The sequence below is a fragment of the Ruditapes philippinarum genome, unplaced genomic scaffold (genome assembly GCF_026571515.1).
Source record: "Ruditapes philippinarum isolate M1 unplaced genomic scaffold, ASM2657151v2 ctg6458_1_1_1_1, whole genome shotgun sequence".
Lineage (NCBI taxonomy): Eukaryota > Metazoa > Mollusca > Bivalvia > Venerida > Veneridae > Ruditapes > Ruditapes philippinarum.
Window position 1 is genome coordinate 7,873 of NW_026853996.1, and position 61,001 is coordinate 68,873.

The 61,001-nt window shown below is 32.7% G+C and overlaps 4 protein-coding genes across 6 annotated transcripts in view; 2 read left to right on the forward strand and 2 right to left on the reverse strand.

The window, feature by feature from the left end:
- Positions 1 to 8,667, forward strand: part of LOC132738639 (E3 ubiquitin-protein ligase rnf213-alpha-like) — a 15,566-nt gene extending 6,899 nt beyond the window's left edge. For both annotated transcript variants that reach the window (XM_060726199.1, XM_060726200.1), the window contains exons 8-15: positions 729 to 815; positions 1,504 to 1,693; positions 2,811 to 3,039; positions 3,553 to 3,627; positions 3,823 to 4,014; positions 5,329 to 5,427; positions 5,722 to 5,921; positions 7,298 to 8,667. In XM_060726199.1, coding sequence (XP_060582182.1) covers positions 729 to 815; positions 1,504 to 1,693; positions 2,811 to 3,039; positions 3,553 to 3,627; positions 3,823 to 4,014; positions 5,329 to 5,427; positions 5,722 to 5,921; positions 7,298 to 7,469 — 1,244 coding nt within the window. In that variant the 3' untranslated portion in view covers positions 7,470 to 8,667. The remainder of the gene's footprint in view (positions 1 to 728; positions 816 to 1,503; positions 1,694 to 2,810; positions 3,040 to 3,552; positions 3,628 to 3,822; positions 4,015 to 5,328; positions 5,428 to 5,721; positions 5,922 to 7,297) is intronic.
- Positions 8,668 to 25,624: 16,957 nt separating this feature from the next.
- Positions 25,625 to 33,919, reverse strand: LOC132738640 (baculoviral IAP repeat-containing protein 2-like). 2 transcript variants are annotated; one of them, XM_060726201.1, is made up of 7 exons: positions 33,860 to 33,892; positions 30,932 to 31,046; positions 30,232 to 30,455; positions 28,759 to 28,946; positions 27,416 to 27,530; positions 26,550 to 26,669; positions 25,625 to 26,291 (listed from the first exon to the last, which is right to left on the reverse strand). In XM_060726201.1, the coding sequence occupies exons 3-7, from the start codon at positions 30,422 to 30,424 to the stop codon at positions 26,089 to 26,091; spliced, it is 819 nt and encodes a 272-aa protein (XP_060582184.1). In that variant the 5' UTR covers positions 30,425 to 30,455; positions 30,932 to 31,046; positions 33,860 to 33,892; the 3' UTR covers positions 25,625 to 26,088. The 2 variants fall into 2 exon arrangements, with proteins under 2 accessions (XP_060582184.1, XP_060582185.1); XM_060726202.1 differs by lacking the exon at positions 30,932 to 31,046 and having other exon boundaries at positions 33,860 to 33,919.
- A 2,056-nt stretch (positions 33,920 to 35,975) lies between these two features.
- Positions 35,976 to 44,222, forward strand: LOC132738641 (death-associated inhibitor of apoptosis 1-like). The gene is made up of 5 exons (XM_060726203.1): positions 35,976 to 36,295; positions 42,614 to 42,839; positions 43,091 to 43,266; positions 43,689 to 43,803; positions 44,147 to 44,222. The coding sequence occupies exons 2-5, from the start codon at positions 42,647 to 42,649 to the stop codon at positions 44,200 to 44,202; spliced, it is 540 nt and encodes a 179-aa protein (XP_060582186.1). The 5' UTR covers positions 35,976 to 36,295; positions 42,614 to 42,646; the 3' UTR covers positions 44,203 to 44,222.
- A 2,423-nt stretch (positions 44,223 to 46,645) lies between these two features.
- On the reverse strand, positions 46,646 to 53,627 carry LOC132738638 (death-associated inhibitor of apoptosis 1-like). Its single transcript, XM_060726198.1, has 5 exons — positions 53,054 to 53,627; positions 52,423 to 52,610; positions 51,631 to 51,751; positions 49,452 to 49,529; positions 46,646 to 48,020 (listed from the first exon to the last, which is right to left on the reverse strand). Exons 1-5 carry the CDS (start codon positions 53,253 to 53,255, stop codon positions 47,992 to 47,994), a joined length of 618 nt encoding a protein of 205 aa, XP_060582181.1. The 5' UTR covers positions 53,256 to 53,627; the 3' UTR covers positions 46,646 to 47,991.
- Positions 53,628 to 61,001: the final 7,374 nt, after the last annotated feature.

Consider the following 61,001-nt stretch of genomic DNA (forward strand, 5'->3'; position numbering starts at 1 on the left):
AGTTCCTTTGAAGCACAAAATTGCTTGAGTTTTTGTTTTAAGACTGATTTCAGACTTAGGAAACACAACCCAGGTAAGTCCAGGAAGGTGGAATTAGATAATAGTCAATTAAAACACATGTAGATATTGATTTAAAAGCTTAATTTTGTATTAAAGTATTCCTTACGATGCTTAATTTGAAACAAGGACTTGTTTTGCTGAAGAATTACCAATAATTCAGATGTTGAAATGTTTCTGCATCCAACAGCAAAAACACTAGTCAAACTGCATGCAAAATTGTAGACTGTCTCTTCACAGTACTGTTGGCAATTGCAATACAATGTCACAGCATCCAATTGGTTTATTAATTAAGGGCATAAAGGGCGTCCGTGGGCAAGTGGTAAAGGTCGTTGACTTCAAACCATTTGCCCCTCACCGCTGTGGGTTCAAATCGTGACAGGGACTTTGGATTCTTTCATGTGAGGAAGCTATCCAGCTAGCTTACGGAACGTCGGTGGTTCTACTCAGGTGCCCGTTTGTGCCTGAAATAATGCACAGAGGGGCACCTGAGGTCTTCCTCCACCAGTAAAGCTGGAACGTCTCCAGATGACCTATACTGTGTCGGTGTGACGTTAAACCCAAACAAAGAAACAAACAAATTAGGGGCATTAAGGCATGTAACAGGTACAGATTTTCCAGCAAGATTTGATAAAACATCAACAGTTAATGATATATATGATACATTACAGAGGAGATAGCAGGTGGTGAAACTTTGGATTTATTGCAAGATTTTGCTGATGCTTGGGACTTGGTTAGAGAATCATTGACTCTTTACTGTAAGTATACATATAAAATAAATATGTACTGAAGCTTGATATTAGCATACATGCATTATACATGAAAATATTGTGTGCATTTTTGTTGTCATGCCATCCAAAATTCTTAAAACTTTAAACTAATGCATTTTTTAAAAAAGATTTAGGCGGTGTTTTCTTTATTATGTTAGTTTCATAAACAATTGAGTTAGAAATGTTCATTAGTTGTTAGAATAATGTACTATACAAACATATCTTGTAAATTTTAATTCATGATTATAATGAGCATTGTTGTGTTTGTATGGCTTAATAGCACACATTGTACATAATTATGGACCTGGACTTTTATGAATTGAGTGCTTACATTATATAAATATCACATCCTAATAAGGGTGATACAACAAAATGTTCACCTGAACCTGAGCCCTGTGATTAGCCAAGGTTGACAAATTGTCAAAGGTGGACATTTTGTGTTGTCACATAGAGTGGAATGTGATATTTATATTATTATACTAAAACCCTCAAACCAGGCTGAAGAAGTGATGTTGTCATGTTGCATAACGGATTGTTACTCTATGACATCACAATAAGGCTATGCGGTAAATAAATATCGGGTGAGGTATAATAAAAATAAAACAATATATTATTGTAGCATGATGTTGTGATAACAAGAGAGTATAAATATAGCTAGATTATTGCATGTTTTCAGTGTGTCCAACAGAATTAGGTGGTATGATAATTTCCAAGGAATACTGTAGTAAACCAATCACAGACAATACACCAGTATCTATCCTATTGCCAACAATAAAAGAGGCAGGACTTTGTTCATATGTCCTGTTAGACTTTTTGATGAGAAAACAAAATGATTTCTTAGATAAATATCTCAAGGAAGCTCATAGGTAACTACTTTTACTCATTTCTGTTATTTTGATATTAATGCTGACTTAATGCTGACTTGAGAAATAGGAGATATCACATAAATAAGATGTGTTGATGAAGAGTATAGTATAGAACATGTTGATATATTCCTGTCTTGCCCCTATTAAGGCTTATGAACGTAATTGAGATATCTTTATACCATACGCAACATGATGCAAATAACTGTAACAATACATTAACAATACATTATTAGTGTGAAATACAGGAAAATATTAAATTAACACTGTATTGAAAGTATTTTCGTTCTGTTAGGTAGCCATCGGGCCAGCTTGTTGTATGGTTCATTTTGGGTTCTAGTTTACGTAAGGCTTATAAATGTAAAGTTAATATATTTATATCATACGCTACATGATGCAATAACTTTAGCAATTTACATAATGTGCAATAAAGGAAAAGGCTTATGACTTTTTCCATCTAATTTTGTGAAATGGACCAGCGCTGCTAGTTTGTCATGTTCATATTAAGGAGCCAGCAAAATATTTAAAACAAGATTAAAACCAGCATCATTCTTAAATTAACACTGTATCAAAAGTAGTTTCATACTGTTAGGTATCCAGCAAGTTGTAGTAGGATGGTGGTTCATTTTGTGTACAAAACAATGCACAAAGGAGCACCTGTAGTGTTTTTTCCAACAGTATAGCTGGAAAGGCACATTATAACTTTGGTTTATACAGAATTTATTTTAGTTTGATCGTGTAGGAAGCTATAAGCTTATAGACACACTTTCAAATCCGTTCCTGAGCAATAAGTGTAGAGTTTCTTGCTCAAGAAAACAACAACTTGCCCCTGACAGGGTTTGAACAAATGGGGTTAGCGATCATTAGATTACTAGTTTAATGCCTTAACCACTCTGCCATGCTGTCGTCTTGCTGCCACATTAAGACCTTGACAGTGTTGTTGTGACTTAAACTTAACCTGGAAAGAATTTAAATATTGATATGAAACCACAATTAATATTTTAAAAACTTATTTTTAATAAACATGAAACATTTTGAAAGGTGTTATTATATTGGTCTTAAATGTTGCTAGTGATACAGAATTAAGTAGTGTTTAGCAAACCTGAATATTTTTGTACAGGAAATCTGGCAGCATATCCAGTGTAAACCCCAAAGAGGTGACATCAGCACATCTAATCGGCTACGACCCCCAGCACGACATTTTACCTTTAGTGCTTGCTAACTGCCAGTATTCATTTGAGATGGGTAAAGGGACAAAGATAGAGTATGACTTTGCTGCCTTAGAGAGACAATTGATGGACAGATTCTTGTTTTCCAAGTCAAGAATTGAAGTTGGAAGAGTGTTGATGGTATGATATTTCTTAAAGCTCTTGTGTTTAGTTCTTGTTGTGATGAAAAAGAGATACAGGTACATGTATCTCAAGTGATGCTTGTCTTTATTGTAATGTTTTGTGAATTTATATCCTTTCATAGACATGATCAACACATACGGTAAGAAATGAAAACTATTGCCGGTTACAGGATTTTACAATTACAGACACATATTGGAGCAGTTTTAATAATTTTGATTATATTGACTTGGAATAAATATTAAGATTACAATAAATTACATTGACTTACCTTTCCAACATGTCTCACATGATTTTTTAAAATACTATATTCTAAATAGTGACTGGGAATTAGTAAGGTTTGTCTAACAAGGTAACAAGGAATATGTCACACCTTTGACTGTATGGTTTTAGGTTGTGCATTGATGGCAGTGGTTTATTTTTGTTACCACCTATACCCCCTTGTACCAGCTTAAGCAAAATTTGATAATCGTATTTGATAAATGGTTAAATACTTTTTAATTTATTAATTAGATTGACCAGATGGTGTACAGAACTGAGTTCACTGATGCTGAAGTCTTCAGAAAACTGTCTGAGAAAATACCTCAGGTAAAACATATTTTAACATAATTATTATCTTTCTGTAATTGCAATCAGTGTTACTACTGCAAAAATTAATCCTTTTCAACTGACTATTTTCAAGGAACATTCCGTTAAAGAAATTACTCTGTTATTACTTCTTAAGCATTTAAGTCAGCACTCCTATTATGTGAAAAAAGTTATATTATGTTGGGTTTCTTTCAGGAAAATTTTAGTGCAGCAGTTAAGACTCAGATATGTGCTGAGATAAAGACGCTACCAGATATTTGTACATCACTGGACAATCTAGACATTACAATAAGTTTTCTCAAGACTACAGGAGGTCAACCGGAGAAAACTTTACATGAATTCATGGGGAACACACTTCAAATGAAAACCACAATACATAGTCAAAAGGTGTTTGTACTTAAATTTTTCTATATGACCCAATATTATTTAAATTTGAATTTCAAAAATGTAAAATGTTTATATTCATGTGATTAAACAAAGCAAAAACTAATTAAAACTGTATGTACATAACATTTAACCAATGCACAATTATACAGTGTCTGAATTGTTGTCCATGTACTAACTAGTATTTTAATGTTGTGTTTTGCTCTGACTTTACATTTATGATTGTATTTGTGTTAGTTTAGTTTCTTTATCCTATTTCTAGCTCACCTGTCCAGCTTTTTTGATCGTTTTTCATCCGGCGTCCGGCCATCCGTCCGTCTGGCGTCTGTCCGTTCATAAACTTTAACTTTAAACGACATCTCATAAACCGCTTAGCTATTCATCCAAACTTCACAGGAATGTTCCTTTGGAAGTCAACTTGAAAATTGGGCAAAGAATTTAATGCCATGCAGAACTCTGTTTGCCGTGGCAACTAAAAGAAAAAACTTAAAAAATCTTTTAAAAAACTGAAAGCTTGAGCTAGAATATTTGACATGAACCATCATCTAGTCAGTGTCTACAAAGTTTGTTCAAATAAAATTGGCTCCACCTGAGGGGTCATTGATTTTCCTTATTTGTATAAAGTAAAAGTATTAAAAATCTTCTTTTATAACATGTGTATAAAAACCAAATAGCTAGAGCTTAGATATTAAACATGAAACATCTTCTAGTGGGTGTCTACCAAGTTTGTTAAAAAAAAAAAAAAGCCCAAAAATGGTCAAAATTGGCCCTGCCCCAGGGGGTCATTTTTTCCTTTTAGGAATATAGTAAAAACTTTAAGAATCTTCTTTTTAAAAAACCAAAGAGCTGGAGCTAAGATATTTAGCATGAAACATCTTCTAATGGGTGTCTACCAAGTTTGTTCAAATAAGGGCACTGGGGTTAAAATTGGCCCGGCCCTGGGATCATTGATTTTCCTTAATTTTTTGTATGGTAAAAACTTAAAAATTCTTCTTTTAAAAAACCCAAAGAGCTAGAGTTTAGATACTAAGCATATTATACTTTCTATTGATTGTCTAGCAAGTTTGTTCAAATAAAAGCTGATGGGCCAAAATTGGGGGGGGGGGGGTGTTATCTTTTTAAAAACCCCATCATGGCCCTCGTGTTTATTCATTATTGTATGTGGCCTTTCAATATATCATACATGAAAATATGCTTTTAAGGAAACAAGTTTACAAATATATCAGTTTTGGAAAATATTCAGAATTGACTAAGAATAAGAACCCACTGGTTTTTATAGTATGGTAGGCTAATAACATTATTACAAATTCATTGTAGGCCCAGCAGGCATGTGAGTTGAGACATGCACAGTCACTATGGTTACTGCTGTCACTACAGAAATCAAAGAAGATGATTGGGAATAATCAACACACAGAGGTAGGTTGACAAAGTATTTTCACTCTCTAAACTGCAGCTGTAATTATTTTATTTTGCATATATTTTAAGGTCACTTTGAGAGTTTCTGTACAGGTCTGACTAGACTAGACATACTGCAAAATTCTAAGATTGTGCAGTTTTAAATCATGGCAGTACATAACATGGGTTTAGGATTACCTTAAAAGTTTATAGTTTGATTAACTATATGTGTTTGTTTTGTGTCAGATCATAAGAAACTGTGTTTATTATATTATGGTAGATAATTGATAGGAACACAAATAATTTACATTTCAGTCAACATTTGAAAGTGTGTTAAAAGAGTTCCACGAGGAATTGCCAGATGAGATAATGACAGAATACAGGGATTATATGAAGAAATTGTCAATAGAAAAACTAAACCAGCTTGCAGAAATACTTCATGAGTATATTCTGTTAGTTGTTGCTGTCAGACAAAACCCGGAGGACGAGGATTTTATTGATACAACCAATCACAAGTAAACCTCTTTATGATTTGTTACTTGATTGGTCAACATAAACCTCAGCAGATTTAGTAGACTGTCTACACATCAGTAAAAGTTGAATGATTATATAGATCTGATAGATCTTTTCAATATCTTACTGGCTTATCACCATTTAAGTATGTTTTTCATGTCTTTTTTGACAGATAATAATTTTATGAGCTTTGGAAATATTATAATTTTATTAGTCCCCTACCGGTTTACCGGAGGGGACTTTAGGTTTACCCTCCGTCCGTCTGTCCGTCCGTCTGTCTGTCCGTCAGTCCGTCCGTCCACAAAACTGGATCCCGCGATAACTTGAAAAGTACTGAAAATATTTTTATGAAACTTGATATATGGATAGATGGCAGTATGGAGATTATGCACGTCTTTTTCTATTCTTCCTATGTTGAAAATTCTGGTTGCTATGGCAACAAATAGGCTGAAAATATGGCAAATTTTACACATAAACTGGATCCAGTGATAACGCAAAAAGTACTGGAACTATTTTTATGAACTTGAAATATGGGTAGATGGCAGTCTGGAGATTATGCACAACTTTTTCTTTTCTTCCTATGTTGAAAATTCTGGTTGCTATGGCAACAAATAGACTGAAAATATGGCAATTTTTACATATAAACTGGATCCAGTGTTAACGCAAAAAGTAATAGAAATATTTTTATGAAACTTGTAATATGTGTAGGTGGCAGTCTGGAGATTATACATGTCTTTTTCTTTTCTTCCTCTGTTGAAAATTCTGGTTGCTATGGCAACACATAGACTGAAAATATGGCAAATTTTACACATAAACTGAATCCAGTGATAACTCAAAAAGTACTGGAAATATTTTTATGAAACTTGACATATGGGTAGATGGCAGTCTTGAGAGTATGCATGTCTTATCTGTTCTTCCTATTTTGAAAAAAATATTGGTTGCCTTGGCAACAAATAGGCTTAAAACATGGCAAATATAACAATATTTGGAAACATGGCAAATATAACAATATTTGTGATTAGTCAAAAAGAGCTGAAAATTTTTATGAAATTGCATCTTTAATTCCAGAGTTCTCCTCTTTAATAACTTTTCTTTTTAAAATGTTATATTTTGGTAACAGGGATGTTTCAAATATTAACTTTAGAGTGTCCTTCAGTCCGTCTGTCTGTTCATAAAAACTTTTTCCTGTGATCACTTTTAAAGAACTTTTCCAACAAATTTACTTAAAATAGAAAAAAAATTAAACATTAGTGAATGGCCAATGGCCCTTCAGAATGCTGATGGGGTTCTAACCGGTAGGGGACTTATGGATTGCTTGCAATACTATGATAATTGCTTGTTATAATTATTATTTATTGTAAATGTTTATTTTATACAGACTTGGAGAATGGCTGTATGGATATGTAGACAGCATGGACAATCCTCTGTTAGATTTGGCAGTACTAGAAGACTTCCCAAAAGACATTCTATATAAGTACAGTGTTCATACATGGGTGTGTACATACGTTATGTTGAGAGAAAAACAGACTGGAAACTATAGAAGATATTGAGAGATATTCTCATTGTAAATGTGAGGACTGGCAAAAACATACAAGACCAAATGTTCAAAACTGTGATGGGTGTGTGAAATATTTTAAAAGAAAAGGGATGTTGGATAGTGATAATGTTAAAGCAGACAATCATAATACGTATGCTTGTATTCTTTGTTTTTGCGTGTTACACAAAAACATATGGCCTTATAATAGTTGTGATAAACTGTTCAGTGGAAGGAAGTATTTTCATTGTCAAATTATTACTAGACTTGAAAATTTTTATAAGTATAAAAATGTGAAGGTTGCGAGCATGAGAAACATGGAAACTGTGATGGTCATAAAAACAATGAAACACAAGTGATAATAATAAAATTGTGTGATATTTTTGTTGAATCGAGTTATAATTATATCATGTATTATTGTGTTGTTATTTTTGATTTGTTATTGATACTTGATACTACATTAAATAAATAATGTTTCTGTTTATTATATCAAACTGTTTTGGATTGGTGTTCATTTATGTTTAAGTTTAGTACAGAAAAAAATGTTAATTTTCTTTTATATGTTCTTGTGTATTACAAAAAGAAAGTGTTAATTGAAATATTGTTTTTGATTGGCACTTGATGAAAAATGGCATAATACATGCATGTGTTGTATTTTGTTTGGTATTGTCATATATGTAGAGATTAAATACGTTGGCCGTTTGTTTTAAAGTATCATGACATAATTTTAATGAAATCATTGGGGGAAAGGTGGTATGGGAACATGGTCATTTGTGAAATGTAATAAAATTTCTGTTCTGGAGTTTATTGAACATTATTTCTAAATTGTCTGCCAGCTACAGCACTTGCATAAGAATTAGTGAAATTGTTTTAGTTTGTCTTTTGGCTGGCGGATTCAATATTGCTCTTTTTCTCTAAGTAGATATTTTAATGGCATTCTATTTGTTTAAGAATATTTAATAGTATACCAATCTTGATTTTTGTACCAAGCATAAAATAATATTTATAGTCTTACAACTGTTAATAATGTGAAGAAAACTTTGTTACAACAGGAGTTTTGTATTTAGAACATTGTTTTAATGATAGCAATTTAGGACTGTTTAGGCATGTGTGTTATAATTGAATATAACTGATATAAAGATTCTATTTAACAGGTAAATTAATGCTTCAATAATGTTGATCTTCGTTTACAAATAAATAAGCTTACAAAAATTGGCGTGGTGTTTCTTTTCTTTTTGAGGTAATTAACAAGACGATAAAACAAATTTTTATTCATTGAAATTATATTATGTTTAGCAGTTTAAAGTTTTCCTATTTTGTGAGTTGGTTATCACAGAAGTGTGTTTGTATGGCCACTCCATATATCCTTGTTATTCTTTGGCAATATGGACGGGAGACATTTGAATATTCAATGACACTTTGTCAGTAATTATCGGATACCGAAGTAAATCTTACAGGTTATAAAGAATGGTATAAAGATTTACATGGTATGTGTATAATGAAACTTAACAATCACAACACTTGCCTACCTAGCCTCGGTGACAAGGAGTGAAAACTTTCAGCTTCATTTTGAAGGTATTGTAGGTTCGAAACCTAATGAAACATTATTTATTGGTCGTAAGCCGTCTAAAATCAGTTTGAATGTCAGCAAAAACATGGGAGAAATAAATATAAGAATAATTTTCAATGGTCATTTTAAAATTACAAATTGAAGTCTGGGAATCTCATTGGCCATTTTAAAATAAAAATGTAAAGGATATTTCAAAGATAAAATGCAAAGGATAGTAAGTAATTGAACTTTCTACTTCAATTGCTAAGGTATTTAAGTTCTGTTTAACCATACTTCCTCCCACAAAACATTTTACAATGCGTTTAGATCTCATTGCATTTTCTAGTGAACATTTTATTTTACATAAAAAACTTAGTTTATATTACACAAGAGTATACTGAGTAATAGCGAAACCGTAAATGGCGTTCACGATCAAGTCAGTTTACTTGTGATCAAACACACCAAAGAAGTCGAACTTATCAGGTACCTCAGTTTATGATGTTTTGATAAGTGTCCAATGCTTTATATGATCAGGGATAAATTGATAGAACGTTTATATCTTTTATATTTTTTCGCATATTTAAAATAATTGCCTACCGACTGCGTAGATGTCGGTGTTCGACATTAAATTACCTTAACAAATACGACAGGTTCATTTTGGAACATCCACATTTCAATGTAAAAAAACAAAACATTGTTTAATCTTACCATTATTTATTCTGTCAGTTGTAACTAGGACAAAAAGAGATTGTAACAAAAATATCTTTACATATGAAAGGTTACTTTCGATTTCAACCCCGTTTTTCAGTGTTTTTCAGTATTTCACTCTGTACGTAATTATTTTTTAAATCTAAAACGACTGTCAATAAGGAAGGTACAAGGCTTAGAGCTTTGATAATTTGTATAATTATTATATAATCTATAAATCCTCTACGGTCAAAGTTGTTGGTATCAAAATTGGCCCCCACCCTAGGGGTTAAAGGTCTTCCTTATATCCTTGTATGCATGTAGTAAAAACTTCATTGATGCCAGCACTATTAAGTGTTGAGAATTGAGTACCGCTCAAGCCGTGCTAGGGGGCGTGAGGGATGTTGCACTTATTCATTATCCCTCATTTACAGACTCAATGAAACCGAGTCTGCAATTTTCATGTAATTTTGTTGTGATTTATGCTTTTGAGGGATCACTTTGTTTCCAGATTTTTGTGATTTGGTCTTTCACCACCGTTTATCCACTTCATAACAATTTTGATGTTTTCTTCCATTAATGAGCATCATGTAAAGTGATATTAACAGATACGATTTTTTTCTAATGTAGATGAATCAGTTTGAAGTTGTGCCACGAAATGACTCTTTTTCCTGCACAAAGTGACTAGTAATTCCATACTGTTTACATGGTATTCTTGAATCTGCATCTGTGTTGGTATGTTACATGTATGCTCAATTTTCATATCGTAAGCTGATAGAATTTCAATCCATCTAGCGACTTGACCTTCGGGGCTTTTAAAGTTCCTGAGCCATTTCAAGGATCCACGATCTATTCTTTCCAGCCAAATAATTACTAAGGTGATTCACAAAATTTAAGCTTCTTTAATTCTTCACACATTATTTGTGTTCAGATATGGTCGTTGTGTGACTGGCATAGGCATTAAAATATTCCTTGCCATGAATATCTGTAGCCAAAATAGCATCTATAGATTCATGACATGCATCAAGAATAAACAGCTTTGAAAAATCAGAATGAGACAGTTCTGGAGACTGAACTAATTTTTGTTTCAATGTTTTAAATGCTTCTTAACAATACTGTGTCCATATAATTCCCTGTTTTTTCTGACTTAAACGGCGGGGCGGCTTTGCTATAGCAAAGGAATTATCAATTAACCTCCGAAAATAGCTACCAAGTCCTCAGAAAGATCGCACTTTCTTTGTACATTGTACTAGTAGATTACACTTAATTATACCGGTACGACCTAAGTCAGGATCATTTGCAGAAAATAAAGAAGAATATTTTATCAGAAGCTTCTTAACGTGTTTGCTTTGATTTTTATCTTAATCAACTGTAACTCGCTCATAAATGTCCGTCAAATGACGTGGAAGCTGTGTCCCATTCTGTCAACTGAGCTCATTGATCAATGCAATGTTTGTTCCTGGATACAGTACTTGAATTTAATCGGATATATTCATAAGTGTAACGGAAACTTTCCCATTTCTTTAAACTGCTCGTGCTATTATTCCATTATTGTTCAATAAGGGACATTTATTTGCTTTATCATATAAAACCTTTATCTGAAAAATCTTATATTTTGCATATGGCGACGTTCCAGCTTTACTGGTGGAGGAAGATCTCAGGTGCCCTTCTGTGCATTATTTCAGGCACGAACGGACACCAGATTAGAACCAGCGACGTTCCGTAAGCGAACTGGATAGCTTCCTCACATGAAAGAAGCCAAAGTCCCTGTCGGAACCACAGCAGTGAGGGGCAATTTGTTTGAAGTCAACGACCTTTACCACTCGGCTACGGACGCCCCGGGTGCTAATTTTATGGTCATGTTTCGTGATTGCATATAAGAGTAGTCAATACCTAGAATAATAGTTGTCACTATTGGAGAGACAACACCCAAGAAACTCTTTGGACCATCAATTTACTTTTCCTTTGATTTGTAATTGTTTGTCAGACTTGTTAACAATTTAAGCGGTAACGTAAACTCACATATCATGTCATAAATCTTTCAGATATTATCGTAAGAGTTGCACCAGTGACGATCAAATGAGACACATTTATATTATTAACAGTTGCATCTATAAATAAACCTGACCAATGCATCGTAGATAGTTGTGCAGACTGATGTGTCTCTTTGGCAGGTTTTACAGTTTGTGCATTATCTATTCCTAGTTGTTTAGGACATAATGTTTGTATATGTCCGACATCTCTACATCTAATACAAGTAACTGGGTGTCTATTTCTATTTTGTTACTGTAATGTGCAATGTTTATTTCGTATGGTGTTCTAAAACATTGGAAGATCGCTTATTTCTATCTTGTGATAAATTGAAAATTGTGAATTTTGAATCTGAATACTTTTAAAAATAGCTCTAAATTCTTGCATAGGATTAAATTTTGTAGGTCCAGCCAACTTAATTAGAAATCTCGTGTCAGAATATAAACTCTCTGTCTCCTATCTCTAAGTTGTACCCTATATATAATTGTGTTTGATTTCTTGGCAAAAAACGTTCTTTTAATCCTAAAATTAATTCACCATAACTTGGTGTTTTGTTACTTAAATTTCCAAATACACCCCGGGCCATCACCTCGAAGAAAAAATGATAGAGGTAACGTTCTTTCAGTTTATTTGTCCAATTTTTAATTTCTGCACATGCATTAAAATGTGCTTATAATTAATCTAAATGCATGACAAAGTTACAGTCCAGGCACGAATGTGTGTACCTATTAACTCTATTTGTGATTATGTGAAACTTCCAAATGTAAGTGGGAATTTGACCTGTTAGGTAGGGACGTAGTTCTTGGACGCGACATATCGTCCTGATGTGGTAGACATGTTTGCCAAGCTTTTTCAAAATCTCTTAAAGTTACAGTCCGGACACGAATGAAGTGAGGACGCACAGACTGACATAAAGACAGACGGACATTAAGACAGACAGACGGACGGTTCGATTTAAATATGCCTCTCTTCGGGGGCATAAAAAACATATCGAGTCTTGAACTTGAAATCGTATTCTCTAAGTCACGTCATTTACTTGACTTTGCTAGAGGGTTGTCTTTCCACAAGAATTATTTCTATGTCCGTAATTTTTCAGTCCCATATTCGGAGTCCGCGTACTCTTGCGATGTCCGTAATTATGTGTGCATTTTTCATTTGCTGTGAATCAATATGGTCTCGATTATTTGTGATTTTAGTTTTATGTCACCTGTCAGATTTTTATTTTGAGATTGGTAAAATTTTCTTTAAGTGTAGAAGTTGCAATGTTACGATTTTGTTATTCCCATTTTTTATTGATACAAGAAAAATATCATTTGTTACGCTTTGTATCAGCATATCATTAACTACTGAATTTGTCATATATAGTATAGGTTAAAGTTTATTAGTACGTATTTACAAAATTTAATTGGTCAGACGCGGCGTAGCCGCGCGACCAATTGCGTGCTAATAAATTTTAACGGGCTTAGTGTTTAATTATTAATAAACAGTTGACTCACTAGACTGATTAACAGTTTGTCGATTTAACGAAGTAAATGTGTTACGATTCATTTGAAATACTGCAATCCTATTGAACAAAAGATAATTTCAAACACTCTAAGGTCTTTGATTTAAATCTGGTGACTACTATTCAAGAAAGTAAGAATTTATATTTTTAGAATCTGGTATTTACTTAGTTTAATGAGTGATAGAAAGAGCATCGGCACACGAGGCTATCTGATTTATACTCGGGGGCTACCCCCGAGTATAAATCAGATTGCCGAGTGTTTTGATGTTCTTTCTCTCTTGTATTATAGTCAAACATAAAACACGTTACCTGTTGTCACAATATGAAACCTCAGAAAAAAGTAATCAATAACCGAACATCTGAATATAAAATTTATGCCGCATTGTCTTTCTCTGCCGTCACAATAAGTAAACCCCAGCAACAATGAGCCAATCAATGGGCAGGTAATTAATACTTGCACCTCAGTTAACGCACTGTGCATGTATATGTATACGATTTAGTTCTGACACATTTTCAACAGAAAGGTCCCCAAACTATGTTACAACTTAAAATTTAGTGTTTTCTTTATTTCTTATATTAAAGTCCAGAATACAGATAAAACGAAATGAGTCCACTCTCCAGCTCTACATTGATAAATTGATAAATAGCGTAAAAAAGGGAAACAACTTGCAAAGCCAGGTTGTTATAGCTTTGCAACTACATGTCGCCTCAGGGGTAGACCTCTCCTGCTACAGAATAAATTATACGTATTGCCATACGTATTGTCGGCATCTTTATTCAGAATTTCAGATGTGGCATTACTTTGTGATTTTATGCATTAGGTTCTATTTTTTCACAAAAAATGTAACTTATTATACAACGAGCACATACCAAGAAAAATTTATTAGTGCTTCGGATATTCACCGGTAATAGAGAACAATTTTCAAGGCTGATTTTGTACATTACCTGTAACTGTACACATAATTTGGCGGCGTCTTTGATGTGCAGCATTATCATTTAACTTGTCTTTTTCTCATTTTGTTGTATTCAAAGTCTTCATTGGTACAGTTATTTTTAGATATGATCATTCTTCATTCCAAATAAGGTTAGTTCATGCAGCTAAATGTCACGCGCCAGAAAATGTCCCGTTTAATCAGCTTTTCTAGGCATGCTTAAATGACGCGCAACGAGAGGTCGCGCAAACTATTTTTTAGCCCTTCAGCATCTCCAAATATCAGATTGTATTATTGAAATTCCTTACTGCTTTATCTATATAACTGCAAATTTGACCCTTTCCTTGTTTGTACGTGACTGCTGGGGAAAACCAATGTTTATAAGAACATAGAGGTTACTTTGTTCAAATGTTGAGCTATGTATTATGTATTTAGAAGACCGTAGGGAGTCTTATCAAACTCTTACCCCTATGTTTGTGTAAGAGTTTGTATTAAGACGACCGCAGGGAGTCTTATCGAACTCTTACCCATATAACTGCAAATCGGCTCTTACAACTCGATATCAGATAAAAATATAGAAAGTGTCACCTCTTTAATTAAGCATAACATTATTTTCCCCCAACAGTCACGTACAAACAAGGATGGTGTCCAATTACTTAATCTGGCATGTAAAACAATGAGTTTTCAACAATACCTAGGATTGCTAATGCAATTCATTCCTGTCATATGAAACAAAATAATGTTTTGCTTACTTTTTCTAGAAAATATAAACAGTCAGCAATTAATAATTGACATTTTTCTTAGAGTTAAAAGGATATCAAAAAGTTACTGTGTTCTCATTTGTCTCTGCGAGCTGAGCTCCACGTGCATTATCTATGTAATAAATTTGAATGTATCCTCACATTGCTACAGTGTTATCAGCCTTTTTAGAAACACCTGACCTGGCTAATTAAAATATGCCAATCACAATTTTCACTATCAGCACTGGTTTCTTCATGAAAAAGCGGCTATACTAATTACTGCCGAGTAAGAGCCGATTTGCAGTTATGTATGGGTAAGAGTTTGTATTAAGACGACCGTAGGGAGTCTTATCGAACTCTTACCCATATAACTGCAAATCGGCTCTTACAACTCGATATCAGATAAAAATATAGAAAGTGCCACCTCCTTAATTAAGCATAACATTGTTTTTCCCCAGCAGTCACGTACAAACAAGGATGGGGTCCAATTACTTAATCTGGCATGTAAAACAATGAGTTTTCAACAATACCTAGGATTATTAATGCAATTCATTCCTGTCATATGAAACAAGAGAATGTTTTGCTTACTTTTTCTAAAAAATATTAACAGTCAGCAATTAATAATTGACATTTTTCTTAGAGTTAAAAGGATATCAAAAAGTTACTGTGTACTCATTTGTCTCTGCGAGCTGAGCTCCACGTGCATTATCTATGTAATAAATTTGAATGTATCCTCACATTGCTACAGTGTTATCAGCCTTTTTAGAAACACCTGACCTAGCTAATTAAAATATGCCAATCACAATTTTCACTATCAGCACTGGTTTCTTCATGAAAAAGCGGCTACACAAATTACTGCCGAGTAAGAGCCGATTTGCAGTTATAAGATATATGTGAAATAATGAGGATTTTGCTCTTATACACGATAACACATAGAGATAATTCAAGTGTCTGTGATAAGATAAATCAAAACACTTTTGTCAGACTTTTTGCTTATGTTTTCGTGTTTATAAGTGCAATAAATAATGAATTTTGATAGCAAATATTTAATCTCTTTCACTTGAACAGTTAAAACAGGCTTTTTTTTTTAGATCTGACAGCATCGTTCCTTTTTATTATTGCTTTACTTAAGTAATTTTACATGTATAACTATCAACTTCTTCCTGTAATTTCATTAATCCAGGGATATAGATGATACATGTTAAGAGAAGCTGTATTTACACAGATATTCAACATCGCCAATTACGGGCATATGGCGTAGTCCTTAATTGCGCACGCACACTGGAAATTTAATGTTAAATACAGACAGATATTCCAGTTTGCATTCCTAATTATCAACAATTAGGAGAAAATAGAAATTCTAAAGTTTCCTTTTTTCATAGAAACAAGTATACAGGACGCCCATATCAAACATATTATATATAATAAGAAACTCCGGACTCTAGTAAATTTATAACATATAGATATGACATGAAAATATGTAAAAACGGTTAATGATAAAGATGAATCTGATTACAATAATAAAACTTTTTTTAAATATCACAAAAATCAAACATTTAAGTGACATTGACTTTATTGAAATAGAACATAGTTTTATATCTTCATCTTTATCTATACCAAAATACTAAATTCATCTAAATTCTTGCTAAAATCTTTAAGCAGACAATAACAATATATTAAAAATTTGATATTTTGACATGAAAATATGTAAAAACGGTTAATGATAAAGATGAATCTGATTACAATAATAAAACTTTTTTTAAATATCACAAAAATCAAACATTTAAGTGACATTGACTTTATTGAAATAGAACATAGTTTTATATCTTCATCTTTATCTATACCAAAATACTAAATTCATCTAAATTCTTGCTAAAATCTTTAAGCAGACAATAACAATATATTAAAAATTTGATATTTTGACATGAAAATATGTAAAAACGGTTAATGATAAAGATGAATCTGATTACAATAATAAAACTTTTTTTAAATATCACAAAAATCAAACATTTAAGTGACATTGACTTTATTGAAATAGAACATAGTTTTATATCTTCATCTTTATCTATACCAAAATACTAAATTCATCTAAATTCTTGCTAAAATCTTTAAGCAGACAATAACAATATATTAAAAATTTGATATTTAGTACGATTTATTGATATTACACCATTATATTCAACACATCAATTCAATAAATCAAACTTGACGTTAAAATTGAATTATCTCTCGAAATTTGATTAATAAGCTTTCTAAATAAATATATTCTCTAACGCTATTTCTTAACCACTAGCACAAGATCATCCTATTGGCATAGGAGAAAAGGGACTAATGAATAAGATATAAAATAAACCAACCTCGCGTGCTATTCCGTATATGTTCATGCGCAAAGTGCGACATTACACAAACTTTGGTTTCCCTGTTGTTTTTTTTTAAATAGAAACAAATCACCAACTTTAAAGGAAATAACCTTTCAATTCACATTACATTGTATTTTTTTGTGGGAAACCAAATTACTCGTTCCCATATCAAGAGCAGGTAATATCTTAGTCATTGTTCACAATCTGATACAAATGACTAAATAATCCACTGCGGAAGACTGCCAAAATTTAGTATTCAAAACCCATAATGATACATCCATGTTGTTTAATATTACCACTGCTGTCAATAAAATGAATTGAGCCCGCTTTCAATTAGCAAAATATTGTTTATATTTTAAAGGAATACAAAATGTGAGCGAGCCATGCCAGCCTGCACATCCGTGCAGTGTATGATGGCTAAGACCAGGTTTTTTGTCAAATACATCAGAGAGTGGCTTTTAATCTTTTTACTACAGTCTCAAACCCGAACTCTTGTCTTATATATTAAATTATTATGATAAATAGACCTAATATATATATAATGATTAGAAGATAATGCGCAAGAGTGTATTATATACATAAGTTCAACTTATTGTACTACGCGATGAGATATTGTTGGCAATTTCTCTGTCCAACCTTAGTTGTCATCCAATGACAACGCTAATAATAATGAGGCCAAATAAAGCTAGCTTCTATGTATATGTTAGTATTCATCAGTAGCTGTTCTTCAGAAATTAGAAACATTCTCATGTCGATATTGCTCCCGTCAAAGTTTTTAATTTCTGTAAAACAGCACGGATGAACACTAACATTAACACAGAAGCTAGCTTTGGTACGTCAATTTGTTTTGACTACAATAAAAAGTGCATGTGGCCAATGATTTCGGTTTATGAGTCAGTCTGCTATTACCTATTACATTATTTTGGGATCCTAGTAAAAAAGTTAAAAAAACAAGACAGTTCATCGACACTAACAGTGATTCATTATATCTACATGGAAAACCATATTTCTGTTTGGTACTGTCTGAAAATAATCGGAGAATACTATTTTTTCTTCAATACGTAATTTATGGTTTTTGTTCTGTTTATTAATAATTGTTATAATTGTTAATATATGACAAATTACTAATTAGCTTATAAAAATGCTCATTTCATCACTCAACATATCGTTTAACTATTATACATGTATTGACTTATATATACTTATGTATTAATAACCTCTGATCCCCTTTCAAAATTCCATTTTATTTAGTTCCGCCCATTGTTTTCTCGTTTAGCGCACACGCAAATTTTACTTGGGGACCATATGCCGCTTGGAATGGCACTTACGTGTCACATTGAAGGTTTCATGAAAACCGCCATATGAACACATCTGCGGATGTTTCAAAATTCAAATTGTACCAGTTGATGTTAAATTTTGAATTCTGCTTAAGCCGGTGCTAGGGGGCATGGACGGTAGTTTGCACTTGACAGTACCATCCATGAACAGGCTTAAACAAACCGAGTCTGCAACATTTCCAATTTTGCCGTGTTGTGCTTTCTTTAGGGATTCTTATTTTCTCTTTTTTTGACTATATGATAGTTTATGAAATCTTTTAAAGTATATTCACTGAATAAAATACACTCATAAAACATAAATATTACTGAGTATACATTTAAAAAAAACCTAATAAAAACGACAATAAAAAAGAAGAAAAAAAAAGAACAAATCTTATCTAATTTCAGTCTGAGCGCGACACAATGATAACATATATGTGCACTTTCAATTGTAACATCTCGTTTTAAAGTTTAATATATTTTCGCATTTTGCAATATGTCTTTTTTACAGATGGCAGTATCGGTGTTTGGACACCCCACCCCATTGAGTTGAAATACGCGATCTGATTGGATGAGCCAAAATGGACGTCCAATCAGATTGCATATATCACACAGGTATCAGAATCCAAAATGGCAGCGACAAATAATTTTTAAAATACCGTGAAACAGAAAAAAATCGATAGAATATTGATATTCGTTAGAGATGAATTAAGTAAGCTGTGGAATTCTAGTTCTTTTTATTGATGTTATTGAATGATGCAGCGAAATCCCGCCGCAATGCGCCTAAGTCGCCGAAGCGACGATTTCCCGTGTTCCTCATTGTTTGGCAAATTAACATATAGCAGGCTTTTCACCTTTCTATAACTACAATTTTGATAGTGGATTTTTTACGTATGGGTAAGAGTTTGTATTAAGACGACCGTAGGGAGTCTTAAGGCCTCAACAGACGGTAGGATTTAGTTGTACAGCACTAATTAAAGATAAGATGTACAATTTTCAAAGCTATACAACACTTGCATTCAGACGGTAATTCTATACTGTAAGAATCATCTGAGGTTTCCCCTAAAAAGGATCCCTTTACATTGATCCTTTACATACTTTACTCACTAAATACTGTTTTCGCCATGATTAATGATTGAAACACCTCCATTAAAAAAAATATATATATATATATATATTTTAATGTGAAGCCTGGCCGAGACTCAAACCTGGGACCCTCGGAATAATGTACTACTAATCTACTGACTAAGCTATCTGGCCGCCTAAAAACTACCTCCCATCCCTTAATTAGAGAACAATTCAATACCGTGACATAATCATTTTCGGAATAATTTGGGATTCGAACATAACACAACTTTGGGTCTCCTGAAGAGTTTTTCAACATCATTTTTACCCCATCTTACTACTATGTTTACCTTTTAGCCCTTATTGTTCTGGAATTTCATTCATTATACTCATTATCAGGAGATAATTTGGTTATCTGTTACTTGTCGTTGTGGGAGGTCTGAAAAAATCTGTACGACAAGATTTTCAAAATAGAACATGTCCTATCCCTTACATCTAGACATAAGGTTTCCGAAATCAAGAAATAGTAGCCTTCACACATTAAGATTTGTCTGTACATCTTAGTTTTAATTGGTGTTGTACTTCAAAATCCTACCGTCTGTTGAGGCCTTTATCGAACTCTTACCCATATAACTGCAAATCGGCTCTTACAACTCGATATCAGATAAAAATATAGAAAGTGTCACCTCTTTAATTAAGCATAACATTATTTTTCCCCAGCAGTCACGTACAAACAAGGATGGGGTCCAACTACTTAATCTGGCATGTAAAACAATGAGTTTTCAACAATACCTAGATTGTTAATGCAATTCATTCCTGTCATATGAAACAAAATAATGTGTTGCTTACCTTTTCTAAAAAATATAAACAGTCAGCAATTAATAATTGACATTTTTCTTAGAGTTAAAAGGATATCAAAAAGTTACTGTGTACTCATTTGTCTCTGCGAGCTGAGCTCCACGTGCATTATCTATGTAATAAATTTGAATGTATCCTCACATTGCTACAGTGTTATCAGTCTTTTTAGAAACATCTGACCTAGCTAATTAAAATATGCCAATCACAATTTTCACTATCAGCACTGGTTTCTTCATGAAAAAAAGCGGCTACACTAATTACTGCCGAGTAAGAGCCGATTTGCAGTTATATAATTTTATCGGTGGTTTTGTATTTGGTACCTTATAGTAAGCCGTAGAGTGTTGAATTATTTTCTCCAGGGTTGTAGTAGGGGTCCAGGGGAAGATAGGGGTGGAGTGTCCAAACACTGATACTGCCACCTGTGATCTTTTTCAGTATAGTAAGTTTATAACAATTAACAAAAGAATATGTCACTGAAACAACGAAGTTCTTTGAAATAATCAGACAATGTTCAGTACGAACAAATATTATTCATTTATTCATGCGAAATGTTTTTTTTGTATTGGTCGGATTTAAAAAATCACAATACATTTGTTAATATAGTTAAACAATAGATCTTTAGCATGTAACATGACAGGCGTTAAACTGGAATAACAGACAAACAGTTTTGATCAGTTCAAGTATCATGAAATAAAATACAACCGAAAAGGATATTTATATATAAAGTGTACTCAGATAACACCACTCACCCACATAAAATTCTTTTCGTTATGATCAATAAAGGAAAACCACGATGTATTGCAATTTTGAAGGAAACCTCGAATGATTTTCCGATTCGAAACTTATGATTATTATCACCATAATCTAATTATAGGTAATGATTGGGAATCCATTACCGGTTTATTTTTTATTAATCACTGTGTTTTGCTGCGAAGGTAAATAAATATAAACAAAGCACGAATCCATTGACGGGAAAGGTTGGGTCATTTTAAAATATAATTATACCAAATAAGATAGTTTTAAACTTTATATGAAAGTCAAAAACCGTAACATATATAAATATAACAGTAACTTACAGAGTTTAGACATTGTAAAAGTGTTTATATAATAAATGTGAGTTAAACACCAACAATGTCAGAAGATATATAGAAGTAGCCAGCGTGTTTTGGTTTTTGTACACATATTTTCAAATAAAGATAACGTGATATTAACAGAAAATGATGAAAAATATTGGAATTACCCAAACTCGAGTTTTTCCATGTTAAAACATGGCCTTGCACATACTTTTAAAGAAAAATTCTTGTTTTGAGGTTCGTTAACCCATTACTTCATGAATGGCTGTTTTTATTGAAAAGTTCAAATTGCTATGAAACTATAAAAAGGCTTCAATACTGTTCAAACTTGGCACAAATGTTGACTTTCTTTGTAATGGCATACTCAATCTTAAATTTCCTGTTACCATGACAACGACGGGGCATCTCAAAATTGTCAAAAATCACTATTTTGCGTTGATTTTTCCATCAAAACTGATATATCAAAATGATACAACTTCTCAATAGATTGAGATAGAGTCAAAGGCTTTTCAGACTTGGTTGTACAAGTTACCTTAAGGTCGACCTGAGGCCATATTAAGCCTCTTACAAATCCAAAATGTTCTTGGAGATGTAATTCACCCCAAGCAGAATGGGGCACATCCCCCTCTGACACCCCTTGATGTAGCTTTTTGATAGGGGATGGCGAAAGTGATCATTTTTAACACCATTTCTCAATTTGGGGATAAATATGACATTTTTCACCTTTTTGGGCCTCAAAGGAGGTGAAAAGGTCTATATGAGGTAATGGGATAAATCAAATCCTGTCCAAAAAATAACGAGATGCATTTTTCATGCAGAAAAAAAACAAACAAAATAACTGGTTAATTCAAAGGTCCGTGTGAACATTCATATATGTTTATAACCTATTTCGGCAGGTCACGTGTGATATTTAGAAATTGGTGAAATAAATCAAGAACCAGTAAATTCTTCCAATACAAGGTCTTTCTTAATGCGATGTTCCAATTAGACAAATTCTGTTTTAAGATAAATTCCTTTCTCTTTTCTCAATAAATATGTCAGACTCGTTTTAAGAATCTCTGTGTTTCAGTTATATAGTCTTATAATTATCTATATATCAAACTACCTTTTGAAATCCTATAGTAATCCAATGTGTTTGTTCTCTGTTACTGCTGTTTTTGGGAGACAGCACTGAAAATAATTGTAATTTATCAGTTTATTTGTTTTTCATCATTGCGCTTAGAAATGGCATCATGATCATATTGTGACTATAAATAATAGTAGTAGACTGAAGTCATTTTCTTAACAAAAAGTAATGCTTAATGAATGGCAAAAAGGCATTTGATGTTTTCTTTAACAGTCCGTCTGCATATTGGGCACACCGAAAGAACAGGTCCACACCGAGGACACGATCGACAGATATAAGCTTATCCATCCATACATATTATGGTCGCACTACTTTTCTTTAAGTTGACTATTTTCAGGTTAAAGCTGTACATGTATCAACTATTTTGCCAGATTTGTATTGGAATAAACAATATTTTTTTTATGATATATGAACGGAAAGTTTTAATTAACAATACGATTAAAGGGACACTACTGAGGTTTAAAAGCCTATAAACATAACATTTGAATTTCTTACATACATGAGCTGGGGTACTTTAAACAGAAATATATGCAAAGATAGTTAAGAAATATACTTTGAAATAAATTGAAAATCGTATTTTTATGTTTTTCGTAACCCGTTTTGAGTGAAAAGCGTTTAAACGTCTATCATTTGTGTCTTTTTTTACAATTTGAATAATTATTCCGGAAAAAACGAAGTGCTCGAATGATCTGAATTTTTGCACAAAGATTAGTGGTCTAAATCTACTTTATATGGTCCATTTATCTGGAAAATATATTTTCAGTCCCATCATGTCAAAAAACTTCATTAAGAATAAAGAATGTAAGCAAAAAAAGATGAAGCAAAGTCTCATATACTCATCTGCATTGTAGACACTATTACCTATATTAATTGAATTTAGAATTAAATATATCCTCGATTGATGTATATTCGCGGTATTAGGCACATTTGTGAGAAATAATATGGAAAAAAGATATATAATAAATTATACACATAATGTTTGCTTACAATTGGCCTTTTTCAATTTCAAGTCAGTTCAAGTTTCACCAACTTACACTCGTATTTGTCAGTGGTAACTTTAAATAATAAGCGTCTGTCATGACGGCCGCCATATTGGAACTGTATGTTAATTCGCGGACGACTACAATTACGTCATTGTAGGTCAAATCAGTTCACATGACAAAAATTCCAGCCACTTTAAACTGAGAAAATATCAATTTTTCAGAATAATGTTGATTTTTTATATCTATTTCTTATTTGCAGTTTTATTTTGTAAACATGTAAGAAGTAGTAAAAAAACTAAAACAGCCGATAAATTCGATTTTCATCTCCCCATATGACCCTCATTTCCGGCAAAAGATTTAAGTAGGTCAAGTGCTTGCACATTGTAATCTAAACATGTGATTACATCTTAAAGTTTGATGAAGACATAAAAGTTATTCTGTCAATTATATTTTGGTCAAATAGGCTTATATTTAGACCTAATTAATTTTTAAATGAAGGAACTGACACTTTTTGCGTTAGCTGAAATGGGTATCCAAAATCGGTCAATAAATATATTCATAGCCTCGGTTTGGGAAAAAAAGCATGGCCGACTGACCTTCACATCTTGAAGAAATTTCCGGAACTGGGAATTGTTTGTTAAACTTTTCTAAGTTAATAAAAATGGATTACTTATAAGGTAGATGTTTGGGCATAAGTAAAATCATGTTTTTTTTTTAGAAAAATAAACAATAAACTGCCCATTTTTATGTGATGTGTGATGGTTTGATACACGAAACATATGGAGACACATTTTGCGAGAAATATTACGTCATTGTCGGGCAGGTACGACGAGATTTTACGAGATTATCCAAGCGTAAACAAAATCCGCGAATTTATATACACCGCGATTTTACATACATCGACGATACATACATTCAATAAATATATAGTTCCAGGCAAAAATTGGATTGGTGTTATTATCATGACAAATGTGATTTTCATGTTTCTGACCAGATGTATATGTTTTGAAGAAGATACTAATCAAAAGTATCTAGTGCAATTTAAATCCGACAGTTGCCTCGAATTATAAAGTTTGTTAAATAATTTAATGATTTCACTGTTAGTTTAGACATGTTCTTTAAGCGAAACAAGTTTTGTAACTAATGTTAATACATTTATAGTCCGCGCTTCATGGAACTAAGCAGTGTTGGTGTCATATGAGGAAACATGGGCGCGACCCCAGGAGTCTTCCAACCCTTGCTATTACATTGTTTCTCCTTATGAACTGTTGTCTCTTTTTCAATCATTTTGCCCTAGAAAAATCATTTCATACAAGCCTGTGTAGCTGCACAACCAATACTTTTAAAACCCGAATGCGTCCAGTTCAATAAATCAAATGGTCAAGCACAATATATTATTACTTTCGTTCGTTCGTTTGTTCAGGACTGCGCTCGCTCATCTATTTGTTAATTATATATGTTAGTAAGTTCTAGTTTTAAAAGTATCTTTCTGTTCTTATCGTTATAATGATTTATTTCTAAAAACATTATTTGCAAATGTGTTTAATTTATATTTAATCTTAATAACTTCTTACCAGAATATTTAATTCATCATTACGTCCCTTGAAAATCATTTATACCTAAAGTTTACATAAACTTAAAAGTTTGATTGAATACCAGACTGATATCAGACATATAGCCTATTATGTTGACCTCATTCCATATTAAATATACGTATTGGTGAACATAAGCTGTTGAAGTGATTAAAGACCTTACACAATATGACATAAAAACACAGAAAATATACAAAAAGATAAATAATCATCACAGTCAAACACATCTTTATTGAGATCAATCCAAACAAAACATACCATGCAAACTCTCAAGTGTCCATGTTTCAAGTTTTGATACATAAAATGTATCACAGCCTTCTATGAAAAATCATCATTACTTGTGCCAGTCAAGTCAAACATTTTGAATGAAGCCTTATAAACTTCATCGTCTACAATGATAATATTATCGACAAAAGCAGCCCCGCTGTCTTTGTTTCCTTTCATCAAGCATAACTGATATCATATGCATCTTTCACTTCAAGTTGATAATGCTCTGCTGAATTGTACTGGGATGTTGCAAATTCAACGCCTCGAAGGAATTATAGAAATGTATAAACAAAGATTTTAACACAAGCTTAAATATTGTGACAGTAGGTCTTAATTTGCTCTTAGAGCATGAATCATTAAAGTTCAAGATTTAACCATAGAATGTTAACACTTTTTTATACAAATTCCTTGATCATTCTATACAATTGAAAGATCGAAGCTGGTGCTCTTGCTTTTACATCTCCGGAATCAATGTGATCATCGGCCATCTAAGCGTTATCATCAGAGGAAGGTCCCGGCGTATGGCTGCTAGAACTGTGGGCTTTCTCACCATCAAAAAACTACTTTGACAGTTGAGGTGATAGTTTGTCTGCATACTGGACAAACGGACAGAACAGATGCACAAAGAAAACATGAAATCAGGTGGCCACAAGGTATAAATACCATGATCATCTTTTCATCCATACAAATTTTGCACAAGTATTCTTCTCTCAGTTGATCATCTATTAATCGTTTTTCCTTGTCCTCAGTATCATCTGTTATACAAAATTTCATTATCTTATTAGAAATAAATAATTTTGTATAAGTGTAAAATGGTACGATTGTCAAACTTTAAGTACATTTGGATGAAACATTCATACAGATTGTGTTCTACAAAAACATTAATACTCAATTATGGTAACTTTTTCCTGTATCAAATGATGGTAAAAAGATATCGTACATTAACGTTAAACAACTGTGATATTATAATACTATCTAAAATTTAAGAATATTACAATATAAGAAAATCAAACCCTTAGCCTCTTGAGAACCACAATTTTGTTCAGAGATAGAATCTTCTTCGTCAGAACTATCCGAATTCAAATTAATTAATGTTTCACATAACTGTACTGTATTGTAATCGTCACTGTTACCTATAACAATTAATGCCTTATTACACGATAATATATACTGTTAGAAATATCAAATCACTAAGGAATTTAGCGTCATAAATCAACGGAAAAATATACATATGTTTCTTTACAACATTGTGTTAACCGATGTGAGATGATATTGCAATTGTATGCTTCAAACAGCATTTAAAGAAACAAAGCGATTTAACTATGTTTTAGCAATTAAATTCAATTGCTTGTAAAACGAAACACAGCAATTGACTTTAGTAGAATGTAAATCTGAGTGTTACATAAGACTTTTGAAAGGAATTGCTTTGACAACTCATACAATGGTACCTATGATTTCTTAGAAGTAACCAGAGGCTAAGACATTGCAGAAGACATTTTGTGTTTAATATATAGAGGATATTGAATGAGTGTAAGTTCAATACTGAATTTATTGCACGAGTTGAATAAAATTATATTATGCGAGCCTCTGGCGAGCATAATATTATTCTATTCAACGAGTGCAATAAATTCAGTAATGAACTTACACGAATTTAATATTCTATTTATCACATACCCAAAATAATGACCGTTTAAAGTGAAATAAGAGTCATTTTTCATTGACGCGTCTATAGTATAACGCTTACATTTAGCGCGTCTTTACACTATGTTTGTATAACGCTAATGACGTCACGTCAAAATATATGCACGGCCGTGCAATACAATATTTACGGAGTCGCAAAATCGGCACGGGTGTGTGATAAATTTAAACTGAGCAATACCGTGTTCTTCCTTATAAACTGCAACCGCTCTTTCTATATCTTTTCCAGAAAAGCCCATTTCCAAACAAGCATCTTTAGCTACAATGTCAGTTCCTCCACATGCACCAGCTGCTTCCTGCATTATTTTGATCAGGAAGATATCAATGAGCGAAACTATATTCATATTAATTAAATATACAGTTTCAACAAATAACATGTATAGACCACTTCACTAAAGTTTACAGCAGCATGCCTCCAGATTTCTGTCATTCTTTAGGAAAATTTAGAAAATGTATTTAAAAAGTAATTTTCACAATGCAACTGACACTAACAATCCACGTAAATAACCCAAACAGGGCTCAGAATATGCAAAAATAGTACTTATTTAGTTAGTCATGAAGTAGAATTATGGTGATAAATAGGCCTACTTCAAAATCAGTCATTAAAACGTGTATAACATGCATTTTTTTGAATCTTGAATCTTTTTTACTTTTCTTAAAATCTTGGTATATTTTTTTTGGAAATTTTTTGACTCATCTAACTACATGCAGCTTTAAGTTATAAGTCTAACGATTTGATAACTGCATTTGATTACCTAAAAATGAAATAAAACGAAAAGAACTGTACTTATTTTCTGTTTACATGAATTAATAATACTTGGCACATCACTCGCTCGCTCGCTCGCTCGCTCGCCACTCACTCACTCACTCACTCACTCACTCACTCACTCACTCACTCACTCACTCACTCACTCACTCACTCACTCACTCACTCACTCACTCACTCACTCACTCACTCACTCACTCACTCACTCACTCACTCACTCACTCACTCACTCACTCACTCACTCACTCACTCACTCACTCACTCACTCACTCACTCACTCACTCACTCACTCACTCACTCACTCACTCACTCACTCACTCACTCACTCACTCACTCACTCACTCACTCACTCACTCACTCACTCACTCACTCACTCACTCACTCACTCACTCACTCACTCACTCACTCACTCACTCACTCACTCACTCACTCACGCACGCACTCACTCACTCACTCACTCACTCAACCAATAACTCACTCAACCACTCACTCACTCAACCAATAACTCACTCAACCACTCACTCACTCACTCACTCACCAACTCACTCACTCACTCACTCACTCACTGACTCACTGACTGACTCACTGACTCATTGACTCACTCACTCACTCACTCACTCACTCACTCACTCACTCACTCACTCACTCACTCACTCACTCACTCACTCACTCACTCACTCACTCACTTACTCAATCAATCAATCAATCAACCACCCACTCACCCATCCACCCATCCAAACACACCCACCCATAGATACCTTGCCATTGCTGACGTCTCCGTTTTCATCACCCATTATTATTTTATCAATGTACTTTTGTCCTTTAGCTAGAAGGACGTGATAACATTTTGGAGACCATCTGACATGTTCTGCCATTGGAACGTCATCGGGCTCCCAGTTGTTCAAACAAACACCGCAAAAATAACATCTCACTGTATCACCATTTTCTGTAAAAATATCATTATTTGTTTGTATATTTTATATTACTAATGTGCCCGTTTGTAACGTCGCTAATCATTGGATAATCGTGACGTTCATTTAAGAAATATCATCGGCCTGAGAGGTGTATATCGGCTATTTAACACCGGTTTGGAGTTTTGATGCGTAGGAATTGACCACAAAGGCCGTAGGCCTGAGTGGTTAATTTTGTCGCATCAAAACGACAACACCGGTGTTAAATAGCCGATATACACCTCTCAGGCCGATGTTATTTCGATTCTAACACGATAAAATAAGGAAAATCACTAATGTTATTTTTCAAGCGGAAATAACTTCCGGTGCCGATTTTCGTATAACGCTGTTCGATTTTCGCACCCTACTGCTGCGAAGATACAGAAATTATTAAACAAAATAAATAATAAGAAAAAAACGTTATTTTGTCAAGTTTTCAACAATAAAAACTTACGTCGTATTGTGTTTACATCAGTGTCCCATTTATCATTCTTGTATGTATGAAATAACGTCAGCTTGTTTATGAATGAGTTGTTTACTTAGGATGACGTCATTACGCTGCTTACGGATTGGCGCCGTTTTGTCAAAATATTTATTAACTGATATGGATCTAATATGTGGCGTTAGTGTATGTGAGATGTTATTTCGGTGTTGTATGAAAAGAAAACATTATACGAACTGAAAATATAAATAAAAGTGATTTTTATTGTTGCTTTAAAATGCTTTGTAAACTATACAATCGAGGATGAAAACATAACAGCGCATAAACAAGTAGTCCCTAACCGGTGTTTATTGGCAGTTTAACACCAGTTTCTTTCCTTCTTTGTCTATAGTGACAAAATCACGTGAGTGTTAGAATAGTTTTTATATACACGGCTGCCGTAAACTTATGACAAAATTTCTTTTTTTTCTCTCTTAAAAAAGGGAAGTTTGCTGTATTATATATTCGTTATAAAGATTCTTCACGGGCTATATGACCGTATATAAACGGTTGTTTGCTCGGGATACATATACAAACAACTGTTTATATGGGGCCATATAAAAACAGGTCAACTAATATTATATTTTTACTTTACTCTCAAGCTTAGACTAGTGAGCATTTATTTGTCATTAATCTGTGACCACTATCTATTTATTTTAGTTTGTTTTACAAAAAGTCACTTTTAAGTAAGCCGAAATAGTATATACATGTATATGAACATGAACTGATTTGCAATAAGACTTCAACTGATCTCTGTTTTACATAATTCATGATTAAAAACTCGTTTCTTTTGTACTTACTCGTATAGAAAAATCCTGCTTCGACAAGATCATTTTTGTCAATTAAGATACTGTCTGACCAGTTCGCAAATGTTTCTAAACGCCTCGATTCAGCAACATAGATTCGGAACATTGGTTTTTCAACACTACTTCCAAGAGCAGCTGATTCTATATCGACCATCCTCCGACTACTATAACGAAGCTGCGAGCCCATGTTGAAGAAATTTCAACACGTTTGTGTAACCCTGTAAGAATTAAAAATTTTGCATGCCATAATGAAACTATACAATGTAAATTGATTTCTAGAATTTTCAAACTTCATTGTCCAGTGTTACTTTATGCAATGTATGATATTGGTAATATCAATACATTTTTCATCGCATTAAGGCTTTGAATTTTAGAATTAATGATAGCATTCAGTCTACTGTTGTGTTATATTGTACATGTTTTATAAATACGCGAACTCTAAATACTATTTTCTAGACGCATGTGCTAAAGCAATACGATAAAGTCAACTGTTTTGTTTTTACAAACACTTGCGCATACTAAATTCTGACTAATAAATACTCTGAGAACAACACATTAAATGATTTTAACACATTGTAATAATCACTGTTCTTAACACCATACTTCTTGAAATTTAAGAATATGAGTTACGAAATAGTTGTTACATAAATACATGTATACATTTTAATGCAAAAGCATAAAAAAGACAACATACAATAAAATAATCAGTAGATGACCACATGTAGCTTTGAAAGGTTTACGGACACTGAATCCTCTGTTACTATGCAGCCTAGCGTATTCATGAACAATGTGACTATTATTTTTTCATTCTGGAATAAAGAACCTTTTGATAATCATAAAACAATGATATGGATTTAGACATACATTAAATAATGAGTTGCATATTAACAAATGTCCGTCCGTCATCAAATCACAATTGTCAATGTTGACGGAAAATTAAAGGTTTTGTATTTATACACATAGAGAAAACTCAACTGCACAAAGGGCATGATTCTCTCAAATAATAACATGCGAATCGTGCGATAATTATCTAACACTACCATTTGAATCCAGAAAAATAGAGAAAAACAGAATCTCTTAACAGCGTCCAATACGACAAAATTGAAAATGTTGCAGGCTCGGTTTGATTGAGCCTGTTATGAACGGTACTGGAAATAGCAAGTTACCTTCCACGCCCCCCCTAGCACTGGCTGAAGAAAAATTCAACATTTAAACACGAAAATATTGACATTTTGCATTTGGAAACATTCGCAGATGTGTTCATACGGCGGTCATCATGGAACCTTCAATGTGACACCTTCGTGCCATGTCATGAAAAGCGACATATCGTCCCCAGTTAAAAGAAAATTGCAAATTCATCAGCTTTAGATGAAAGAAAACAACTTTCAACTCTAATTTGCTTGACTGATATTTTCAACCGTGAATTTATTGATATCCGTTTGATATTGCATGATCTCTGTTATTGAATGGTTTTATTGAAACAATTTCAAGAACTTGTGTTTATAATCTGACACCAGCAAATAATAAATATTTCCTTTTTATGCATATAGGGGGAGCATATAGTCGCCGGGTGGGTACGTCTCGAATTCGTATCCGGCCCATAACTTTGTTATTTGAAGTCGGATTTTACAACTATTTCACAGAAATGATCACCATATTGAGACGACGTGTCGCGCGCAACATTTGGGTCGCTACCTTGAAGGTCAAGGTCACAGCATGATCTTGCAGCAAAATCGTGTTCGCCCCATAACTTCGTTATTTGATATCGGATGTTACAACTATTTCGCAGAAATGATCACCATATTGAGACGACGTGTCGCGCGCAACATTTTGGTCGCTACCTTGAAGGTCAAGGTCACAGCATGACCTTGTTTTTAAAGAATGAACATAACTACCATGTTAAGACCACCTTTTTTGTATAATTTAATGATTACAGATTGTTTTATTTTTGCCTTACTTTTCCAAATAAAATCATAAAATAAGTCATCAAGTGTTTCAAAAAAGCAGTATTAGTTGTAGGTAGGCTTGTAAAATCAGTAAATAAAGGAAGCAATATTGACTTAACAACAGCGATTTTTTCTAGTTAAGTTTATACCCCTTTTCTTATGACTAATACTATTTTTTACATTTCTGCAGCTTTAAACTTAGTACGTGACATAAATCTGAAACCATTAGAGGCATTAAGATATAACTTTGTAGGTAGATTGATCTCATTAAATACAAGTGTAGTGCAAAAGAACCTTAACTCTGACTTGCCAAATTTGGAGTTATTGCCTTTTTTCATTTTTAAACTTTGAACTTTGCCTATGACATAACTCTGACACTACAATAGGTATACTTTCCTGTGTCCAAAACCTATTCGGGGAGCCGAACCCGATTCAACCGGTTCTTATTTAATAATGTTTAAATAATTGTTAAATATATTTAACATGTATTCAACAACTTCTACCTGTTATTTCATTTATTTGGAAAAGGTACACAAATGATAAATGTTAAGGGCAGCCGTATTTATATAGATTTAACGAAGTTACTTTCTATATCGCCTTGCGGGCATATGGCGTGATCTTTTATTGCACCTGAAAATTCCTTTGTTGCTTTTCTAATCGTAATGAAAAATAAAAGAATAATTGGCTATTTTTCCAGTTTGAGCTTACAGATATAACATTTAGAAGTGCCCTAAGCTTTAATAAATGGTTATAATGGTAAATATTAACTTGATTGAAAATGAATAAATTATTTAGATATTACAATTGATTTTTAAAAGCGACATTAAACGAATCCAGTTATACTACATATACGCAAGTCAACTCACGTTTAAACACAGTTATTACATTTATGTAAATGTTGTGTTGCGGCATAATAATTGTGATAGTAAAGAACAACAAATGGATTATGGTATATATAAACGTTATTAAATGCACGAATTCAACGTCTCAAATACGATATTAAATATGACGATTAAAGGGATATTCAGGCAAAATAATGACAAAAATATATAAATGATCTTATGTACTCAAATCAGGCTAAAATGACATTTCTTGAAGTTTCAGCATGAATTTCTGTTTGAATTCGATTTATTTTGAGTTTGAAACGTAAATATATCTATATATGTTGAACAAAATTTAGACGCCAATAGAATCACCAAATAGTTTTAAAACAAGTCAGGTGACCTGAACAAACCTTTTAAGTTACAATAACATATATTTTGAATATTGTATGATTGAAACAAGTCTTTGTCATTCATAAAATAATTTAAAATGTTCTTTAACGTTTCCAGAGTTCACTTTGACAAATATTGCGAAATCATAGCGCTCTAACCTGACCCACGCGGGTCAAGTTAGGAAACCACCATTTTATTTTTTAAATGGAAAAAAGTTTTGTTCCATTGACTGTCTAATATATTCATTTTGAGGGCATTTACAGAATAATGAATGAAAAATTCAAAACTAAGAAATGAAAATTTTGCCTTTGTCTCCCTTTAAATCGAATAGTCTATTGAAACTTTATCTGTAATCTTTCTGAATCGATATTCAATATATAGTGTTTTTGTTAACCTCAACAACTAATTCATCCTATTGGTACAACAGAAAAAATACCAATGTGAAAAATAAAATGAACCAACCTTATGTATTTTTCCATATATTAAAGAAAATGCACAGTGTAGGTTTAAAATAGAAACATAACCCGTACGAAAAAGATAGCAGGATTCCGCCTAATATAAGCAGGAAAACGCTTAAAATTTCCGTGTATATAAGATTTTCCTGCTAATTTAAGACGGACACGGAATTTTGTAAAAAATCCTGCTAAGCAATTTCATATTCCGCCTAAGGCTTAGGCGGAAAATATGGGATGAGCAATAATTAAGGCGGGTTTTAGGACTTAGAATTTTGTCAGTTATTTGTTAACAGGAATTATGTACTTAGACTTTTTTGTTAACCAGAAATTGAACTTAGAAATTTTTACTAGACAGATTTTCTGAATTAAGAGAAATTTCTGCAGAAGACAGGTAAATTATAAATCGAATAAGTGATCAACAATTATTTTGCTGCTTTTATTCATTGTTAATTTTCAAAACTAAAATATTGTTTGTACAAACATAAATATACATTATCATTAATTGATAAAAAAAACTCTAAAAAAGAGTCTAGTCTGTTAAGAAGGACTTTGCAAAGTTTTTTTTAAAAATATTTATTATGAATTTTGGATTCTTTTTCCATTTATTTTCTGGTATGTTTATATATATGTGAAAATAAAACGATGGGTTGGATTATCCCTGTTTACCATCATATCATGGACTTGTCCATAATTTGAAATCTAGCTAGGAAATATGGGTCAGCAGAAGCTGAGACAGTGGAAATAAAGCAAATAACAAAGGATTTTATTGATAGTTAAAAATTGTGGTGATAATATATAAGCAATTTTTGAGATAATATTTTATTTAAAGTGTAAGGATTGAATATTTTTAAATTTTTCAAAGAAAAAAAAATAAGACTAATAGCCTTTTGAATGAAAATGACAATAATCTTGATATGCTCAGTTGTAAAGGAATTTTGAATGCTACATTATGACCTTGGACAAGAAGATAAATACCAATATCATAAAAATTCAGGTAAGTAACTTTTGGATACATTTAAACAATAAAAATATATTTCAAATGTATTAAATAATTTTGCATTAAGTTTGAGAGTAAATTTGTAACACTAAGGTTGGTTGTAATGAATTTTAGTTTAAATGCATGTATAATTATAACTGCATACAATGACAAGAAACAATAATATAAGATATTAGTGGTGGAAGTGTTTTACTGATGACTGTTTGTGTTTCAGGATAGTCTCAAACTGGTGTAAAAAGAATGGGAGGGAGGAGACAAGGATATTAACGATACCGCATAACTCAAAGCAGATCAGTTATGCTTGGAATAAAAATGAAAACAGCTGGCTGAACAGAAAACATTTACAGTGAAATAAAATGAAATAATTTGCCATGGATTAAAACAATACAATAGCAGTGCAATAAAAATATATCTCGTGTTTCTGTTTTTTTTTGTGTGACTCTTTTACGTACTGTACATGCAACCTAATGTAAAAAGCTATGGTAAAGCTCACAAAGATAACTTAAAAGCTTGGTAATTGTGACCGCCTTTTGTCTGTCTGTACATTTTGGATTCCAATTATTCTTATGCAGCTAAATAATAATGTTGTATCCATCCATAATTCAGCTTTATTAGTGTACCATCACAAAATTGAATAACTTCATTTCCTTAGGCGGATTTTTTGCTAGTATTCCTTAGAAAGAATTTTCTCCTGCTAGTGATTTTTATAAGTAGGTATTTTTTTCCTGGTTAAAATATTTTAGGCGGAATTTTTTCCGGCTAAGAATTTTCCTAAGGCGGAATTTTCTCCTGCTAGTGCTTTCCTTAAGCTGATTTTTTTCCTGGTTAAATTTTCCTTGGCGGATTTTTTTCCCTCTACCCTAACTGTTTTCCTCCTAAGAAAATTTGCATATTTCGCAGCGTATTCCTGCTTATAGGAGGAATCTGTGATATGTAAACCTGAAATGCCTTAGACGGATTACGCCTAGTAGCTAGGAGGAATTTCTGCTTTTTTCAAGGCGGAAGTTTTCGTACGGGATAAACTCCCATGTTTTAAAAATAGAAACAAATCATTCAAGTTAAACTTATATATAGTTATATATTAAAATTAGATTATTGGGAAACCACAAAATGAGAAAGAGTAGAAAAAATCGTATGACTGTATAAAATATAAACCATTATGGTGGCTGATTTGGTACACTGCGCAGGGTTTACTTAACCTGGCAACAATCGGATCATCTCGGCTATTATTGATAAAAGTTCTTATCTGAAGTATGACGGAAAGTGTCGAGAAAATACGATTGAACCTAGCTACTTAAAAGAACGAAAAATATCGTATAGTTTCAAACAGGCAAAAGATTTCCAATAATAATGTATTCAGCAACGGAAAATTCAGATAGGTTTCCCACTTAAAGCGGTTTCCCAAACTAGGATAACGAATTGAATGCGTGAAGGAATAATTTTAAGGTGAGTGTTGCAGATTATTATTCATTCACTTCGTTTATAGAGTCGACCTATTAGCAGAGCATAGATGTATTTGGTTTAAAAATATTTTATTGCATATATTGTAATCATAAATTATTCATACATTTTAACAACCATACTAACATAATACACGCAATGGATTTTGACGGAAGCACTAGGTGCTTATTGAGTTCAATCTCCATAATTGATAAATTGCAATAAAACTAATACATGGCTGGTAGATGAGCAAGTAAAGAACATATAACAAATGTGTACCACAACCTCTTCTATTGATTGTATACAAAATATTTTTAAAAAAATTAACAAAACTAGGTTATGTGGTAAGGCACTTGCAATATTATAATAATTGATAGATTTTAGTATAATATATTAATAGAAAAAAATAAGAAAGAGAAAAAGAAGAAAGAAGATTAAGATGAAAACCAACGTTTAAGATGAAGAGGCAAATAATTTTTTTGGACAAAGACAGTATAAAAACAATTATTATTTTTTAAAAGTGTTTACCATTCTTATTGTTAAGTCGTAGACATTACTTTGCAACATTTAATCGTCATGCAAACCTCCCACTATCCATTATGTATTTTTGGACGGCCAGAAATAACTCCGTATTGTCTGATTGAGAAAGAGAAACATCCCGAAACAGAAAAGTATGAAGAGAGACATTTTGAGTGATTTGACGCACTTTTATAAGAAGGCATGTATGGTTGCTACAATCCATGCGAAGCCTAGCATGTAAGATCTGTGCAATTCGTGATCCGCTGTGAAAAATAAGCGGGGTACTAATCAAACGACTGGCCATAACTTTATTTTTCAAAAACTTTAAAGTAGGTGAAAAATTTTTACATCTGTTTTTAGGGTATTCCAAAACACGAACTGTCACGGGTAAGAAAAAGAATTTTTAAAAAATGGTTAGTTCGGAATGTAAAAGATCTCCACTTGTTTGGGGTTCGAAGGTTGTCAAAGCGTTTTGAATAAATTTGGGGGGAACGAGATTTGTTAGACTTCTGGCGCAAAAAACCATTTTATCTTTTCTTTATTAAAAAAAAATTATAAGCCTTTGAACGCGTGGGTCTCTCTTCGGGGGAAAAGGGCCCCAATTCCCACTTCCTTTTTTTTGGAGGCCCCCAGTTTCTCCCATATAAAAATGAAGCACATTCTTTTTGGTTTCTTGTAAAAGCATATTTCCTTTTAAAAGCCATAGAACCCCCAATTTTTCCGATTATAACAACAGCCTGTTCTAGAAATGGTCGGATGAAAGAGGTGTATATTACTTCAAGAGATTTTCTATCAAGAGTTAATTTCAGTCAGCGCATGATGTGAACCCGTTTCCATGCTTTATTTACTATATAGTTAATATGTTCATGCCAAGAGCAGTCATTTCAAAGAATGATACCCAGATAATTGTGGTGGTCTACTTCCGATATAATTTGGTCATGCATATTTAGAGAGGGTGGTTTTGCTGATGCATTGTTCTACTTCAAACCACTTGCCCCTCACCGCTGTGGGTTCGAATCCCGACAGGGACTTTAGATTCTTTCAAGTGAGGAAGCTATCCAGCTAGCTTACGGAACGTTGGTGGTTCTACCCAGGTACCCGTTCGTGCCTGAAATAATGCACGGAAGGGCACCTGAGGTCTTCCTCCACCAGTAAAGCTTGAACGTCGCGATATGACCTATACTGTGTCGATGTGACGTAAAAACCCAAAACAAACAAAGAAACAAACAAATTTTTCTACTAAGCAATAGGCATTCGGACTTTGCAGGATTAAAGTTATCTAACCACGTTTCGGCCCATTCTGTTATTTTCAGGATATCAGATTGGAGGAGTTCTGCAGTAGCATTTGGGTTTTCAACAATAATATATAAACTGGTATCGTCAGCAAAAAGCCGGATATGACTTCCAATGTCGACTACAATATCATTTATAAAAATAAGAAATAATAGGGGTCCTAATATTGAGCCCTGGGGAACTCTAGCATTTACTGCATCCCATGTAGATTGAGTACCAGGTAGCACAACGCGTTGACGTCTTCCGGAGAGATAATTAGAAAACCAGTCTAATAATTTACCCGAAATACCAGCATTTTCCAGTTTGACCAACAGGCCTTTGTGCCGACCTTATCGAATGCCTTACTTATGTCAAAGAAAACCGTTCTTACTTCTAAACCATTATCGAGCGCTTTACAAAATGTATCGTACAAAACTGTTAACTGATTAACTGTGGAGTCACCTGGTCTAAATACAGACTGAAAAGGGGACAAAAAGCGGATAGCGTTTAAATGAATATAGATGTGTTTGAAGACAACTCTTTTGAAAACCTTTTCAATGCAACTGAGTAATGAAATAGGTCTATAGCTGACAGGGAGACAAGTGTCACTCTTGTTGTAAATAGCACATACATTTGCGTCTTTCCAAGTTTCAGGGACTATACATGAACGAAGAGAGTGATTAAAGAGAGAACATAGAGGGATTGATAATTCAGCTGATGATTCTTTGAGAATACGGTTGTTTATTCCATCTGGGCCTGATGCTTTTCCTGTAAAGAGATGTTTTAATGCGTCTTCTATTTCTTGTGGACTAAGAACCAGAGATGTTAGGAGATTTGTGTCAGTTGGAGGAGTTGCTTGTGGGACTTGCTTACCACTTTCATTCAGGAAAGTTTGGCTGCAAAAGTAGTTATTCAGCAGTTCAGCTTTTTCGAAGGAATCGTGTATAAGATTGTCAGTATATGGGCTTTTTAAAGGAGGTATAGTTTTGTCCGTATTTGGTGAAATAAACTACTTAAGGGTAGACCACCAAGACTTAGGTGAGAGAGGTTTGGATTTAAGTTTATTTGCCATTTGTTCATAGTAATCAAGGTTAGAGCGTCGTATTAATGTGACGGTGTCATTACGAAGTCTCCTAAATTTTGCCCAAGAAGTTTCGCTGTTAGTTCGTTTGGCCTTGCTGTATGCACAATTACGTTTTCTTATAGCTTTACGGAATGATGTATACATCCATGGTACATCGTTAGGGCGTATTCTGACATTTTTATTAGGGATACATTTGCTGCTGATTTCTAAAATATTTTCTTCTACTTTGGTTGTATGAATATTGATGTTCTCATGGTAACAAGAGTGCCAGTCGAATTGCTTGTTTCAGAGTGTGAGAGTCACAACGGTCATACATAATATATACATACATATGTGTCTTGAAAAGCAAGTTTGGCTTGTGGAATTTCAACAGAGCAAAGACTGGACAGTGAAACCGAACAGAATGGTCAAGAAAATGGTCACCGACACCAGAAAATAAAACATATTCAGCTTTAGATACAAATATAAGCTCTAGAGTTGAGTTTGAGTTTTCGGTAAAATGTGTCGGTTCATTAATAAGTTGGACAAGATCGTTCTTTCGACAGAGTGAAGCTATATTTAAAGATGCATTACGATTTTGGGTATTGTATTTAAAATATCCCGTGATGAATATATCGGAAAACCCAGTATCGACAGCCAGTGAAAAAGAATCGTCTATTAAGCTATTATAAACTGAATCAGCGTTAGGTGGCATGTAAAAGTTGCCAAAAAGTATCTTTTTGTTGTTACGCAATGTAACATCGACCCATAAGCATTCTAGGTTATTTGGTTCAAGATCAGCTCTATGCTTGAAGTGAAGATTGTTTTTAACATATATAATAACACCTCTATGACTGTCTCCGTGTCTGTCTTTGCGGAGAGGCACATGAAATGTAGGAATTTTCAGATTTTCATCGAAGGCAGAATCGCTTAACCAAGATTCCATAAAAGCTAGAATATCAAAGTCCAACAACTCAACAGACAATAAATCTATCTTGTTTTGAATACTTTCAACATTATAATGTACAAAAGATAGGTGATTGTGAAAAATAGTAGGATCGTTAAAAGAAGACGATACTGAGGACAAAGATGATCTAGCTGTACTGGGTCCAGGGTTCTTATGTACATCGCCACAATTTGTAATAAATGTATGTGCCATAATACTAAAACACTGACAAAAGGAATCCGAATACAACCGTTAGTAAATAATAGGTTTGAGTTAAGACGAGACAAGTTCGGATATAACTTTCTTGTTTGCTGTATGACATTATGTCTAGCACGAGTTTCAGATAATATTTCATAATGTAACGAAAATAAGAGAAGCAGGTTGCAGAATACTAACATGTTAATGAGGAAGTGAAAAGTCAGTGGGATGTTTGATGGAGATCTATAAGTATACATGGTACTTTGTTTTGAATAATTATCGCTTTTCGGAGTAAAGCCAAAAGAATACTGGAAGCTATCATTTACAATAAGGCTTGCGTATTACAAAACATCATAACAATATATCATGCATCGATAATTTTAAGTCGTTTTTACACCATAATTCAATTGTTTATATTTAAGGTTACACCATCATTAACACATTTTACCTCACTTGCAAACAATATAGATATATAAAGTAACACCATCTATTAGATAGAACCATCTACATGTTTTATACATGTATGTTAAGTAATACTATAAAACAATCTTCAATGAACTTGGTTACTTAGTTGTTTCGCAGAGTCGTTGGTATTACATCGAACATGTTTCTTATTTCACGCAACTTGTCACACATTATTGTATATTGTACAACAGCTTTGAACTTTTAAAGCGATCAGTGTAATATCACAATATAATCTTAAATAAGGTTAGTGTCTTCATCGCCACTGAGTACGCTGTATATGTATTGTTTCCAAGTTGTGAAATTATGCAACAACTCTTAAGAACAAAGAAAAATGATATAAACGTTCGGTAGTTGAAGTATACTTATACTGCATAGAAAAGAAAAGTAACGCCTATGCTAATGCATAGAATTTTCACCACAGACAGATGAACTGTAATACGGCAGAAGGTCGAAATTTGCTAAATAAGTGATTTATTGTTCTCCATCTGATATTCATGCTCCAAGAATAGCACTGTCTTTAAGTAACACGGGCGTCAAATAGCAATTGTGAGCGAAATTTTGTCAGATCTTCATTAACAAATACCCCTGTACGACCAATATTCCTTAACTTGGCACGATTTGTATAAAGCTTTTGTCGAGACCTGAAAGTGCCAAACTTCACAATAATATCACGTGGTTTTTCATTTATTTTGCGTTTTCCTACCCGATGAGTACGATCAATCTCGGGTAGTGACAGGTCGCTTCATATTTCATGTTATATATCTAAAATGATTGCGTCTGTATTTTCGTCTGAGGACTCTGGAATCCCTGAAATACGCAGGGAATTTCTTCGACTATACTGTTCGGTTGCGGCCATCGACTCCAGAGATTTTAGGGCAAGATTTGTATTCTCTAGTTTCAGAATATTATTTTCGTGTTCCACTTTACTGATTTGGTTTTGCAATCCATGGATCACGCCACACACTATAGTTTCAATAGATGCATTTATAGTATCTTTAAGTTCAGTCAATATAGTGTCCTTAAGAGCAAGAGCTATAGAATTTATTGCTATATCATACAGAGTGATGTTGGTATTGTGCTTAGCCGACTCAGCCATACTTTCAGAGTTATTCTCTCACAAAGGTTTGTATGTGTAGAAATTAATGACTGGGATTGAATTTTTTTTTACTAATAATCAAGTCCTCTGGCGAAGAAAGGTCTCCTTTCTAAATAACAATGGATGTGTTACAATCTTCATCATACTACTGAACACGCCACGTAGTTGTTGTTGTGAAGTATACTTGTATATGTGTATATATATTTAACAAAGTGGTTGAGTACTGAACTCAGTTTATCGTAAGCTCTATCATTTCAAATGCAATGCAATGAAGACAAATATATACATAATCATCATTGTCGTATCTTGTATAAAGCAACCGATAAGAAAGAATAAAATTCTAGAAAACAAACATTATACAGTTCAATCGCTACACGGGTATTAATAGCAAGCCCGTTGGTTGGTCAAAAATTAAGCACCTATATAAGAAAATGAGCGGCGTGGTATCGGTTTTTGTTTTTGGTTAGGAAACGCCGAAGAATGTAGCTTGTCAATTCTCATTGTTTTTATTTAGATTTATACAATTATAAGGCATATTATATCATTACATTACGTGGCCGATGTCGGGGCATACATGAAACATATACGTAAATTCGTACCCATATTTCTAATTCTTTATTTCAACAGCCATTGACAAAATTTCGCCAAACCTTATTTCCAAACCAAACTTATTTAGTCTTTGCTTTCGTGTTGGAATAATATAAATAACGTTTTTCACCATTCTTGTTTTCAATTTATTCTGCAAAACTGTGAAATGTGTTGCAGATTTAGAGAGATGTTTGCTGGCATTTCTTCAAAATGGGACCTCAGCTTAAGATAAATAGCCAAAGGGTGACCAATCCAGATCCGGCGGCTCTTGGCATTATTGTTGAAAAACCAAAATTCCCTGACTATGCTGATAAATCTAAACGTTTGGAATCATATGCCACCTGGCCAGACGACAAACCAATTGACAAACATGATCTCGCCGAAGCAGGCCTGGTCTACACGGGTACTATTTATAAATGAATTATTTATTAACCTTCAAAAAAGTAGTTGTAAAAAAAACTTGTAGTATGTTCAGCTTAAGTGTTAATATATCGAATTGTAAATACACTAGTTAAATAAAAATATAAAGAGGCAACATTATTTTGAAAACTAGTACATAAGAAATTATCTAAAGCTAAATAAAACACGTACATAAGACAATATATATGTTAACATGTGTTATCTTAAAGCTTTTTATTTTGGACTTATTTTCAGGAGAAGGCGATAACGTGAGATGCTTTTTTTGCGGTGGTGGTTTGAGAAACTGGGAACACGGTGACAATCCAATGGAAGAACATGCCAGATGGTTTCCAAAATGCGCTCACATACTTCTTGTGAAGGGACAACAATACGTTGATAAGATCAATCATGGTGATGTTAAAAGTAATGAGGTATCTTTAAACATTATTCTTTATCTTAAATGTTCATTTCATTATTATCATTATACTTTTGACTCTACTTTACTAGCTTTTACTTTCGCCACCGGAATAACACTAACAATATTGGCTAACGACAATGAACTGAATGAATGTGCACTCTTTATTCATCAATGTCAACAGCAAGAATGAATGAATGAACGGACGGACGAACGAACGAGCGAGCGAGTGAATGATAATTTTGCTTTCACAAAGGAACGTAAAATAACTAAGGACCTTCTTTTATTTTGAGAACTAAACAAATGTTATGATTAAATCATAAAATGTATTACCTTTAACCAAATGATAGGGACATGTGATATAATAGTATTAGAACTTTGTAGAAAGGTAATTTATTTGATACAAAGTGTGATATGCTTTGCTAATTTATAAAAAAGGAATCGACTGGCGCATGTGGCGGTTTTGATAGGCAAGCAGAACAGGACTGTGTAGATATGGGGTTTTCTAGAGAAGTGATAGAAAGAGCGAAAGTAATTTTTAAGGAGAAACACGGTATTTCTTAGTTACTAATAGAATAATTCTCATTATACGCAAAGCATTAATTTCCGAATAACATTTTGACTGCAACTATTTTACACTGTTTTAGATCCTATAACCAGATTTGTTAAAATCGATGCAGGATATTTTTAACGGTCAGATTTGAAAGTAATAAGATTTTACTGCTTAGTTTCTTCCTATGTAAGTTGACACAAAAAAACTGATTTCAAAACAATGTTTTTATGTCGCATAAATGTAATAAATGGTGTAATGTTCAAACCACTTCTCTTCATAATAATACCGCTTCCAATATGTCTGAAACAATATATTACTACTGTATTTAAATTAATTGATAAAGGTAACGTAGCCTTCAATACAAACCAGTTATGTGAGATTTTGTGTGAACTCGGATAGTTCTGACAAGGACGAATCTCCAGATGATCAAAGGTCTGGTTCTGAAGACGACAAAGGTTTGTTTGGCTTTTACTTAAATGTCTTTTATATTTTATTTACGATATGGCAAACACTTTACATTTCTTGATATATATCATTTTTGTTTACTATTTTTTGTTGGCACAAAATCATTAATTGTAGTATAGTATGTGTGTTGAACATTGTCTTCGTGAGTACTGAACATTATATACTAAATAATACGGAGGTAGTTTTAACACATAATACCTGGGTTCCCATATTTACTCGATTATGTCAAGTATTTTTGTTGACACATTCAAGTCCTAGTAGACTACAACGATCAAGTACGTATATGCGACATTTGTGACAGTAAATTGAGGACATATAATCGGGTTTTCTTTCGAGTTTCTTAAATATTGTAAACGGATTTAATAAGTCACTAACCTGATTATCTGTCTGTATATACATCCATTTCACGAAATATCGGCCGGAAAAGAGCCGACGCATGTTTGTAATATATAGAACAAAGGCTGGGTAAGAAGTATTTGTTGGGATAAAAGTTCGTGGGATCTTAAATTCATGGATGGACCTACCCACGAAAACTACGAAAATTCGTGCCCCACGAATAATAATGATTTTACAGTAGCTACAATGGTTTAAATTGCGGCGGTAGTTTTAACATGTAATCGTTACAATGGTTCAAATTACGGCGGTAGTTTTAACACATAATCGTTACAATGGTTCAAATTTTCAGTCTTTAGGGACCTAAACTTTTAATTCTGTTACAGATATGTCAGAAGAGTTGGTACGACTTCAAGCTGAAAATAGTCAACTCAAAGAAATCATGATGTGTAAAATCTGCATGGATGGAAAGGCTGATTTAATATTCTTACCTTGTGGTCACATGGTTTCATGTGCTCAGTGTGCACCTGTTCTTTCTGAGTGCCCAATGTGCAGACAAACTATTAAGGGAACCATCAAAACATTTTTTGTTAATCATTAGCGTTATTTTTTCTTTAAGGAAAATAAGCTGTTTAAGCCTGCTTTTATTTATAGTGAAAATATTACCAACATAGATGATATTTCCAAGCTGATTGTTGGAAAAAGTGACACATTACAATTAAGTTCAGTGTTGGGACAAATATTTGTTCTTTAACTAGGTTAAAGGGTTTTCTTTTCCATCTTTTGCTGCTATAAACATTTGGACAATGGTACATGCTAATGAAATCCATTGCCATTCTTATACTACATTCTAGTCTGATATAAAAAATAGTTTAAACATTATATAGATAAAACAAAAATGTTCTTAAAACGAATCGGACAGGATTAATAAAGACAGAAAGGATATAAGAGAATAAAGAGAAAAGACTTCATCTTAGAACAGGATTGGTCTAATTTGGCCCAATGACTTTCTGAAAAATATGTTGTCTTTATCTATTCATTAAATTCTATTATTTTGAGATTAAATATATAAATGTGTCAAGTTGATATTATGATGATTATTATTATGATGAAGTTATTTTTTTTTAATAAAATGTCAAAGTTGACGTTTGTGCTTTTAACAAAATGCCAGTGATGTGCCAAAATAGACCACTTACCTTTTGCTAAAGCTTAAATTAGTCAGAAACGGTTCGGAAGGATCCTAAACATTTACTAAAAAAAAAACGTTTTCCATGTACAAGAGATGAATACGTGTTTAGTTTTTTTATCAGGACCGTAAAGAAATGCAAAATAAGTACAAGTGCACAAAATAGTAAACAGACCCATGCACCAAAAGCATAAGCTACAATAATGCTGGATAACTCATACTTTCTAGTGCTTTTATATATATATAAACCTTATTAACGCTTGCGAAACCACACAGTGCTACCGACGCCAGTGATGACAGATTGCTGCAATAATGACATAAATCTGACTGATCACTGCAGGGAGGTTCTTACTCTTGATGGTACATTGATATTATGCAAATGATGTAAGGTCGAAATGTATTTTCAAGGCTGTCGATATTGGCAGAAACGCTCTGAAACTAAATGTAACATTCTGACAGAAAATGGAGATCTCTTTTCATTCCTTTTTTTGCGGCGAGCCGCATTAGTTAGATACTGAGATTCTGGAGGGTCAGACGATTTTAAGAAAAATAATCAAATTACATAATAATAATAATAATAATAATAATAATAATAATAATAATAATAAATAATAATAATAATAATAATAATAATAATAATAATGATAATAATAATAATGATTATAATAATGATAATAATAATGATAATTATAATAATGATAATAATAATAATAATAATAATAATAATAATAATAATAACAACAACAACAACAACAACAACAACAACAACAACAACAACAACAATAATAATAATGATAATAATAATAATAATAATAATAATGATGATGATGATAATAATATAAATCACAAAACAGTTCATAAAATTTTATATCTTTATTCCAAGCATTTTGTTGACATGATTCATCGGTATATCAAATCACATTATAAAATAGACTTGTAGGTTATGCACTAGAAAATACAGAAACATCAATGACGATATGGCTCAAACAACACCAAAAAAGTATGTATTGCATTAAGCATTTACCAACAATTATTTGATTTTTTCATAATACGAGCAAACAGAGGTCTTTATTTTAACATATTTGCTGGTAGACAAAAACAATTGTTACGTAATATTTGAATTTAACAAAGAAAATAGAAAAATACAGATTCCTTAAATTAAGCCCAACACGGCAAAATTGAAAATGTTGCAGGTTCGGTTTGATGGACGGCACTGGAAAATGCAAGTTACCGTCCACGCCCCCTAGCAACGGCTTAAGCGGAATTCAACATTTAAACATGAAATGGTAAAGTTTTGAATTTAGAAACATCTGCATATGTGTTCATACGGCGGTTATCATGGAACCTTAAATGTGACACTTCCATGCCATTCCATGAAAAGAGGCGTATAATCCCCAAGTAATAAAAAGCGTGATTGTAAAATAATACTATACTGTGACACTTAAGAAAATTCGAAATAAAAATAATATAATATTCAAATACAGTATTTCTTGTTTAATTGACATGTAAACTTATTATAAATTCAACATTCTATTGGAGAAAAGTAAAGTAATAATTTTCTATGTAGAACTAACAGTTGATATTTTAATGTTTCGCTGTTATAGTAACTTACCAGTTTTTAAACAATTTTATTGAATAGAAACTGATATAACTGCCTCTGACGCGACGAGCACGCTGCGAACAATGTCAGAGTAAAAGATATGTTATATGTTCGATATGTTAGTTATGACAAATAAATGTAAAATAATAAATTTATTCATACAGGACTTATAATTTCTGGAGCAGGGAAGACTGCTTATCCTCAGGATTATTTTTTTTTTGAATAATGGAGTTTTTCCAAAAATTGAATTTAAATCAACATTTTACTCGAAATTCCATTCGGCGAAAGAACTGTGTTAATTTTCCTAAAAATTTAAGGGTAACATTACTTCTTCTACTTCTGAAAAAAGTCCCTTAACATAGTTAGCCAGCAATATATCTAATGTTAAAACAAGCATGCAATTGTCCACCTTATAAACACAATAATCGTAATCCATATTAAATGCATCTTCACAACTAGAATATATAATTGTAGTTCAACACTCGATCTTTTGTCAGAGAATGTCAACCAATTAAATAAAGTAACACAGCAAAATATACATATTTACAATTAAACTATAATTGTAGTATTTTACTCTTCGCCTATTTAAAACAGAACAGTCTTGCTATGATGGAATGGCAACCACCTTCTCTCCTGTAAGAAGATACGAACAAATTAATTTTATGGTTCTGAAAGAAAAGCTGAACACCTGAGCATTTAACAGTTCAACGTAGTAAGAACACAAAAATATCGTATACAAGACGCGTTTTGCAGGAAAACAAAATAAAACTATACCAGAGAAATTAAGTTTGATTATAAAAAATAACTGCCAAGATGAGTTATGTTCTCCTTATACAGAGCAAATATACTCAATGGGCCTAAAATGATTAACGATTTACTAAAAGATAAATTAAAGGCCAAACCTCATCTGATTACTAACGAAGGTAATCGCTAATGAATATGCAGGTTTATACTCTACCCCATCAATTTAAAAGCCCACAGAACATTAGATAAACTTTGTTATAGTCTAAGGAATGTTAAGACATATATGACTACTTCGCATTACCTTGTCGTCAAATTATGTATAATAAGCGGTTTATGATCCGATGTCCCGTACCGGAATAATGAAGAAATAATAGCATTATTTTAACTAGGTTGGTTTTTACTAGTTGATTTCGGTAATGAAAAGTTGATTTCGGTAACTTTACCGAAATCAAGTTGATTTCGGTATCGTAACGTACCCGGGTACAAGTGACCATCTGGATTAAAATCATTGATACTTACCTGTTTCCGGGCATTTTACATAGTATAAATAGTATATAACTAATCTACCAAAGTGCAAATAGTTCTTAATTGAATTTTTTTCAAAAAAAGAAAAAAAGAAATTATTCGACTAGACAAAGGAACAAAAAAAAGAAAAAAAAGTTAGCCGCAGATAGGATTGATTCTACTTCATATATCCTTATAACGACACTTTTGCAAGCATTTTCATAGAGACCCCCACTTGAAACCATGGAAGCCTTTTCCTTCACCGTCACAAGAGTAAGATCTGTCACTATCGTCTACTCCTATTTTATAAGTAAAATGTAGGTAAACGGGGATGCTGATGTAGGGTAAGTGTTAGTAGGTAGGTTAGGGTTACATTAATTTTATTGTACTAAATGATTCATGTATGAAAAGAAATCATGTAACTTGTCAATACAATTCTCATTAGAGAATATGGCGACAGTAGAGATTACAACAGTAAAAAATATTGAACCAAGACACTGGAAATTTCAAATATTTTTCTATAATATTGAAAAATGCAAAATGTAAGCTGACTTGTTTAAAAGACGGAGAAATAATGTCGCTGATAGGACGTCATTCATCCATTTCTCTAAAAATGACATTTCCAGCAATACTAAGCAATCAAGTATGATATCGTATGTAAGATAACTTAAAACACATTATTTATTCTACGGTAATAGAAAACATTAAATAAAAGCATTGTGTTTCAATTATTGTTTCAACAATGAAATTTCGATAACAATTCTTCTTTACGAGTATGAATGTGATTTCTTGAATCTAAGCAAAAGTAAGACCTACCTTGTGTAAACTGTTCTACTTCTTCTTCAAGATCCATCAAAAGTTCACATAAATGTGACGCTTTAAAGTCACTGTTACCTGGTAAATCATAAATAAGTAACATTCGATGACTTTTTTTACTTTCTATGTTAGAGAACTAATAGAAAACCTTTATTCAATCATATATTTCGTAATATAAACCTTCACCTTTTTTGTAATGTTAATTTCCCATAGGCTTCTGGAAGTTACTCTTACTGTTAATGTAAGTGTTCGTCGTGACTAAGAGCTTTGTTCTGTTACACACGTAACAGTAATTTTTAACAGTTTAAAATCTGGTCACGTGGTCTATCTTCTAAATAAGATGAAATAAAATGGCCACCATTTTTTTCCAGATTCATTCTTATTTTCAACCTTCTCTACGATAAGACATCACCAGAGTAACTATGACACCGATAAAATTTAGTTGTTTGCACTTTCGCGTATAAAAAAATCTTTTGTTGAATAGTCAAAAAGTAAACATCCGGTTTCAACGGATGTACTTGCAATGTGAATAATTATGTGTCAAACTGGAATATGCAGACGATTAAAGCATGCGACAAAAATTATTTACCAATTTTAATCAGTGAAACGTTACTGATATTGTGGGCAGACATAGGTTATCATCATTATTTTGTCTAAAACCATACGAAGAATATTCTGGATACAGAAGGATCAGATTTCACTTATCATAACCATATAAATGGGTTAGTGTTTTGTTTTCTAAATAAAACACAGCTTATCGTATGTGTATGACTAGTAGATATCATCAGTTGCTTAAAGAATAAAAAAAAAAGAAATCTTCTCAAGTAGGCCTAAAGTACACTTAAAACTTAAAAGGTAAGGACACTTTAGTTATTGTTACTCTTGATTTATTTTTGTAACAGTTAATTTTAGTTGACAATTTCAGATCATCACAGTAGTTTTGTTCGGGGTAATAAAATAAATAACACACACATCGGTTTGTGAGTAACATTAAAATATCATCCCTCGTTAAAATACTGTTACCCTTGGCTACGCTTCGGGTAACAGTATTTTCCTCGGGATGATATATTTTAGTAATAGAAAGAGCACCAAAACACGAGGCTATCTGATTTGTACGAGAGGGCGTAGCCCTCAAGTATAGATCAGATTGCCGAGTGTTTTGGTGTTCTTTCTCTTTTGTATCATAGTCAAACATAAAAACAAGTTCCCTGTTGTCAAAATTTTAAACCCCGGGAAAATGTTACCAATGAACGAGCATCTGAATATGATATTTCTCCCGCTTTCCCTTTCTCTGCCGTCACAATATGTAAACCCCAGCAAAAATGAGCCAATCAACGGGCATGTTCTGGATGGCGGGTAACTGATACCTGCACTCCAGTTACCGCACTGTGCATGTATATGTATACGATTTAACTCTGACACTTTTTCAACAGAAAGATCCCCAAACTACCGGTATGATACAACTGTTACTTACAAACCCATGTGTTATTTATATATTAATAAATCCTACGTATCTCGAGAATGAACTTAAACATTAATTAACAATTCAATGTAATTTATTAACTGAAAATAAAACAAGATAAATATCTATAGTTTTACGTTACATTTAGTTTTACTTTTAAAGTTATTTAAGAGTCGATGTCGAGCATTTGAATTTTTATAACTCAATAGATAATAACGAAACAAATGGATAAACCGTTTAATAATCCTTGTATCATAGTTTGGAGACCTTTCTGTTGAAAATGTGTCAGGGTTAAATCGTATACATATACATGCACAGTGCGTTAACTGGAGTGCGGGTATTAGTTACCCGCACTCCAGAACATGCCCATTAATTGGCTCATTTTTGCTGGGGTTTACATATTTTGACGCAGAGAAAGGGAAAGCGACAGAAATATCATATTCAGATGTTCGTTCATTGGTTCATTTTTGCCGGGGTTTCATATTGTGACAACAGGGAACGTGTTTTTATGTTTGACTATGATACAAAAGAGAAAGAACACCAAAACACTCGGTAATCTGATTAATACCCGGGGGCTACGCCACCTCGTACAAATCAGATGGCCTCGTGTTTCGGTGCTCTTTCTATTACTTATCAAAGCATATCCTGAGTTCTACAATATGTGACATTTACTAACATTTATTTCATATCTCACTGAATACAATGTCAAAGACATACCATGTCTATCAATAAAAATATCAATTGCTTTCTGAACCATTTCTTTAGAGTAACCAAATCCAATACAATAACGTGCGGCAACAGATTCAAGATGGTTTGGGGCAGTACAAGCTGAGTTAGTCTGGAAAGGGAAAAATGAAATACTACGTTCAATTGTTTTCGAAGTCAAATATAATGATATAATTGAACATTTGCAATTGTTAATGACAAGTGTTAATTTTAAGATTTAATATTTCAAAGATTCTTATTCTTATTTAAATGAAAACATGCAGTCATTTAAACAAAGGTATTTGTGAGTAATAGCAACATTTTTTATCTGTATATCCGGAATAGATCCGTACCTCGAAGAATATTCAGCTTGAATAGTATTATTCAAAGTCATTTTATAATATTCATATCGATTATTTCAAACTCAGTTAAATATCACTGCTTTATTAGTATCTTTATCAAAATGCATTTTGCAATCTACATGCCATTACTTTGCCTGGAGTCCTAAGCTTAATTTTTAAGTCTCTAAATCATATGCATGTTCATATGTTTTCAAATTTGGTTAACATGTTTTGAAACCTGCAACATTTGACATCAAATAGTTCTGCAGTTATTTCCCGTTAAAGATCATCATACATATAATATTCAGTTTGCAGATTATTGCCATCATTTATCTCATTCTATGAAATATGATAAATTGAATACACTGACTATTTTGTGCTATTAATATAACTTTCCTCCAATTTTTGACAAAGAGTTTGTCATTCGCAACGTTACAATTTACAAATGACAAATTTTATATACCTGTGCTTGCGACGGTTTCTCTGGTTTTTCTCCACGCCGAAGTCTCTCAATATATGCCGGACCCTTAACTGAATTGATGTATGGACACTTTGGATACCATTTCACATGTTCCTCCATTGGTACATCATCCTGCTCCCAATCCCACAGCCAACCACCACAGAAGTAACATTTTACACTATCACCAACTCCTAAATTGATAATTTTAGGATTATCAGAAATCAGTTTTCGTCATACTTGATTATATATAAACATGAGTATCAATAACCCATGAGCGCATCAAATCAGTATTTTTATTTTAACCTTTTTTTTGTTTCAAATACAAATTACCAAAGTAAATTTAAGATATGACTAATCAAAATGAATTTTCTATTGCATTTACTTATCTAATGTAAACTTTCATTCCTCAATATATTCCAATAAATTCATAAACTCATTATGTAAAATAGTCAAACATTACTATGTCCTTACAATACAAAATAGATTCGTATCTGTGCGATTTCTTCAGACACTGAATAAATATTTTCATACGTAACTAACAACGTATTGTGGGCAATCTTATAGTATTTTGATTTTCATCACTCGTGCAAAAGAGTCAAGCAACAAGTTTTGCAAAATTGATTTTTTTATTTACCTGTGTACACAAATCCTGCTTCGACAAGATCATCCTTCTTTACCGGAATGTATTCTGGCCAAGACTCAAAAGATTCCATTCTCTTCGAGTAGACTGCATATTGCGGAAACTTCGGCTTTTCCACGTTAATTCCAATAGCTATTGATGGCGGTCTTGCAGATTTCTGCTGAGAAATGACGACATCGCTGCTACTTTCCGACATGACGGATATAGTATGAAGAGTAGAATCTGAAATACAATATTAATAATTCAAAGCCAGCAAACACTGATTTATCAATTTTTCAATATTTCATCAATTAAAGTAAAAGTGGATTTCATTTGAAAGAAATAGATATCTAAAAACCTAACTATATCTTCAGGCATCATTTCACTTTTTGGGGGTTCCCCCTACTTTCAGACACCGAAAAAAACAACAGAGGTCACTATTGATGAGGCTATATAATAAATATCATTGTTTCTGGAGGCCATTAAAATATTATGTGCGTACAATTGATTGTTCTAAGAGAAGTTTAGTAATGAATATTCATCTCATGTCTAGGTGATGGTACCTGGAAAACCTTGTATTCGAAATTTCTCTAAATCTCGCACACTCGCATTATAATTATTTCCCACATTACGTGTACATACATAACATTTTTTTTAAGGTGTTTGTTGTATAATTGACATTTCATTTTCAGAATTTATCTTTATCTTTATTGCAACCATCTTTTAAAAGATAAGAAAGTGAAACTTGAGTATCAATCACATGCAACAACAACAACAACAACAACAGCAACAAATGTTTTCATCGATGACAGAATATTTTGACTTATTTCATATTTATTTTTAGTTTCGAAATGGAAAGAAAAACACAACATTGAAATTATCACAAACGCAACCAAAGAAAATAATAAATGATTTCAAATGATGTTTGTTTTGTTGAAATAAAAAAGAGGGTGGGTTCATAAAAATTGTCATATTTCGTTATTTATCAATTGAGCATCGTTATATATTCAGTAATAATGATCTAAAACATTTGTGCAACGATATAAAGGAGTTTGCAATTGACCCTCGGATTAGGACGTTTAAAAGAGACCCCACCTCAAAGCATGAATGCGTTATTTAGAATTTATTTCGCTATGTGTGCATAAAACACGCGATTTCAGGAAAATACATTGTGAACAGTGACAATTGGAACATCTCGGCTATTACAGCTAATAACATCGGACATAATACGGACTGAACATGGTTTTAGTTGTAAACAAAATCAGAGGGTATAATCTTTGACAATCTATTACGAATGTATATTGTTGGCATACGAAAATAAAGTCTATTTTGGTAAAATTATGATGAACATATGTCTAACAATCATAATCAATTAAAAATGCTCAATGATGTACAATTAGATGTACAACCAAATCAGGTATACAAATTCGTACTTTCGGTTTCAAATAATGTACTGTTGACTTGTTACTTTATTATTCGGACTATAACTCACTGTATTCATCTCCTGGCATTAAAATGCTATTTTTTACATGTTTAGTTTATGTTTGAGGTTCTTATCAAAAGGCCGAGATGATTGATTGGCTTAGCGAGTTTTGGTAAAATGGACGCTAGGAAGTAGTGATAAAGTATATGTGTTATATAAAAGCATAATTTTGTTTCTGTTCCGTACCTTGAATATTAATAAAAAACTTTTCGAAATGTATACCAGGAACAATTACGTGATAACCACCGACCTTTTCCCCCATTTTTGTCGAATTCGCATAAATACACTTGTTTTAAAATATATGTATCATGTACAGAATTTATCATTGACCCCAATTATGTGACACGCTGTATTATGCCATATATAATATGTTTCGATGTTTTGGCCACATATAAAATTTGGAATTTTCAGAATCCAAAAGGTGCCGTATTCGCTATAATTTAATTACGCTATGGTCGTTGAAAGGATATTACTCTTCGTCCTAAGGGGACAGGGGACCTAAAAATGAACAATTTTGTATTTCAGTGTGACCAGAAACACAATTCAAAATATTTCAAAATCTGGTTCACAGGCAGATAACCAGTTGCAAAGCATTATTCAATGATATATGACAAACATTGAAGAAAATAATAGTTTGCATGCATTGCTCCTTTAAAAAATGACTGACAGCAATTTATATTTACCTCCACCAGCCAAAATCACACCTAAAATATACCAATATGGACAATCTTCATGAAGCTGCAGCATACTCCAGAATTCACCCGATTCTTTTAAAAAGATCAGTAACACGCAGTGCAAGCTATGGCATTTTCAGAAATGACCAATAAAGTGTCTGTCTTACGTTTAGATTTTTCACAAAATTTATCTGAAATTTCTTACTTGTTTGGCACCAACTGTCAAAGCTTGATTTTTAACTTTTTCACCTCCATTCGGAGAGTCAGAAATACATGCAAAGCTACCAAAATGCTTAGTTTCGGGTAAAAACCCAAAAATACTTCTCATTTCCTATACACAAACAAGAAAGAATTACAATGACAAAGAAACATGAGAAGATATCAGTACCTTCAAAACACCATGTCTGAGTTATTAAAAAAATTGACGGGCCATCATTCGAAAATGTCCCCTGCCCCATTAATGAAAATAATGAATACTCTTCAGAATGAAGGTTTCTTACCTACGGTTTCTGATACGCTATAAATACTAATCGAAGAAATTCATCATAAGAAACAAATTACATCAAGAGCGTAAAAATACGACTTACTAGCTTGTAACCCTATAAGATAATAATGATTATTAAATACCGGTAAACCAAGATTATCAATACAGACAGATAATAGAATCCCATTATCATTTTCGTATTCATTACGACACATTTAATATACAATAAATAAACTCACGTAATGTATAGATGGAAACCAAAATCACATACAAAGTGGGAAACCATATCAGACACATCTGTAAACAAACGGTATGTTACAATATAGAACAAGAAAAGCATTGATGCAAATCATCAAAGGGCGTCCAAGCAAGAAATGCAGCAGGTGAAGATGAACAAGTAAATATATGAAGACAAGATATTCTTATAAACTTTTCAATGGTATACTGGTTTCTACCAGAATTGTATATCACTAATGAATGAACGAGCGAAATACGTTGTTCATTATTAACTTTGATTGGCATGCTAAAGATTAGAATAGTACTTGTTATTTCTTTATGATCGTGGTTATTAATAGCAACGGATATACATGTATACAATAATTTATAATTCATATGTGTAACGCATTTGTGTAATTGTCCCGCTTTTAGCGAAGACCCCCTCTTATGAAATCTGTTCACACTTAGTTACAATATGACTCTGGTTATATTAACATGTTGATCAAGTGGAGCATAATTGTTTATTATACAATAATTGTAATATCTATTTTAATAAAAAATAAAGATACATGTATTTATGAATATTGTTTTCTTTTCTTTTTAGTGTTTTATGTGCTATTTTATTACTGAGTTTTTACGTTTATTACTATTCTAAGAATTCAATTGTCATATTGACCGACGATTATAAGTCAACTTTTGTATTTTTCTTTATTATTTTTAAATTATGAATCGATTGAATACTTCATAAAATCTAATTTGTAACTTTGAATTATTCCTCGGCATCTTTACTTAACACAAGTAACAAATTAAATAAAATGTTTCAAAGTTGACAGTGTCATATTAATACCATATAATGTACATTTTTCTCAATTATTTTACATATTTATTGTTTTTATCTCATATAAATAAAATAAAACATGCTGTTGTTGTTGTTGGTTTTTTTTCGAATTGTATGCTTCTGTATAATAATAATCAATTAATTTTAGAGTTGATCTGTGTTTATTAATTATTGTAACCAAACTAAGTGATAAACATTCATTTTGAAAAAAGCTTATTTGTCTGTAAAATATTTGTTATGGTCTGTAACGATATCAAACATCTACTCCAAAACCGGGTCAGACCGGACAATAAACGTGTGGTACTATTCGCTGGTCACTAGAAAATCCCGGTCGAAATAGACCAGGAGACACCGGGAATTACCGATAGGAGTACATCCCTCTATAAATAGATTATATTTTCCATCAACTCATAATTCTATTTACAGCTTTCGGATACATGTACAACAACAACATACCATAATTACCCACTGTGTACTTCAAAATGATAAAAAATACCCAGAAGAGCGCGATGTATTGACGGAAAAGGTTATTTTATTTGAAAATGTTTGCATTGCGAAATTCTCCAGTTCGCTATTCATTGTACATATCGCGACATTTCATTTTTAATTCATAATCAAGCACCCTCATACCGATCGGAATGATCGACTTTTATTATGGCCGACTGAAAGGCTCTAGAAGTTGCTGTCGCCCTTTCACAAAATCTGATTTCATTCCATAAGAGGCGCCGCGCTTCGGCGCGGACGCCAACAAAAAAGTTATTCTGTATGACCTGGTTCAATATATACATTTCTTTTTCATCGTATTTCAAGGTGTAAATGTTTTAGGTAATACATTTTCATTATTGTGTAAAATCCTTTATGTACAAATGTTAGCATTGCTTTATGGGAATCAATGCTGTACAATCAATTGTACTTAAAATGGACTTAAAATTCGACTTTGAGGCACGGTCTCTCTGTTTGTTATCGTTGATTAGGGAATATTTCGGTACTTTTGTTGTAGAAAGGTTAATATTATTGTCATAAATTTGTTCCAAGGAACAGTGACCATTGCAGCTGTAGTACGGAATACATTTTCAGTTGATGAGGTCCAGTAAAAACAACTCTCTGCCCCAATAAAACATTATGCGTTTAAAGAGTCTGCTAGACAGGACATTCTCGGGCGAACGGCTAAGATCGTTGACTTCAAATTATTTGTTACTATACGGACTTTTGATTGTTTCATGTAATGACGTCTAGGATGCCCGTTCGTGCCTGAAATAATGGACGATTGTACACATAAAATCTTTTAACACCAGGAAAGCTGAAAAATTGCCATATGGCCATAACAATATTGGTTAAACTGAACACAATAAAAGCAGCCTGAAAATATCTTTGAGCATAATGATTTTATATACCATATTCTTATCTGAACGCTGAATAAGCAGGTGCTTTAATGGACATTCGCGGTAGTTTGTTCGAAACCCTGACTGTCATAACAGGCTCAATGAACCCACATATAAACATGTTCATTTTCCCGTGTTTGTTGTATTTTGATGTCAATGTTCTTTTGGATATACATTTGAAGTTAAGATCTCATTAGATATGATATCAGAGTCAAACAGTTCATACAGTTATGCGCCACATTTGTAGATGCATACTATGATATAAATCAGATTTGCAAGCTGTCAGGATTCATGTTGCCGCAACGGCGTTAAAATAATACCACTCATCATCTTTAAGGTAAAAAATGAATGGATGTCCTTCCACAAAATTAAAACCAATTGAACAGTAAGGATTTACTTTTGTTGCTTGACCCTGTTCCTGTGTCGATATACATGTAACATCGGTGAAAATAAAAGAAATTCGACGTGCCTTTGAAAACTCATTGTTTCTTCTTTTGAATTCGGTAAAATAAGACATTCAAATCTATTTTATGAAACGCATAACCTATCATGGCTTTTGAAGCTATCCGAACATCATATTAAGTTAAAATTGTGAACTCGCGAAGATTAAATTGGAATTCATGAATTTGAACAACATTTAGTTGTTCATTTTTGCATCGTTTTCTTTTTATACCTATTTAAATAATATTTACATAATGAAATTAGTTTTTATACAGCAAAGATAAACTTCGCTTCAATAAATGAACTTAAGATGAACATGATACTGTAATTTTACAATACAATGTTCGGCAGCAATATGGGTCAAATAGCCATTTTGTTTTAAAGAAAAAATGAAATAGTTGCGCAATTACCACTCGAGTAATGTGATAGAGTAGTTTAATTACATGTTCGGAAACCAAATATTTAAATCATTGCCATATTTTCATTTGTAATTGAAATTTTAAGGTTCCAACTATGGCTTATGAAACAATAATCGGAACACCTCTGATTCATATTAATTTTCTTGGAGTAATTACAGACTGAAAGTAGTACTTGCGCCTGAACTGAAATTCAAGCCAATGTCAGAAACACAATGACTAAAATATGTCTGAAAATCAGAATGTCTATTTTCAAGCAATAATACAATTCAACATGTATACAGTTTGTATTTACAGTTTTTTTAAAAAATGTAACGGTTGGCGCAATAGCTAAGTTGGTTAGACCACTAGCTGTCTCTCCTGAGGTCCCAGGTTCGATCCTGGGTAACAACCTTGGGATGTTTCAGAGACACTTTCAGCATTTCCCACCTAAATAGAGGTGTACTGGTAGAAAATCCAGGTAATCCTCGCATGCATCAGTGTTACACACTGGGCATATAAAAGAACCATTGGGGTCTATTCAATAAGAGCTAGGGACACTTGTATCTCATAGCTTTCTCTGAAGTGACTAGTCTAGAGTCATGTCTACGTCCCCGCGAGTTGAGTTTGACATTAATGGAAGATAGATACATATAATGGTTAGTATACTTTTTACTTGTTTATTTATAAATCTACTTAATTGCGGTACACTTGTACATGTTTAAATGAAATAAACGTAGAAACGTACCAAACTAATCTACTATATTGTTATTTGTTGATTTTGTTAGCACATGATGACCGAGTTACTTAATCCATTTTGTGTACTCTCATTATAATGTTCGAGACCTTAAGGAACGAATCATTGCTCTTGATGAAATAGAAAACAATACACAAAAACACACAGCAGTTCATAATAACATAATAATTTAATAGTATCATAACCTTATTTCTAGCAAATGTTGGCATGATACATCTCTAAATCAAATTACACTTAAGGTTATACAACAGAAAATACAGGAAAATAATGACAAAAACAACATTAACAAAAAACATGTTACGCATAAAATATTTAATAGCTTTATATATTGTTGATTTGATGTTTTCATAATACATGCAAAGAAAAGTTTGTATTGACAAATATTTTCTCATAGAAAAAAATAGAGAAAAATAAGAATCCCCAAAGAAAGTCCAAAACGGCAAAATTGAAAATGTTGCAGGGTCAGTTTGATTGAGCCTGTTCACGGACGGTACTGTCAAGTGCAAACTACCATCCACGCCCCAAGCACCGACTTTAGAAGAATTCAACATTTAAACATGAAATGATAAAATTTTGAATTTGGGAACATCCGCAGATGTTTTCATACGGCGGTTTTCATGGAATCTTCAATGTGACACTTTCGTGCCATTCCATGATAAAAGACGAATGGTCACCAAATTATAGAATTCGTGTGCCCTTAACGAGAAAACAATGGGCGGAACTAAACAAAATTGAATTTTGTAAGGGGATCAAAGGTTATGAGGCCTGCATATCACAGATAAGACGTCAAAAGACAAAGTTAAAGCTGGCAACACATCCTCAGGGTGATTCAACATTATTCAAGAAGGAATATTGGAACCACCTAAATCGAAAAAGCCAAAAAGTTGAAACTAAAAATACCACGATCAGAACAAAAAATGTCGTGTTGAACGATCTTTAAGGATCGGAAATATAGCATCTCTGATTCAATGTACGGGGCAACATTTACAGCCACCACACGGCACAATTGAAATGTTTGAATTTTACAAGACGTATTTTTAAATACGGAATCGCTTTCTTCTGACACTTGAGAAATTTCGAAATAAAAATGATATTATATTTTAAAAACAGTATTTCTAGGTTTACTTTACATGTAAAGTTATCAAAAAAGATCAACATAAAACTAAGGGTTAGTCTGCTTCTCCTTCAAGGTCTAACAAAATCTTACACAACTGTGCAGCTGTAAAGGCAGAGTTACCTGTAAAAGAAACAATATTGCAATGATATTTCTTGACAAGAAAACTAGTGTGACCG

Bases quoted from the DNA above. Each gene is read 5' to 3' on its own strand.
- LOC132738640 (XM_060726202.1), bottom strand. From the start codon at position 30,424: ATGGGCTCGCAGCTTCGTTATAGTAGTCGGAGGATGGTCGATATAGAA. The intron at 27,531-28,758 runs GTATCTATGGGT...AAAATAATGCAG, and splicing joins GAGACGTCAGCAATGGCAAG to GAAGCAGCTGGTGCATGTGG. The intron at 26,292-26,549 runs GTTTGATTTTCT...TTTGTATAACAG, and splicing joins TGGTTCTCAAGAGGCTAAGG to ATGATACTGAGGACAAGGAA.
- LOC132738641 (XM_060726203.1), top strand. From the start codon at position 42,647: ATGGGACCTCAGCTTAAGATAAATAGCCAAAGGGTGACCAATCCAGAT. The intron at 42,840-43,090 runs GTACTATTTATA...ACTTATTTTCAG, and splicing joins AGCAGGCCTGGTCTACACGG to GAGAAGGCGATAACGTGAGA. The intron at 43,267-43,688 runs GTATCTTTAAAC...TTTATAAAAAAG, and splicing joins GTGATGTTAAAAGTAATGAG to GAATCGACTGGCGCATGTGG.
- LOC132738638 (XM_060726198.1), bottom strand. From the start codon at position 53,255: ATGTCGGAAAGTAGCAGCGATGTCGTCATTTCTCAGCAGAAATCTGCA. The intron at 52,611-53,053 runs GTAAATAAAAAA...TTATCAATTTAG, and splicing joins AGCAGGATTTGTGTACACAG to GAGTTGGTGATAGTGTAAAA. The intron at 49,530-51,630 runs GTATGTCTTTGA...ATGATTTACCAG, and splicing joins TATTTTTATTGATAGACATG to GTAACAGTGACTTTAAAGCG.